This window comes from Lathyrus oleraceus, chromosome 1, assembly GCF_024323335.1.
Source record: "Lathyrus oleraceus cultivar Zhongwan6 chromosome 1, CAAS_Psat_ZW6_1.0, whole genome shotgun sequence".
Classification (NCBI taxonomy): domain Eukaryota; kingdom Viridiplantae; phylum Streptophyta; class Magnoliopsida; order Fabales; family Fabaceae; genus Lathyrus; species Lathyrus oleraceus.
Window position 1 is genome coordinate 20918687 of NC_066579.1, and position 72089 is coordinate 20990775.

Here is a 72089-nt window from a genome sequence, read left to right on the forward strand (position 1 = left end):
CTGGAGGTCATAAGGGTCCGGAAAGAGGATGTTTTGTTTGTGGAAAACCTAATTACTATGTTAGAGATTGTAGGCACAACAAGTCAAAAAACGAGATCAATGCAATTCATGCAAATGATGACATAATTTCTACAGTGAGCAAAATTATGGAAATCAAAGGCAAAGTTCAAGGTTGGTGGTATGATACATGTGCAACGGTGCATGTCTCTTATGACAAGCCTGCTTTTAAAACCTATTCTAAGACAAATGATGGACAAGAAGTACATATGGGAAATGAAGTACGATCTAAAGTTGTTGGAACCAAAACGGTCAAACTCAACTTCACTTCAGGAAAGAAAGTCACTCTTGTTAATGTGCTTCATGTCCCTGACATTAATAGAAATCTTGTTAGTGGGGGTTTATTGGGAAAATAGGGCATTAAATTTGTTTATGAATCGGGAAAACTTATATTGATATGTAATGGTGTATTTGTTGGAAAAGGATATTACGCTGAGGGAATAATCAAACTATGTACTATCGACAATATTATTAATGAAATTTCTAGTTCCGCTTACATGCTTGAACTTGTTTCTTTGTGGCACAATAGATTAGCACATTCTGGTATTAGTTCTATAAAGAGACTAATTAAATCTGGATTGATTTCAGGTAATATAAATGATTTAAAAAAATATGTATTATGTGTTAAATTAAAGATGATTAAGAAACCTTTCAAAAGTATTGAAAGAAATACAAATCTACTTGATCTTGCACACTCAGATTTGTGCAAATTTAATGGCATGTTACCCCGGGGGAAATAGATATTTTCTTACGTTCATCAACGATTCTTCTAGATACACACATATATATCTCTTAAAGCATAAATATGATGCTTTTAATGTCTTTAAGATTTATAAAGAAGAAGTAGAAAATTAATTAAGTAGAAGTATCAAAGTCCTTAGGAGTGATAGGGGCGGTGAATACTTTTCTACTGAATTCAATGCATTTTGTGAAGAACATGGCATAATACATGAATGTTCAGCACCTCGCTGTAAGACCCTAATTTTGACACTAAGATCCCTCATGGCATCATATCATTGCACATTGCATTTGCCTCAAGGATCATAGCATCTTGGCTCCTTACCCTTGGGTTGGGACTTGTGTGAGTTGGTTTGAGACCACCAAGTATGCTTGAATTGTATATTATTGCTTTTCTTATTTTGTTTACTAACCAAAAGCACAAAAATATGTCACTAACATCTTTTGTTTTGTAGCTTGAGCAATCATAAGATCCAAGGCTCCTAGAAGGCCCCTATGCTCAAAGAATGGCCAGATGAAGTTGAAAGCAAGCATGACAATGCTTCCCAAAGTTCTCATTCATCATATATGCCTCCAAAGTACCTCAATTTTTCAATTTTATCAAAGCAAACCAAAGGGCTTGAGGATTGTTTCCCAAGGAAACCTTAATTCATCTATGCATCAATTGTGCCTTCCTCATGAAGCAACCTCAACCCATGATCAAATGCAATCAAGGGAAGTTATTTCATTCATCATTTCATGCATATTTGAGCTTATTTGAGTGTCCTCAATCATCAATTCATCAAATTTTGAAGTTTGGACTTGAGAAGTTGATCAGTCAATTCATCTAACTATTTTAAAATCCACTGAGACCTAACTTTTAATTTGTTTGTCAAATGAAGATGACCCCAAGAGAAACAATGTTCCTAAGAAACATATTAACAAATTTCATGTTCATCAAAATTTGATTTGAAGCTCGGAAGGTCATCATCCATTTCAAAACATTATAGGTCATTTTGACTGAAACCCTAATTTTAGGTCAACTTCCCAAGGACCTAACTCACTCATTTTTCATGATTTTGAGGTGGGATCAAATGCATTGGAAATTTTAAGATGTATACTTAATTTGTTATGTTGAACAAATTTTCATAATCCTAAAATAAACATATGTGATAATGCAAAACATTATAGGTCACTTTGGACCAAAGTCATTGAAATGTGAAAAAGTCCAACTTCAAGTGCCCATAACTTTCTCATCAAAAATCCAAATGATTCAAAATTTAAGTCCAAATTGACTTTATTGAAAAGATATACAACTTTGATGTTGAATGTTTTGTCATTTGAGGCTTTCATCATTGAAACAGAAGGGCTTGAAGTTGGTCCATTTTGACAAAATTCTCATGCACATGTTTTGCACCTTGAACTTTATGACCAGTTTTCATTAATTTCCCAACTCCAAATGGATTTTTGTTCAACATAACAATTGTTCCTCATATCAAGACCTTTCCAACCATTACACACAAGGCCATGCTTCATTTTTGCAAGGTGCATTTTCGAAGAGGTGAAGATTTTGGTTCATTTATGCATAACACATCAAAACTCATGGCACAAGCTTGCACACTTCAACTTGCACGTCCAAAACACCTTAGTTATACTTCAGCATGCCAAATTAGATGCATTTGGGCCTCCCATGCGCCTGTACAGGCCCATGCATGGAGGCCCTCACTTCATGCACACATGAATTTCACCTTGCTTGCATCACAGTGTGCTATAAATAGAGATGCTCAGCTTCACTCCAATCCAACTTTAAGGCGCCTTACATGCTGCAGAAGTGAATTCCCACACCTCACCTAAAGGAATTTTGCATTTCATTTCAATTTTTCAGTTTCAATTTTCAACTTCCTTGGTTGATTATTGAACTCTAATTCCTTAGCCTAGCTCTATTCCCATCTCAAGAACACACTGCTATCAAGAATTGGGAAGGATCGTGCTTCATAGAGCTGCACTTCAAAGGTTGTTGTTCAAACTTTTTTCATTCGAATCTCACTGGATCTTGCTCATTTCTTGTGTTTGTTGGCTCCTCTAAAGTCCTCTCATAAGAGGCAATTGAATTGTGTACTTAATTTCATAAATCCATCAAGTTCAGTTTGAACTCCATAATTTTCTCTCTCTGATTTCTCTTTCTATGAGAGTCTATAGGAGAAATCAATGGCATATGGGTGATGTACATCACCCTAGCTTTCCAATGATATGAGGATCGTCCATTTTGGTTGAGATTTCATGACCTGCAACTTCCACCGAAGCTAGCATGTTCGCCGAAGAAGACGATGGTGTACACCACCGTCCCCGTTGCCAGATTTAATTTGGGCCATTGATGATGATTTCCAGATTGAATCATGGCCTTCCAATGTTATGACCATTTTAAATGTGTGGTGTTTCTCATTTGACCTTGGACCATGGTGAGCGTGCGCCTTACAGCCTTTGGATGTGCCATGTCATTTAATGAGATCAGATCTAACGCACCATGATTTTTCTATTTTCTGATTATTTATTTTATTTTATTTTATTTCAAAAATCCATATCTCTTTCATTTTAAATTCGAAAAATATGGGACCAATTGCGTTATTTCCCTTTTTAATTCTAGTTTCTGAAAATGATTTTTAATATTTTTTTTATTTTGCCATTTGATATTTTTTGTGAATTTTCTCTTTTCTGGTTATTTTTAATTCATTTTAAATAGTTTCCAATATTCAAAAAATGCAAAAATATTTTCTTAACATCTTTGAATGATGATGAATCTATGAAAAATATTCTCATCAATTTTCAAATTGATTTGAGACTTATTTGAGATTTTAGTTCAATTATGTTATTTTTTATTCATTTTTAATTGTTTAAAAATAGTTTCTGGTTTCAAAAAATGCTGAAAAATTTTGTCAAGCCTTGTTTGACTTTGTTGAACTTAGGATGATCCATTTGGACTTTTCCAAGTTGATTTGAAATGGATTTGAAGTTTGACTTTTATTTGTTTATTTTAATTCAAGTATTATTTTAATTCCAAAAAAAATACCAAAAATATTTTATTTGTTTCTTGACTTCTAAACTTCATCTTACTTCTGTTTACCATTGATTGACTTTGATTCTATTCATGTTTGATCAATGTGTGTTGGATATCTCATTTGAATTTCAATTCATGTACATTCTTATTCTTCTTCTTCTTCATCTTTTTTCTTTTTGATCAATGAGTTAAAGATTGGTGGTTAGCCTTGACATATGAGAGGCTTAATCTTCCTTGATTCAAATCTAATTCATCTTGATCAAAGATCAAGTGAATGGATTTGCATTGAGGATAGGTTGCTTCTTGGTCAAGCAAAAAACCTAAATCAATACAAGATCATTCTTCTTTTCTTTTGGCATGACAAGTTGTAGGAGCTTGGCTTACTAGTCATGGTTTCTAACTTGTGTTTGTTGCCTATATTTTTATTGACCGGCCTCAGATAGGTGTGACTACTACATTAGTCCATTTACGATTGCTTAACATAGCGCTAAATTGCCTTATGGCACACTAACACTAACTACTAATGATTAACTTTTAATTCAAGTCATTTAATTCTTGCAATTTACTTTAATGTAATTTAATATTCTTGTACATTATTTCATTTGCTTTTGCCCTTTGCTCACTTGAGCTCATGTTTATGTTAATGCAATTTGCCTTTTGCTCACTTGAGCACATTATTGTGTATATACTATTGTGCTTGTATTGTTTTGATTGTGTGAACCAAATGCAAATGGACAAAGGACTTAGATTTTAGGACCTTACCCATGCTAAATGGAGTCAAAGAGCAACTAGGCCTCATGCCTTTAGAATGCTATAAAAGAAGAAAAATGTCAAAGAGAGACTAGGCCTCGTGCCTTTAGAATGCTTAATCTTGAAGAAGACTTCGGAATGACCTAATTCTAAACTCACTCTTGTTCATTCTTTATATTGCATTGTAGAACTTTTTGATGTGTGTGTACTTATGTGCTAGGGATCCCAAACTTGCCAAGCAGAAGAACCATTGTCATGAGCATCCAAAGTGAGAGATACAAAAGCCAATTGGAAGATTCCTAGGAGCTTGATTGTTTGATAGGTTGCTTCAGTTATTTGCTTATTGCTTGCTAATTCCAAAGGAAAGGGAACAACTTGGATCATCACTATGATCTCAAGAAGGGAACTCCATTGTGGTTTTCTTTCTCTTCCTTTATCTTTGTATGTTTAGGACTTAGCCATTCTTCTTCTTCCATCCAGTCTAACCCAAGCCAAACTTGTGTGCAAACATTAACATTGTTTTCAAAAATTAGGAACCTAGGCACTATGCCTTTGATTTTTTTCAAACTCTTTTCATAACACTTATTTTGAATTGAACTTTAAGTTAACTTTAACCATATTTTGTGAATACTTTTCATTTGTAAATGCAACTCACTCAATTGTTTTGTGGTTCCAATGGCCACTTTTGCCAAAGCTTTTCATAAACATTAGCTATTAGGTTTGAGTTATCCTTGAGGTTGATATAATACTCACCTATATCCTTAGTGATGGACAATAAGTCTTCCATGCCTATTATAGGGTTAACCCCTCACTAGCATGTTGAAGCTCTCCTCACATGGTGGATTTGTGGTTTTAGGTTGAGTTTTCTCCCTTTGATAACAAAAGACCTTAAGGCTTTTGACCAATCAATTCACCAACTTGTTTTGAGATTTTTACCCCGAACTACGAGGTTTTGATCCTAATCTTTTTTAAGATGGTACGTAGGCAATGGGTTTATCAATTCAAACACAAAATTGTAAATAACTTGTATATTCTCTTCTCATCTCCCCAATCATGTTTGCACAAATATTTTTTCACAAATACCAACCTACCTTACAACATTAGTGAAAAGGGATCCCTTAGAGTATTAAGGATGTTTTTGGTGCTAAAAACCTTCCCATTGCATAACCAACCCCCTTACCCAGATCTCTGACATTTTTATTAGTTTTTCATTTGATAAAACTTCTCGATTTTTTGTTCGCTTTCTAACCTTTCCTTTGGATAAATAGAAGTGAGGTGGCGACTCGAATTGTATGATTTACTTTTTATTTAATCAATAAATCTAAAGGTAACGAATACCCCGCTATACTCGCACACCGCAACAAAATGGAATGGTCGAAAGAAAGAATCGATCATATCAAGAGATGATGAATTCCATGTTGATGCATTCTGAATTACCCCTCAATTTATGGGGTGAGGCCTTATTATTTGCTTTCCATATGATTAATAGAATTCTTTTAAAGAAAACCAGTATTTCTTCATATGAGGCATGGAAAGGCAGGGCACCAAATATCAGTTACTTTAAAGTGCGGGGGTGTGTGGCTTACTACAAAAACATGGATCCTAAAAGAACCAAGTTGGGTCCTCGAGGGATAAGATGTGCTTTTGTAGGATATGCACGAAATAGTAAAGTATATAGACTCTTAAATTTAGAGACCGATGTAACTATAGAATCTTAGGATGTAGAATTCTTTAAAAAATCTTATCACTAACGATAAAGAATCAGAGTCGACCGCAACTAAATAATATTGTGAAAAAGATTCCTCTCGAATTGTAGAAATACAACCTGAAGGCACTTCTCAAATCATTGAATCACGACCCGAGCCCGGGATAAGCAAAAGAGTCCGGAAAACTAAGAATCTAGGACTAGATGAAATTGATCCTCAATTTATTTCCTTTTATCTAGTTGAAGGAAGTTGTAAGAATTTAATGCAAAGTATTCTGGTTATTCTTCAATTAGGGGATGATCCTAAAACTTACAAGGAAATAATAACTTCAAGGGACTCCACTTTTTGGAAGGACGCTATCCAAGATGAAATGGATTCAATTGTTTCAAACCATACTTGGGAACTTGTTGACTTACCAAAGGGATCAAGGCCCATTGGATGAAAGTGGGTGTTTAAAAAGAAATATCATAGTAATGGTACCTAAAACACTTATAAGGCCAAATTAGTGGCAAAAGGATTTAGACAAAAAGGAAGGTATATATTACTTTGACACATATGCACCAGTAGTAAGGACAACCACAATTAGATTGTTGTTTGTCTTAGCCTCTTTAAATGACCTTATAGTTCATCAGATGGATGTTAAAACAACATTCTTAAATGGAGATCTTGATGAGGAAATCTACATGGAACAACTAGAAGACTACGTGCTTCCTGGAAATGAACTAAAGGTGTGTAAGTTTATCAAATTCTTATATGGCTTAAAACAAGCACCAAAACAATGGCATCAAAAATTTGATTCTATGATACTCTCAAATGAATTTATTCCTAATTTTTGTGACAAGTGTTTATACACAAAAGTGTGCAAAACCCTTGTAATATTTCTTTGCCTCTATGTTGATGACATGCTAATAATTAGCAATGATTTGAATGGAATTCTAGAGACAAAGAGGTTTCTAATTCCACTTTCAAAATGAAAGATCTTGGACTTCTTGACACGGTTCTATGGGTCAAAGTTAAGCGAAATAGTGGGAGTTATGAACTTAGTCAAACACACTATATTGGGAAAATGCTTGATAAGTTCAAACACCTAAAAATTTAAGGAAATAACCACTCCATTTGATCATGTCGTCAAACTTCAAAAGAACAATGGAAGAGCAGTAGCTCAATTGGAATATGCAAGTACAATAGGGTGTTTTATGTACTTAATGCAATGTATCAGGCCCAAAATATCATTTGTAGTTAGTAAAATGAGTAGATTTACTAGTAATCCAAGTAATGAACACTGGAAGGCAATCACGAGGATTTTTGGCTATCTCCTGAAAACCAAAACCTTGGCCTTCAATATAGTAGGTTCCTTGCCATACTAGAAGGATATACCGATGTGAGTTGGACATCTAACGTTGGAGATCATAAATATACAAATAGATGGATATTTACACTAGATGGAGGAGAAATTTCTTGGAAGAGCAAGAAAAAAACATGCATTACTCTTTCGACCATGGAATCATAGTTTATGGCTCTCGCTTCCGCTAGTCAAGAAGCAAAATGGTTGAGGAATCTTTTATTGGGAGTTCCATTGGCTAAAGACAATGTTTCAAATGTGATGATACATTGTATTAGCCAAGCCACTTTAGCAAGACCATTCAGCAAAGTGTACAATGGAAAGTCTAGGCATATAGGACTTAGACATTTGTTTGTGAGGAAAATGATTAAGGGTGGAATCATTTCGCTCACCTATATACAAACAAGCTACAATTTGGATGATCCATTTACTAAGCCACTGGTCAGATACTTAGTAAAAACAACCTCGAGAGGCATGGGGTTGAAACTCCTTGAATAAGAGTTCCAACAGCGGTGGTAACCCAATCTTATGTTAACAGAACATTAATTTCAAGATTCAATGAATAACAACAAGTCGTTGATTTGGATGTAAGTCAGGCATTGAGTAATAATGTTGACTATTTTAAATAGAGGGTTGAGATTTTCAAAACCTCTTGATGAAGTTCATAACCGAGGAAAAGTATCTCATGGAAAAGGATACAACATGAACTTCACCTATGTGAATTTCGAGATGATTCCGTCTCAAAGTGAGAGTTGGAGTTTCTCTCATGAAAAATTCATGAAACAGGATAGCATATGACCATAAATAAGTTCTAAGCGAGATATGTAGAGGAAGAACCATTACAGAGTGTGTGTAAAGTAATGCCGGTATAATCATATGGATTAATGGTTTAAAAGCATTATTACCTAATATTCCGATTAAACTTTGCGTTATCCTCACTAAAATTAAGCTTTAAATCGAAAGATACCTAACTGTATTAACACTCTTTATATCTCATTTTCTAGAATTAGTTTTGTCATTATTAGAACAAGTGGGAGATTGTTGGAAATTATGAACAATAATTGCCATGAGTATGTTCCAATATAACAAAAATGAGAAATTAAGTTAATGACAATAAATGCATTACAAATAGTCTCACATAGAAAGTGGAGCTAACATTAAAAGCATTTATAAAGACCTTGAAACATTAAACTCACCAAAGGAGCCAAAAAGGATAAGATGCCACATGGACATATATGGTGGTCCCAAGCATTATGCCATATGTCACATCCAAACAACCCATCACCATTGTAGCCACCGGCGACACCGACTCCGACTCCGGGACCAAGTCCGAGGGCGTGGGTGTAGAGGAGCTAGTGGCGGCATTCCATATCTAAGACAAGGCTCCGGGACCGGGTCCGAGGGCGTGGGCGTAGAGGCGTTAGTGGTGGCTTGGTGGCTCATTTCCATCTCTAAGACAACAAAGAGAGTGCTTAAAATACTTTTAAGGAAAGTGACTCCATTCACGATTCTCACCTGAATCCATTCAATATTTCTGAAATATCTAACATAAAACAATTATAGATTCATCATTAGTTTATGTTAATACAATGGTTGACTATAGTTGTGACCATGTTAATCATTTACCTCCTTGAACTACCCAATAGTTACTAATGTCGGGTAGCCTATTTTTTAGTTGATGTTGTATGATTTCTTTTTCCTCATAGATGTATGTATGGCAATTATCGAAAGTGTTTAAAGTTATGAAGGTATTGTGTATACCATGTAAGTGAAGTCTTAATTTATTTTCTATTTTATTACAATTTTTATGCTTTTTGGGATGAGCGTGCTTCCCAATTTTTGAATGCTTGTATAGATGCTTTTCTTATTTCATTGAAGGAACATAATAACTCATTCATAAACCCTCATATATTAAATGCTTAGTTGTCACTGTACGGTTGGAGGATTGACGATACACAGCTGACTACGATTAAAGTCTCCTCATTCCAGAAGACCCTTTATTGACTCAACTATGTTACCCTCTAAAGCAATTACATATTTATGTATGGTATTTTGTGATATTGGATCTTACCCTACTTATTCTTCTATTATGGACAATAAGTAGAACAAGTTATGGCAACAAGTAGAACAAGTTATTCTCCTACTTATTCAAGGATATTCATAAATAAAGACGAACTCATACGTGAGTTATATCATTATACAATTCAAGTAGGTAAGTTCTATCAGCATGATCTACTTAATATGTGTTTTTGCTTCATTTTATTGATAATTTGATACATATACTTATATTACTCATGATAACGCCATGAATACAATCATATGGAGATTCCTTAGATTGTAGTAGGATTTCAGGTAATAAATTATTGGTTTCTCTCCAATCATGCATAAAGTCAAACAATAATGAGTTATAAATAAAAGAGGAAAAATCAAATAAACTCTCCTCGGAAATGCTATGAATCGACGCTGGAAAATAAACTCAGTGCCCTTACAGAGTAATTTTGTTGGATCTTCACCAAGAATTCTAGCCACCCTCATTTGTAATTTAAAATTTGGATCTTTGATGAAGGACCGTTGCGACCCTACGAGACGATTAAATATGTTGGACCATTTCAAAAGGATCGTTTCTGTTCCACGAGATGATTAAATATGTTGGATCTTCACAAAAGGATTATTTTCGTCCTACGAGGTGATTAAATGTGTTAGACTTTCATTGAATGATCTTTACTATCTTAAAAAGAGATTAAATACATTAGACATTTATTGGAGGATCCTTACTGTAAGACCCCAATTTTGACCCTAAGATCCCTCATGTTATTCTCATCATATGCATTAACATTGGGATCACACTTTGGCATCCTCCTTACCCCTTATTCATTGGGTTTACATTGGGAGAGATCACCAAGCACCATTTGATTGTATCATAATTTGTATTTTATCATTTACTAACCAAAATACCAAAAATATGTTATTGTATAGTTTGACTCTTTTGTAGGTAGTGCACATGCTCACCTTTGATCTATTAAGCTCATATCTAGGGTTTAAGACCCTCATTGTAAAAAGCTAAACCAATAATTGGTCTACTATGGCTCTAAGTATAATATATGAGTCCCCAAGATCCTCAAAATGTTTTTTTGATCAAGAAAGCATCATGAGTTTGGAGTTGGTTTGCCTTGGAAACCCTAATTTATTTGGTTATCTTATGTAACTTCTTCAACACGTTTCTTCACCAATTGATCATATATTTCAAGCTATACTTCAAATTTTATCATCTTATGAATATATGATCCTTCATGAATCCTAAAAGTCAAGAGAATGTCAAGATAGCAAGTTGGTTCATGGTGGTTGACTAGAGGAAGTCAACTGATCAAAACTGGGGTTCCCTAGATCCTATCTCCTACAATGTTTGTCATATGAAAATGATTCCAAGATAAAAGTTACACTAAATTACATTCCAAACAACTTTCATGTTGAAATCTAGAGCTAGTTTTTCTTGGAAAGTCATTTTTTATGATGAAAGATTATAGGTCATTTTGTCTAAACCCTAATTTGAAGGTCTACCTCCCAAGACCATAACTTGCTCATTTGTTATGAGATGAAATCCATTCAAGTTGAATAATCAAATTCAATATGTCTAATTCAACTTTGATGTTTTGAGGAAGAGCAAATTCAACTTTTAAATGCATATGATATGAGCAGACATTATAGGTCATTTTAGACCAATGTCATTGAACAAATGATTTTCCTCAACTTCTAAAATGCATAACTCCTTCATGCTAAATCCAAATGAGGTCAAATTTATGACTAATTTTAATAAATTTGAGATATATACAACTTTGATGAAGGAACTTTTCTCATTTGAAGCTCATAGAAAAAGTTAGTCAAGATGGAAGAAGTGAACATATGGCTTGACACTTGGAATTTTTTTTGATATTTTTGATTTTCCAAAAATCCACCTCAAACTTCATCATGATCAAAGCTTCAAATGAAAAATTGTTTAACATGAAAGTTGTTCCTATTAATCTAACATTTCCAAAAAGTCCAAATTCATCCCATTTGGACAAAGCATGAGTGACTTGCGCATGGCTTGAAGTTGGATTACCATTTGGCATAATTGAACTTCCATTTCTCATACACAAATGCATGGCTTGCTAATATGACTTCAGCAATGTTTGTACACATTTTAGGACCTCATTGAATGATTATATGGGCCTATCACACGCTCATGCATCCATGCAAAGGTAATTGCTATTTTTGGAATTTTTAAAGAAGTGTGCATTTATCAAGTGTTTTGGCTATAAATAGAACCTCAATGATCAGAACTAAAGACTTGCGCACCAGCTTTGAATCCCCATCCCTAAACCCTCTCATTCAAAGGATAACCTTGAGGATTTCCGTTGGAAAATGAGTTTGAGTCTCCACTATTTTGAGATTCAAATCTCCAAGAATCCTGCTCCTTTTTGATTCAATTCTAATCTATCAAGCATCCAGAGCATGGCTAAGTGAAGTTAGAAGTAAGATTGTGGCTGTCTGAACCTACAGTGGAGGTGATTTTTTCATTTTTTTCATTTCTTCGATTCTCACTCAATTATCCATAATTCTTCTTGATTTTTGGTTTTCTGAAGTCCTACCAATGTAGGCAAGAAGATTGAGTTGCTTTGAGGTCAAATCGAAGTAACTCAGATCATGATCCTTAAATTTCAACTCCCTGTATCTTTCAATATACTTGGAGTTAGGTTAAACTGAAGTCAGATTCGAGCTCCTGGGTATTTTTACTTTACATTCATGTCCTTCTTTTCTATTTTGGTGATGGTTGAAGGTGGATCAGTCTGGTGAGGTTCATCGGAGAAGAAGACCGGAGTTGTAGCTTTGGCGGTGCGTTGGCATGTCTCAGACCATAGGATCCTTTCATTTTGTTTTAATCTCATGGGTTGGTTTTAATTACCATCCCTGCAGCGCATTGACTTAGGTCTATTGTGGAATGCGCACTGATATCCACTTGATCTGCCACCTCAATTAATAAGGGAGATCAAGTGGTCCACGTTTTTTAGCATTTTCTAATTTTCATTTTATTTGACTTATTTTCATTAATTCATATTCATTTTAATATTGATCCAAAAAGTATGTGACTTTCACCAAAAAAAAATCAAATAAATTTCTCTTTCATTTTCTGAATTAAAAATATTTTTTGGATCATTATTAATATTTTTCATGATTTAATTGTTTTTGTGCATATTTTTAATTGTTTAAAAATACTTTTAAGTTTCCAAAAATAATGAATTTTTTTCTCCAAGGTACTTTCACCTTGTTTGACCTATGATAAATCTCATGGCCATTTCTTTGGTGTTTTGATGAGGTTTTAGGATTTTTACCAATCATAATTTAATCTAATGCATTTTTTAATTGATTTTAATTGTTTAATTGCAAAATAAATTGTGTTGAGCTTTTGGTATTGACTTGTTGAGTTTGACTTGTGTTGTTGGGCCTTGGTCAAGGTTGATTTGACTTTGTTGAGTTAAAATAATTGGATTTAGGGGATTGATGAAACTTACATTTCATCTTCCAAAATAAATGAATGATTTTAATTTGATAAAAGTCCTCATTTGACCAATTTGTGTTGATTTCATTTCCCATCCATCTTCATCTCAATCCCATTCTATCCTCACCCATCTCATTAACCTATGATATCTCTATATCCTAAGGATAGTTGATTACAAAATCAACATATGTATGGATGAGATTAGGTCCATCCTTTTGCCATTTCTTTTTGTGTGTGGTATGTTTTAGGAACATGGTCCATTATACCATGTCTCTAACATGCATTAACACCAAAATTTTATTGCCCAACCTCAAATAGTTGTGACTTCTACATAAGTCCAATTACAATTGTTTAACATAGCGCTAAATTTTGACACAAAAGGCGTATCATTCTAGTAAGTGAGATTGTAAGTCTCCTCTCTTTCATGGTATTGTGTGGAAACTTGTCATTTTTTCCTTCCTTTGGAAGATGTCTTGGTTCAAGGATCCATGCTTGTGAATAGTGGGTTGAGTGTTCTCCAAAAAATGACTTAAACAAAACAAAAGCAAAAGCAATACTGACTTCTAATCAACTAACATCAACTAACATGTAATTTCAAGCCATTTGCTTTTATGCACTTTGAATTCAAGTCCTTATTCATTTGCCATTATTCATACCATTTAACTTGTTTACTTTAATGATATTTTCACTTTGCTCACTTGAGCAATATCTTGTAATTATTTTGTGATTGTATATACTTGTTTGTGTTTGTGGTCTTTTGACCTTAATGTACATAATAATAACAAAATCCCTAAAAGATATTTGTGTGGACTGTTGGATTTGATCTGAGACCTTGGACTTAGAATTAGGCAACACTCCCTATGCAAAAGGACTTGGCCAATGCCAACTTTCATGAAACAAAGTGTTTGTGAAGTGAACTTTCATCTGATGCAAATATTGAAGATCCAGTTGAGTTCATCTGCAACATGGTCTTATTGAAGCCGTTACTTTGAACCTGTGTCTAATGCATATCTCTGAGTCACCTGATACATGGGAGATTATGAAGAAGATCATGAAGTTGCTAAGCTTGAATGTGGCTATCTTTATTTGATGCCTTGCTCTTCATCTTGCTATTTGTGTATTGATATTGCTTGATTCTAAAGTCCAAGGGAAAATAGGGTTTCTATATGACATTCTTGTCTATTGGATTGCATCCCATTGGTCAGATCTTTTTAACCCTTAACTTTTAATTTTTGCTTAGGATTAGTCTCTTCATCTCCTCTCCACTTCTTTAATTTCAAATCTCTCCCCCCTTTTCAAAAATCTTATTCGCTTGTGATTTTTAAACTTAGACTTTATTGCAAAAGTTAGAAACTTTGGCCTTATGCCATTGCATTTTTAAACACTTTTCTTAAATCAAACTTGTAAATGAATCTAATCATATTGACTTAAAATTTCAAAAGTCAAAAAGAACTAACACTCATTCAAACCTTTTAGGCCCCTTTGTGCCTCTTTCAAACTTAAAATTTTGTTAAAAGCAACTCATTCACTTTGAAATTGATACCACGAACTACGAGGTTTTGATCCCTCATTTTTATGTTGGTACGTAGGCACAAGTCCGAAGGTCTTGTCAAACACAAAAATATAATTAATGAATTCTTTTCTCATCCCCACACTCTATTTATTGCAAACATCATTTTGTACAAAAACACATATGCACACAAAAAAGGGCTCCCTATGAGTACCTAGGACACTTTGGGTGCTAACACCTTCCCTCTGTGTAACCAACCCCCTTACCTGTAATCTCTGGCATTTTATTAGTTTTGATTTGAAAACTTCTTACCTTTGGGTTTTGTTCGTACTTTTCCCTTTTCCCTTGGAAACAATAAAAGCGCGATGGCGACTCTGGTTTTATTGATGTTAAGTTCATCAATAGCTTAATGGTCATGAATTTACCACTACACTTACCACCATACGAGGTAATTAAATACATTGGACTTTGTGACCTTAAGGGAATCAACTTAAAGTATGTCCTGAGGAATTCAAAGTAAAGTCTCTCTCGAAGGACTCAAATTAAAGTCTCGCTTTAGGGGTTCATCTTAAAGTATCACCTAAGGGACTTAAATCAAAGTCTCTCATGAGGGACTCAACTTCAAGTTTCTTTATAAGGACTCAACTTAAAGTTTTTTAAGAGGGACTTAACTTAAACTCTGACATAAGATAATCAACTTAAAGTCTCGTCTGAGGGACTCAGCTAAAAGACTTGCATGAGGGACTCAACTTAAAGTTCATCTGAGGGACTCAACTTAAAATTTTCTCTGAAAAAGTCAACTTTAAGTCGTCTGAGGGACTCAACTTAAAGTCTTGTGTGAGGGATTCAACTTATCTACTCGCAAGAGAGACTCAAATTAAAGTCTCACATGAGGGACTCAACTTAAAGTCTCTCATAGGAGACTCAAATTAAAGTATATCCTTAGAGACTAAACTTAAAGTCTCGCCTGAGGGAATCAACTTAAAGTCTCGTCTGAGAGACTCAACTTAAAGTCTCTCCAGGAGGATACAACTTACAGTTTCGCCTAAGAGGGTTAACTCAACTTTATGAGTCAATGCCTAGAAATAAATTATTTTCTACTTGGATTAAATCACTTTGTCATTTTTAAGTCCTCATGCGTGAGAGACTGTGTACCGATATATTTTATTGGACCCTAAAAATGATTTTCAAGGAAAAAGAAAGGAAGGTTTAACAAATGTGCACGGGGCGACCTATTCAACAAAACCACATGACGACTAGAACAATATATCATGCTGCTCGAAATAAATCATGTGGTCGCTTAGAGTTTTGTAACCTTCCTCCCAATTGAGTTTCGACAACCTAAACTTACTCCTACTATCTACTTACTAGTAGATATGAGAGGTGACACGTCTCACTGCAACAAACTCGTAGAGAGAGTCAAGGAGGATAACCACCTCCTCCAAGATTCAAGGAAGAACTAGTCTCTTCCTCTCCACATCTCCTTTAGAGAGAGTTGAGATAATTGCTCTTTAGCCTAGGTCCAATAAACTTATATAAATACCTCATTTTCAAATGAGAGAGGGATCTTCTGCTTCATTTAAAGAAAATATACACATAGCTCCTGTAAGACCCCAATTTTGACCCTAAGATCCCTCATGACATCATAACATTGCATTTGCATTACCTCAAGGATCTTTAGCATCTTGGTTCCCTTTGCCTTTGGGTGGGACTCCTTGTGATTGGTTTGAGATCACCAAGCATGCTTGAATTATACATCATTGTTTCTCTTATTTTTGTTTACTAACCAAAAGCACAAAAATGTGTCATCTAAGACACTTTGTGGGTTCTATCTAGATGACCAGTCAACACAAGGGAATGGCTTGAGATACTTCCAACAGGTTCAAATGAGGTCTATTCATCATCCTGAATGCTAATCTTGAAGGAGCAAAAAATCTGTTCCTGAGCTGTCATGCTCGCTGGGCGAGCAGAATGGTTCACTCAGCGAAGAGAACTGTCATGCTCGCTAGGCGAGCAGATCTTTCGCTAGGTGAAGAGCGCGCATTTCAGAAAATAACAGAAAGTTCTGGGCTTGAGTTACCCTCATCTGAGCCCACCAAGCTACCAATATCAGGCTATAAATACTAGAGTTTTCATTGAAACAAAACCTGGACAAAAAGTGGAAAAAAAGAGACAGAAAGAAAAGAGGCAGAAAAGAGCCCTAGGAACTAATCTGCAGCAACCTCCAAACAGCTCTGAAAAGTTCACTCTGACTCACACTTTTTCGCCTCCGCCTCACGCCAACCCTAACATTGCCTTGCCAATCCAGCCGTGCCATTCGATTTTAATCGGTCTCTCCCATCAGGTTTGCCCTTATTCCCATAATTTTATGCTCTGAATTTGAATCACCTGAATGTATGAGATAACATTAGGTTTTTGCCCACGGGTTTATAATTGTGTATGAATGTATAAACAATGCCTTGAATGCTTAACCGTTTAATTTCTGAAGTGTGTGCCATAGGGTTTGAGGTTTCTGAAACCACACTGTTATCCATGAAGAATCCAAAACCCGCAGGCGTTCGCTAGCACCATCGCTAGGCGAGCATGTAGCGAAGCTTCGCCAAGCCTTCGCTAGGCGAAGCAGTAGCGAGCGTGACAGTATTTGATTTTTTTCTGTTTGCTTTTCCAATCTGACTTATGTTTGATCCCTATCTTGTTTCACTAACCTTTTCGTTGAGTTTTTGTGAAGGCTCACATGACTCTTGCAGGGATAGCTCGCGGGGTATTCCACTTTGCTTGTGGGATACCATTTGGGAGATTTATTCTGATTGCCTTGCTGGCACGTTTATTTTATACATGTTTGTTTTGTATGTGTTCGTATCCCCACAGGTAACGCGGTTCCTTCGTCAAGGACTGCCCTTTCGCATGAGCATCCCTAACCCTACCAACTCATTGATTTTTCTTCTCCTAACACGTTTACTCCTTCTACTACAGGCGAGTGAGTCTCCAAAGGTCGAGCATCCGGTAGATTGCGTAGTAATGTCGTTCACCCAAAACCCTTAACCTCGTAGTTAGTCGAACTACGTTTTGCTATGATTTTCATCCCAGATGAGATACGTAGGCATAAGACGCGATGTCTTAACGAGCACACTCCTCTTTAACCCCTAGGTAGCCGAGCTACGAAGACTCCGATTCTCAGATTTAGATGAGATACGTATGCAGTGGATGCGACGTCCGTGCGAGTCATTTTCTTTTGACCCTTCTTTTAGTAAGTAGTACATTAGATAAACATACACGCTTTTCTCATCCCTTCAATCATGTTTGCACAAATAAATTTTCATAAAAAACAACAACCTTTGCAACAAATATGAAAAGGGCTCCCTAGGAGTACCTAGGATGTTTTGGGTGCCTAATACCTTCCCATTGCATAACCAACCCCCTTACCCAGATCTCTGACATTTTTACTAGTTTTTGATTCGATAAAACTTTTAGGTTTTTGTTCGCTTTCTAACCATTCCTTTGGATAAATAGAAGTGCGGTGGCGACTCGACTTGTATGATTTACCTTGGATTTAGTCAATATCTCCAATGATAACGAATACACCGCTACAACTCCTTGCATGAGCTACCCCTAAGTATCACCCAAATATCCCAAAATATTCTAAACCACAAGCAGTTGTCCATTATTGTACTTTTCAGAAAATACAATTTATATTTTGTTTCAAAAACTTAAATATTAACAATAAATTATGAATTAAGATCCATTGATAATTGGAGTCAAAGTTTACTTCGATATCAAATCTTATCCCTTTATTTTTTTTAATCTTAACATATGTGTTTATTAATTCAACTATGATATCATTCTATTTGATCAATACAATTTATTTATTTTAAAATTATATACGATTTATTTTCTAATCAGATATTTTTTGAAATCAATATTTTTCTCCCACTTTTTTTTCTTCTTTATGTTTTTATCTTAAGAGCTTAACTTTATATTATAATTTCGCTAATTTAATAATTATAATTTATGTTGTTAAAAAATTCATTCTAACTTATATTATGAAGATAGCTTATTTATATTTGATCCTGAAATGAATATAAAATAAATATTTTGTATATATAAGATAATATTCGACCATTATCTTTTAAAATTTTATAAAAATAAAACAATATGTTATACATTTTACATGTTTTTACATGCATGCGACAATTGTAGTGGCGCATATTCTACGTTTTACATACATGTTCCAATTGCAATGACATATGCTCTTATATTTTACATGCATGCGTCAATTGTAGTGGTGCATGTTCCCACAAACATGATTGATTTGATAAATAAATTGAAAACATGATTCTTTTGGGATATAATTTAAAAAAATTGATTATTTCAAAAAAAAATCCTCTTCTTCCCATTCTATTAATTTTATGTTTTCATAATATTCATGAATTTTTTTTAAAGTAGTTATAATTTATCTTTGTCTAACAAAATTATCTATATTTTAAATTTGTATAAAATTGATAAATGACTTATAATTTAAAATGGATGTAGTATATTTGAGACATTGAATTTGTGCTTCTAAACTACAAAATATTTAGATAGTAAGTGCTATTAAAAAATTCAAATATTATGACTTTTTCAATTGGATAGATGAAAATAGGGAAAGTTTATTTTAGAAAAAGATTATTCCCAAAAAGTAAAATTAAAAGTAAAATTAAAAGTAAATATACTAAGAAAAAATAAATATATTCAATTCATATCATTGATCTCATATATTTTATTTTGATTAAATTATTATATTATTTCATTTCTTTTTGAAATATACCTATAAATAAGAAATCTGAACTATTATAATTATAAGTCATCGCTACTGAGAATGTCAAAAATGATCAACATATTGTTATTGATTACCTGTTTGGTGACCATTAGTACTGGCCACAAAAATAATGATATGCCTGTTGGGTTGAAAGAAGAAGATTTAGAATTGGAGAGACAACTAAGTATCCTTAACAAGTCTCCTATAAAGAGTATCCATGTATATTTACACACAATTTATTGGTAGTGTAGGTTGGTTTAATCTAACATGTTTTCTAATATTTTGTTTTTATTTCATTTATGTGGTTTTCTTAGACAAAATCGGGATATATAGTTGATTGTATTGATATTAACAAACAACCGGCTTTTGATCATCCTTTATTAAAAAATCACAAAGTGCAGGTAAAATAATTCAATGTATATTATTTTTCAATTTTTTATGACTTATACAACTTGTTTTAATATTTAATTTTGCTTTTTATGTGATAGAAAAAACCAATTTTTGAAAGAAATATTACAGAAAAAAGAGTTCAGAATTCATCAATCAACCCTAAATTTATACTTGTGAAATTTAGATGTCCTCGAGGAACCGTTCCTATTCGAAGAACAACAAAAAGTGATCTAATTCAAGACAAATCTTTATTCAATGCACATAATGTAACTCAAAATGGTTCCATTAATAAGGTAATCTTTCTCATATATGTATACTAAATTTTTTTAATTTCTTAATTTATTTATATAACTAATATATATTACCTTTTTTATTAATATGTGAATCTATAGTTTGCTCGTGTGTATCTTAAACAAGCAAGTTCTCCTTATTATGGAGTTAGTGGAACTATTAGTGTTTGGAATCCAAAAGTTTATAAAGGTCAATCGAGTACCGGTTATTTATATGTTTTAAATGGAGAAGGAGATAACATTAACAAAATTTCTCTCGGATGGCATGTGAGTTTTTATTTATTTTTTAATTTCAATTTTCTTTTATTCTTAAAACATGCATGTATATATATTTTAATATTTAAATAAATTCAAAAATATATAAATTATTTTTTAATTTATCTCATACATGATGTTAGGTATCTCCACAATTATATAATGACGGGGAAACTCATTTATACTTGTTCTGGGCGGTAAGGAAAAATTTATATATAATTTAAAATATTCACTTATTAATAATTTAATAGTATGTAAATTATTTACTTAAGTAACAATTTATCTATCATCATATTTTTAATATTTTTGTCAATATTTCTTATATTTATTTTTGAATCTCAATTTATATGTAATTTTGTTTGAAAATCAAAATACATGTTTCTTTTAAATATAACACATTATTAAAAAATTACAGTCAGGTAAAGAGGGATGCTTTAATATGTTATGCAAGGGTTTCATTCAAGTGGACCGATCATATCACTTCGGTGCACGTATATCTAAAACATCTACCTATGGCGGAAATATTATTGAGCTGCCACTTAAAATTTCTCGGGTAATCTTTTTATTTAAAATTTAAAACTAAAATATTTAAATTATCTACTATCATAAATAGATTTTCTAAAATGTAATTCTATCAAGTGATGAATTTCAGGGAGATACTATACAAAATATTAGAGAATGTATACATCATAAATAAAATAAAATTATTTTAATTTAATAATAAAAATTTGGGTATTTAAAATTCTAATAATAAAATCATAAAATGTTATGGTGTTCAGGATAATGTAGGCAATTGGTGGTTAAAAGTGGTAGATAAGGATATTGGATATTTTCCTGCAGCTTTATTCTCCAGATTGTCCACTCGAGCTGATGAAGTAGGATGGGGTGGATATACAGTAACTCCGGCTGGTACTACTAGTCCAGCAATGGGTTCCGGATACAAACCAGATAATGATGCTACTCATGCATCTTATTTTAAGTTTGTTAAATATTTGCTAATAATTGGAACCGAAGTTGATCCTCTACCACTTATGGTAGATACTTATAATGATGCTCCTAATTGCTATGGAGTTACAAACTATCAAAAGACAAAAAAGGATTTTGGGTATTCTCTTCAATTTGGAGGACCAGGTGGTAATTGTAGAACTTAACTATAATGATCATGTTTTTGTTATATGTAATAAAGATAATACAAAATATTATCCTTCAATTATTTAAAAAGGTAGTAATACAAATATTAAAACCCATTATTTTATAATAAGGTAATAATAAAGTATATGAAAATATGTGAAGAAACTTTTGAAATGTCTACGGTTTTAATATTTCAACTTAATATAAAAAATTTATTATTTTTGTGTAAATATTTTTTATTTAGTCTTCAAAACTAGTCAATATTAACTATTTGCTTAGTATCACATAACAAATTATACATGAGATTATTATTTGATCTTTAGCCAATAACTAATGTAACACCCCGTAATATAATGTGAGAGTGGCTATAATTATCATATTTAAGACATAAAATGATGATATTGATACATAATTAGCCTATAATTATCATAAGCTAATTCAAAAGTACATATACCGCTGCCTAAACATAAAATCTATGATAACACCCGACAGAAAATACATGATAAATAGGGGTCGGCAAAAAATATAGACAATAATATGGGAAAGATAGTACTATTCAGTGAAGTTCTCCTAATCTATAAGTCTTCTCAGTCAAAGGATTTATTAGCATTACTCATAAATTATTAGGTTCTAACACTCGTAGATCATAAATTAAAACAAAGAAGTTTTGTAGCGGTAAATTTTTTGAGATTAAGCTATTAATTAACTTAATTCATAAAGTAAGAGTCGTCGTTGCGTTTTTATTTTTTCCAAAGAAAAAAAGGAAAAAGTACGAACAAAATTCGAAGAAGTTTTAAAATAACATAATAAAAGAGACAAAGGTTCAGGGTTGATTATGCAAAGGAAAGGTGTTAGCACCATAAACATTCATGGTACTCCATGCAGTGGCGGAGGCAGATAAAAAAATTTGGGATGACCGCTAACGTAAAATAAAGATTATAAATAAAATGTAAATAGTATTTTAAATAAAACATTAAAGTTAAAATAAATGCAAAGTTAATTACTAAAAATTTAATTACATGACTTAAAACTACCTTAAAGTAATGTTTTACGCGTTCCGAGTGACTTGAAATCGTCAATAATTGACTCTGAACTAATGTTTGCATTAATCTCCCTTTCAATATATACTGTCATGCTATCTCCAAGAAACCCATCATCCATCTTGTTTCTCAACTTAGTCTTAATAATTTTCATTGTTGAAAAAGACCTCTCAGTTGTGGCCGTAGAAACGGGAAGAGTCATGATAAGACGAAGTAGTCTATCAATCAAGAAGTAAGTTTCAACCTGTCCAGATGCAACCAAACATGAACATAGTTCTTGATTAGTTGATAAATTATTCAAGTTTGATGTTTGACGAGCAACAAATAGAAAATGTTGGAGTTGAAATTGCAAATTATTCTTCTCTTGATCACTAAAATCCATAGGATAATATTTTTCAACTAAAGAACAAATAGTATCAATGCTAAAAGCTTTATATCCATCCTTAGGAGATAAAGAACAAGAAAGAGTTAACAAATTCATTTCCTGCTCACTGAATCTGCTATTCAACTCTTGTAACTGTTTGTCAATGGTAGTGAAAAAGATTTCAACTTTAAAGTAATGTTGAATTGTGACTTGATTCTCTTCAAGACGGGAGCGTCCAAATCTTGTTGTTGAATGAACATCATTAAGATCAGGAATCTCAATACCATGCTTTTCACAAAAAGATACAACTTTAGTAAACAATATATCCCAACCATTTTCTCTCAAACCTTGAATAAGATGTTTTGTTGAACGAACCAAGTTCATAGCATTAACTACATCTTGATTTTTTTTGTAAGGCTTGACAAAGCATATTGTTATTCCCATGATTTCTTTCATCAAGTGCAAAATAAATATAAAATCAAATGCCTTCAAGTAATTGTAACAACTATCTGCATCCCCACGTGTAGCATAACTCCCTCTATCTTTTGCAATTTTTTTTAAAACTAAACAAGTTGCTTCATACATGTTTATCAAGCTAGAAATTGAATCGTAATGTGATCCCCAACGAGTATCTCCAGCTCGTTTCAATGTACCAACTTGATTTGCACCTTTACTAGTTACAATCTCATCAATCTCTAACAAATAAGCAATTTCTTCTAATTGGGCAGCTTGTAACTCATCATGACGCTTTGTAGAAGAACAAACAACATTCACAACAAAAATCAGCTTCTCAAAAAAATTATGAACAGGTTTGACTTCTCTTGATGATGTAACTAATGCAAGTTGCAATCGATGAGTAAAATAATGAACATAATATGCATAAGGACAATCCTTCATAAAGAGGGCTTGTAAACCATTCCATTCTCCTCTCATATTGCTAGCACCATCATACCCTTGGCCACGAATGTTAGAAACATCAAGGTTATGTCGAGAAAGTATATCACATATTGCTTCCTTAAGAGTTAAAGATGTGGTGTCTTTAACATGTGCCACGTCAAAAAAAATCTCTTGTATTAAACCAACTTTATCAACAAGTCTTAATACAAGAGCCATTTGTTCCTTTTATGACTCATCACGAGCTTCATCAACAACGATACAAAATTTTAAATCACCAATTTCCTCACGAATACTCTTTTCCATCCTACTAGAAAGAATTTGCAAGAGCTCTTTTTGAATTTGATGTGAAGTATACTTGCAATTTTGTGGAGCATTTTTCAACACAACTTTTGCAACTTCATCATTGTAGGATGCTAAAAGTTTTAATAACTCAAGAAAGTTACCTTGATTTCTTGATTTGCTACTTTCGTCGTGACCCCTAAAAGCACAAGCATGTAGTGTTAACCAACGAACAGTGTCAATTGAAGTCTTGAGTCGTAACCGATTATTCATTCTTTGAATTGAACTTTGCACTTGAACAACATTTCTAATATGACCATCTTGATTCAACAAGTCTTGACAAGCTTTCATTGCATTGTTGTGTGGTGAGCAAGGATCCTTCCCTATGTGTTTAAGAAAGGAACAATGTTTTCCATTCCTAACTTTCTTCCAATTTCTAAAACCCATAGAAATAAAGACAAGTGATCTGGGACGTCCACTTAGTTTTTTGCTAAAAAGGTAACATGGTAAGCAATATGCGGCATCTTCAGATGGTGAATATTCTAACCATGATGGAAATATGTTAAACCAAGTATGTTGAAACCTTCTCAGATGATCCTCGTTACCAGACAAAAGATAGTTTTCTAAATGAATTTGATATGGACCCCATTTTAGATAAACTCTTCGTATTGCATCCACTTGATTTGGTGGATATTGCCAAATCGGGGGACGCTTTCCAGGATCGCGTTCCAAAGAATTTTCAAAACCATGATGCTCTTCAATTGTTGGATTCTCAAGAACTGTTTCAGATTCGGATGTCGGGATTATAATCTCTTCATCTCTCTCTTATCTTTCAATTTCACATGCTTTCCTTTTGAAAAAAGAATCAATTTTCCTATTATTCATCTTTACTCTTCCTATAATATCATATCAAATCCAAAAATCAATTTAGAGAACATAAAAATTAAAAGAAAAAAATAATAAACTTAATTAATCAACTTTAATCCGTTTTCAAATACCGGTAACTTCACTATTAGAAATTAGCAGCAACAATGATCAAATAAACCTTATTATAGTGTATACCTATATTTGTAAATTATAGTGTTATGAATTGGCTTAATAAACCTCATATAGATTATTTTAACACATCAAGAAAGACGAACCCTAAAAATCTCAAAAACACAATACAAGCAATCACTTTAATTTGTTACTTTTTTATAAAAGAAGAATGAATAAAGTTTTTTACCTGTTAGATGCCGATCACTTTAATATGTTTCGAATTCAATGCCGATAGCAAACCCATATGAGAAAGAAAGGAAAGGTAGGAATTTTTTACAGTATCTGTATTTGAACCTAACTTTGAATGAAAAAGAAAAAATAAAAATTAATTTTAATTTAAAATAAGGATGTTTTAGTAATTTAATATATATAAATTAAAAAAAAAATTAAAAATTGAGGGGTGGCCGTGGCATTCCTGCGTCACCCTCAGTTCCGCCAGTGTATGTGTATATGTATGTATGTGTATATATATATATATATATATATATATATATATATTATATATATATATATATATATATATATATAATATATATATATATATATATGTATGTGTATATGTGTATGTGTATATGTGTGTGTATATGTGTATGTGTATATGGTATATATATATATATTATATATATATATATATATATATATTATAGATATATATATATATATATATATATATATTATATATATATATATATATATATATATATATAATTATATTATATATATATATAATATTATATAATATATATATATATATATAATATATATATATATATATGCGCGCGCGCGCGTGTATTCCATCCGCCTTTAATTCCTCTCCATGAGGAGCTCAATTTTCTATCGTATGAACACTCAATTCAACATGCAAAGCATTACCAACGTTCAAGAAAGAGCAAAAGGTTGTTTCCCCATTTCTATAAATTTCCACCATAAGAGGCTTTTGAGGATGAATGGTTATGTTGAAATGCTTCAAGATCCAGAAGTTAGTCATGGAAGAGTTGAAACTTTGGACGTATGGAAAGACCAATCCAAATTTACAACTTTCTTGCAATCCAAGAAACTAAAGCAACAATAGAATGATTCGAGTTTTTAGATTGATTTATCTTCTTTAAATATATTGTTATCTTTTCTTTTAAGATGATAGGATAACATCTACGTGTGATAATTAGACATATGTCTTTGCTGTGATTTATATTTTAATACTATATTTTATTTTTCTAAAAAAATAAATTCATTTTAAACTTCATCATAAGGTGGATCAGCCATGGTGATCACCCTAGCCATGAATATTTATTTTAATAAATGTTGGCAGTTAAATAAATAACCAAAAAATGAAATAAATAATATAATACAAGTGCAAATTAAAGCAACGGATCTTTTTAGTAGTCATTCTTGTAAGACATTATATCATATTTATTATTTTATAGAATTTTTGCAAATTCTACTTTAAATTTAAGACTCATTTTCTTCAGTTCTTAACGGAAAAATTGAAATATTAATTAAAAATTGTTAAGAATGTGTGATTGGGCCTAACTCAACCCTACAAAACCGGTTGGTAGAGTGAGGATTGCCTCCATTTATAAACAAATGTTCAGACCATATATTGTCCGATGTGGGACTCTTAACACACCCCCTCACGCCCAGGACTGGACATCTGGAGCGTGGAAATAAATGGTGGGTGGCCCGATAGCGGAAACCATAGTAGGTGGCCCACCGCTCTGATACCATGTTAAGAATGTGTGATTGGGCCTAACTCAACCCTACAAAACCAGTTGGTAGAGTGAGGATTGCCTCCATTTATAAACACATGTTCAGACCATATATTGTCCGATGTGGGACTCTTAACAAAAATATTCTATTATTTCATCTTAGACTCTTATCCCTCTTGATAAAATTTACACTGAATGTAAAAAACTGGAGACAAGAACATGAAACAGGGAAAATGTTGCTAGCTGCACGTCTGTATGCAAATTTCAGAAACTAAATACCAGAATTTTCAATTTTAAAGACTAAAATGCAATTGATAAACACAAGGCAACCCCTCATTCCAAGGTCCAAATAGATTAATCAGCAGCTGAATACTCAAACCTAGGCATCGCCTCATACTTCAATCTTTGTTCATGTTTCCCAAGCAGACATACTTGATCTGCAAAAGTGAAAAATTGAAGACTCTACTCAACAAATCATGATTTAATTACTATAAGGTCTGTGAACTATTTACGAGCTTTTTTACTTTCTAAACATTTAACATCATTCTGTTATAATACATAGTTGTTCATCTCCTTGCATTGAACAAAGCAAAATAAGGAATCTTCTAATTCTCCACCAATACTCTACAGATGAAATAGTTGAATACATATACAACAGTTATGAACTTCAAGGACAGATGATTATGGACTATGCACCAGTTTTGTTTTATTATCAAATAAAGGGAGGAGGAACTACAGAATGAACACTTAAAAAAAATTCTCACCTCCAAATATTCATCCATCCCATATTTGGAACCTTCTCTTCCGAGACCAGATTGTTTAACTCCACCAAATGGAGCCACCTACATCATCACAGACACAAAAGTAAATCCAATAACAAAACATCTCATTTCTTCTTAATCTCATTAAACAAGGAATGAGACTCACCTCTGTTGAAATTACTCCTTCATTAATACCTACAAGTCCATACTCAAGAGCTTCAGCCACACGCCATGATCGTTGGATACTGTTTGTAAATACGTATGAACCCAAGCCTTCGGATGTATTGTTCCATAGTTATAAAAATGTGAAAACATTAAACAAAGGGTGATTAAATATGGCAGTTCCCTCTTCCAAATAACCACATTTGAAAATAGAGATGCAAGAACTACCTGCATTAGTGTCGTTAGCAATTTTGATGGCATCCTCCTCAGTTTTGAATCTCAAAAGGGGTGCAACAGGTCCAAATGCTTCCTCTCTAGAGTAAGACAAATAGGTGAGTCGTGAAACGAAGTCCAAAAAAAAAACTATCAATAAAGCTCTATCTGATTAATATAAACCAAATCAAATGTTCAGTAAATGTAGAATATATGCATTGCGCATCACAGCACTGTAAAGCTATATTAGTTTAAAATCTCATATCACCAAGTCAGGTGAACCCTACCTCTTTTTAGAAGCATAAGTTTTACATTAACACTTTAACTGCAGTTTGAACTTCGTGGAGACTAGCCTTGTGCATACAACAACAAATCTATATCCTCATTACAGGCAGTTTATGATAGTACAACACAATTCATCTATCAAGGTTGGTTTTTCTTAATGGAAAATTTTAGTATAGCTAGTATTTTGTTAGGGGTAAGGATCAATTGAGGAGTGAGGAATCAAGAATTATAGTGATAGAATATGCGGTTAATATCTCTCAAGTGTTTAGTTGGAAGTAATTGACATTGACCCATATTCTTTTCACCCTACAGCCATTTTACAGTCTCCCTATCTCCGTGTATCTTTTTTATTCTTTTGCAAGACCTTCCTCTATCTCTATATAACTTTTCAACATGATTATTCTTATATGATCATAATAATTTATAATATGGATTTGACTACCACCTCTAACGGTACGTGATTCTAATAATTCTAATAATCTGATTGACAATGGCCTCAAATGTTATGTTATGACCAACTTTTCTATTTAGTACAATTAGAATGAAGAAAACACAGGAAACAACGCCCATCAGTATATACAAACCTGTTACCATCCTTTCATTTTTCAATACCAATCATGCTAAATACTATTGCTGACTATCTAAGAAACTGTAAGCTTAAAGTTACTTATAAAATGCAAGAGCACGAAGTATGAAATGTGTAGAAACAGATTCTAACTTAGGAGGCAAGTATTATCCAAGCTGTTAGGTATGGCTGTGATATGTCAGCATCAGTTAGTCTAGAAATTAATTAGAATATCATATGAAAGTTGCTAATCAAAACTAAAAAATATAACTTCACATAAAAGCCAGAAACACTAGATAACATCGTCAAGGGTTTACCTTGATATACGCATCTCATTGTTGACATCACTGATGATTGTTGGTTCATAAAAAGTTGATCCAAGGCTATGCCTTTTACCCCCAAGAATAATTTTTGCCCCCTTTGAACAAAAGCAATTGAATCATCAGAACTATTACCTTTTGTTATTTGGCTTGCCTATCCATCTTGCTATACTTTCTAAAGAGAAAACTATGGTATATTTACATTGAAGAAAACAAAAAACTTTTTAAAAAAATTGTTTTCCTGCTCAGGTATACATCCCAGATATAGAACAAAGAAATATTTGGGAGAAATCATTAAACACACATTTGCATTGTTTGACCAATGTAGCCAACCACATCAGGCGCAATAACTAAGATGTTGATCAAGTATAACTACAGTAGCAAAATAATCAGCACAAAAATGCCGAAGAAACCTAGAATTTCTCTTTACAGTTAACATCTCCATTCCAGTGCAGGGTTAAACACTTCTTTTGGATATATAAGTTGCACTATTGATAAACAAAAGTAATCTCCAAGGGAATCTCAGATAGATGGTATGGTGGGTAGAAATACATTTTTTATTCCACTATTAGCTTCATCGTGTAGAATTTGAGATAACTGGGGGATGAAGTGAAAAATCAGACGGGCAGATAGCAAAGGAGACAAACCTTTGATGTAGCATCATGAATCAAGGAGTCAACCTAAAAGCAAAATCACAAATTCCCATGAGTTGAAAGAGACACCCTATGCTGGCAACAGTGCATATGAAAAATCAAATACTAAGAGAACACAAACCTTTTTGACAGCAGCTTCATTTATCAGAGGGCCCTAATTAGAGACGAATATGAAATGGAGTTACAAGATGGTCTCATTTAATTCAGATTTTCTATCAAATTTGGGAGATTAAAAAATAGCAACAATAGAAACAGAATGCTACAGGAATATTCAAAAGGAATCATCACTTCGAAAAGCACTCTAAACTAAAAATTAGTGAAAATCACCCACTGAGAAGAAAATATGGAGAGGCGACGTAAGCAACTCCATTGTTAGTGAAAAGGAAAAATGGATTATCGGAAAATGGATTATCAAATTTAAAAAGCTAACTACCTGAACCACGCCTTCACTAAAACCATCTCCAACTTTCATACTCTGAACAGCATCAAGCAATGCATTTGCAAACTTGTCATATATACCTTCACAGAAACTTGGTTAAATAATAAAATGCAAATGACTTATAAAACTGAAACAAATAATGTATCTAAATGGACATTGAATTAGTGTGAGATAGAAGCTGGCAAATAATCAATAGGAGTACATTAACACTACTAATTAAAGAAAATCTCTTATAAGAATGTTGGTAAATCACTTATAAGAATGTTGGTACAATTTCTCTCTATTCTTTATCTTTCTCTTGTTTGCATTTTTTTTGTTTATTTCAAAACAATTCTAAATTCCATATTAAAACTATGTGACAATTAAATAAGCAACCACTTGCTGAAATTGCAACCACTAAGATTGGGTAATACAGGCTACAAAATACTAACCAAAAATCCAGAAGATTTATAATGTTATCTCATAAAACACATTACATGAACTAGCTAGTGTGTGTTGTGACACATTCCCACATCCTACAGCAGTTAGGAGAAGGAACTTGGAGCAAAAAATGTAGAGAATCATTAACACATTACAGTCAAACAAAATTAAGGATGGAAAATCAGAAAAATGTATTATAATAGTTTGATATCTCGTTTATCTAACCTTCTTGCACAAGAATTCTATTTGCACAAACACATGTTTGTCCGCTATTACGGAACTTTGCTGCAAGCTGCACGCAGGAATTTATTATTACTAGTCGAAAACAGAGGGCCCAAGAGAATCATCAATTTTACAAATTGGAAAGAAAAAAATAGCAAAAGGCTACCAAAATATTATTTGATATAAAAACTTCCCCTCAGCAAGATAGATTAGAATTTGAAGCTAAAGAAATATTCATATACCTAGACTTCAGTAGTTTACAATAGCCAGAGAATATCCAAGGGAAGATGATGGGAACCCAGAGTTAGCAGTACAAATTTTTAGAAGAAAGAACAATTGAATAATGAACTAGTGTATAATATAACTAAAATGTAGGAAACTACAGAGGAATTAGTACTCCTACTACCCAGAGCTAGGCTCTTTCAGATAAACAAAATGCTTTCTGCCCATAACCAACTCAATGATTCTCCAAGATAGCCACCCCCACTATTCTATCCACCACCCTATATAACAAACTTAACTCTCTCTCTCATAACTAACTCTCCCCCTTCTCTAATTTCTATCTTTGGGTGACTCTAAGTGGGCCTTCGACAATTGAACCTACAAGTGCAGATAAGGCTACCAGAAGATATCCATATCTCTAACTAGTCAAAAAGTATGTACTTCAGAGCTGGGCTGATTGATCCTTGTTTTTTTAGTCTCTGCAAAATATGTTTATGTTGGAATTAGTCCATGTAATATATTGCAGTATGTACTTTTAGTCCTTATGCAGCCATATTGGAGGAACTAAAATCAAATACTCTACATATTACAGAAACCAGTTCTAAAATAAATTTTGCAGAAACCAAAACAACAAGAACCAAAAGAAAAATGGGGTGTGTTTGCAAGGATGAAATACAAAACAACAAAAAAATTAAAGTGTCTAGAGGCAAAAAAAAAAGTATACAATTGTAGGGATTAAATACATATTTAAATCGATTAAATATAAACAAATATCCCTGAGCAGAAAAAAAAAATGGATGAAAAGACTTGAGAATGACAAGAAATGTATTTTAGCTACTTATATACCCAACAAAACCAGCAGCTGAGTTTGATTTTGAAACTAACATGCTCAGAACCAGCAGTACATCCACTTCTAAAATTGCGACAGCCTAGCCCAGCAAACAAGCTAAGACGAATGATCTATTGGGGACACTAATAGAGGCTGTCACAGTTTCTCCATGAAAATGGAGTTGCTATTTGGAAATTGGACTCTACGATTTCCCCATATGCAATGACCAACTTCTGAGCTACATTTTCCCTATGCAATTTAAGTTCCACACAGTCAATGGAACACCATAATTTTGCTGTTTGGCCCAAATTGTCTAGGTCAAACCCTCACATTGATACCAACATTAGACATAAACTTCCATTTCTAGTAGGTTCGCTAAAGAAACTGCTATGGGTTTGTAAATCTGCAACTTCCCCGTCATTGCATATGCTTGCAAAGAAAAACATGCAAGTAGATATCTCATTTCCAGATAGAAAACAATACCCTAATCCACTACCCAGCATTGTATTAATCAGATGCGTTAATATGGTTTTCATGTGATCATTTTCAGGCCACAGTGAGAATACAAGAATTATCCACTACTGTTAGAGTCATCAACAAAAGTTCAAGGACACTGCAAATGCTCATCCATTAAAATAACATCTAAAATAATATACATTATTACAGTCAACATGTGTTGTCATTCTTTCTACTTACTGTTCCTTTCACTGCAACATCCAGGTCAGCATCATCAAAAACTATGCAAGGCGCATTGCCACCAAGTTCCAGAGATACCTAGAATTTTAAAAACACATAAGGGCTAAAAGTCTATTTGAATGCAATGATGCCTAGATCTACATCTGTTAGAAAACCAGCCTATGCAAGTTATAGTAACTATGAAAATCTACAAAAGAAATAATCAGGGAAAACAAATACTAATTATGATTAATAAAAACATCTAATCATACTTTTTTAACCGTCTCGGCAGAACCTGCCATCAATTTCTTTCCAACAGCCGTTGAGCCAGTGAATGTAATCTTCCTAACCTAAAGAAGGTGATAATTCTTTCTTATATGTTCAATTACATATACAGGGTAATTGCTTTGTAAAATCATATTGTGATAGAACCTGTTGACTTGCTAGCAAGGCGTCTCCAATATCAGGAGCATTTCCCATAACCACATTCACAACACCCTATATCATTAAACAATAAATATCACAACAGTTAAAATCATTAAAAATAAAAAGGATAGGAAGAGGGGAAGAAATCTTTATTTATAGAGTAAAGAAGAAAGAACAGGGAAAAGATCTGGAAACATGTAGCAACATAAGAGGTGTGTAAAGACTTCAGGTACAAAGTTTCTGTAAGATTTATGCAATATAGTTGAAGAAACTAGTCCAAAGAAGCCAACTCAGTATTTCTCTTCTACAGATCTACTTCAGATTTACGTTATGCATGCTCCATGAACTTAAATACATTCTACAGGCATACACTACAAAGACTTATGTATTTGAAATGGGGCCACAATATTACAGTATAGTCCAGTATTGAAGTTTTGATATGAAGGCATAGCATACTAGATGCCAAAATATGGCAATTTAAATTACCAATTAGGCTCCTGATGTACTATCTTCAAGCTTACATGGCAATTTAAAATAAATATAATTACTAAATTACCAATCATCATAACAGAAAACTATTATGAAGCGCCAACACTACATATTGAAGGTGTGTTTCCATGTCCAACTTGACATAACATGTGTGATGTTTGTCAATGCTCATATGACCAAAATGCCAAATATTCAATGACCTCTTGTTATTACCAGTCAAAAACGTAGGTTTAAGAAACTACCGCAGGTATTCCAGCTTGAATAGAAAGTTCTGCTGCCGCTAAAGCAGTCAGAGGCGTAAGTTCAGAGGGCTTTATGACCACTGTACACCCACATGCAAGGGCTGGACCAACCTAATGTAAGAAAAAACATATAGTTTGAAACGACTGGTATTCGCTTGCTCTAAAACATTATAAAGTGAAAATGGATAAAATCTGGAAAGTGAAGACCTGAAACTAAACATACCTTTCGGGTAATCATAGCAAGGGGAAAGTTCCATGGTGAAATTGCACCAACAACCCCTACAGGCTGCAAACCCCAAAAAGATGAAAGAAAGAATCATGTAGTCATATGTCAGGATTTATGAAACAGACTATTGGAAGTCAAGACAAATTACTCAATGCACAAATATATAGCTACAGTTTGCTAGAATCAAATCCCATTTTCATTTAATAAAACAGAAATATACTTTCCATTTGCGGAAGCAAATGCATCCTTGAATTCTGACACATGACCAAAAATTAAAAAACTCAGTACTACTCAGAAAATGCCATGTTTAAGCTTCAACTATTAGCTATATTTCAACAACAATCACCCAGCCTTATCCAGCATTATCCCACTAGATGGGGCTGCCTACATTCACCAAGCAGCATAATGCTATATGATAAACCATATCTATGATGAATCATATCTTTAGCCAACCCATCCAAGATACACAAAAATAAAAATAAAATTACTCAAACATAGTTTCATTTTGATTGCATTTGGAAAAGTGTTTTCAAATGAAGGTCTTAATTTGTGCAATAAAAAATCAAACTAAACTTGCAATTTTGTGATAATTTTAAATAAAACCTGTTTTTATGAAACAATTAAACCACTTTCTTTAATATTACTAACATTGTATTTAAACTTTATTTGCAAAATAAATTTTGTTCAATAGAATTGAACTTACAAACTCATAATCATAATTTTAAATAAAATCAAAGCTTTCATTAAAACAAAATTACCGAACAACTTTTAGCTTTAAAGTAAAATACCAAAAAGCTTTACCCTAAATTTTTAGGATCTTTTTCTATACCTCAACTTAAAAGTAACTTTTAAATCAAAAGAAAGTCAGTTATACTTACTAACAAAGTTTTGTTGGCTCTTATTAGGATTCCGTAACAATGTAACCCTAATGCTTTGACATGATTTGTAATGCTGAATTCACGCACAACTTAAATCCCATAAACAAATATACTGAAATGAACTGATGTAGCATATAGTACAAAGTTTTCCTAGGAAATTGCTTAGTAAAATATGAAATTTAAGACATGAAATAAACCTTGAAACTTACCTGCTTTAAAACAAATAACCGCCGATCCGATGCAGGTGCAGGAATTATATCCCCATATATACGCTTTGCCTCCTCTGATGCAAACTCAATAAAGGCAGCACCGTAACTTATCTGCAAGCAGTAATTAATAACATAAATCTAACTTTGAAAAAAGCATGCAAATGGTTGGAATTATAAAATAAATTGGAGGAATATGTTCAGGAGATTAATAACTAATTAAATGCCTAGTAAACCATATTCATGTGCTTAGTGTTAGAATTGTATTAGACAGCTCAATATGTTAGGGTAGCCAGCTGACATCACAAACTACCTAGCTCTAACCCATCTAGTCCAACTTCATCTGGTTCTTGCTTATCTCATACTCATGTTCCTGCCTCTCTGCATATCCCTTCTGCACCTCCACCCATCATTCATCCTCAAAATACTCATTATATGGCTATTAGTGCCAAATTTGGCATTGTCTTGCCACGTGTTCAACCTACCTTACTCCCAACACGTTTTGAACCTACTACTGTCAAGCAAGCTCTTAAATGTCCCCAATTGGGATAATTTCCCGTTGAGGATCCTTCACTGTTTAGGTCAATTGTTAGCATTTCAATATGCATCTTTAACAAGGCCAGAGATGTAAACAAAGTGTGTCAATTCATATCTAATCCCTCGTAGGAACGTTGGAAGGTTGTCAAAAGAATACTTAGATATTTGGGAGGCACTTTTCATCATGGTTTACTATTGCAAGCTGCTCATCTTCATCGACCACTATCCTAATTGGATTTCAGTTGAGGATCATTCACTGTTTAGGTCAATTGTTAGCATTTCAGTATGCAACTTTAACAAGGCCAGAGATGTAAACAAAGTGTGTCAATTCATATCTAATCCCTCATAGGAACGTTTGAAGTTTGTCAAAAGAATACTTAGATATTTGGGAGTCACTTTTCATCATGGTTTACAATTGCAAGCTGCTCATATTCATCAACCACTATCCTTAATTGGATTTTGTGATGCTGGCTGGGCTTCAGACCCTGATGACATGAGATCTACATCAGGGGCATGTATTTACTTAGGCCTTGATATTGTTTCATGGTGGTCCAAGAAACAAACACTAGTAGCTCACTACAGTGCAGAAACTGAGTACAAAAGCTTGGCAAATATCTCTGCAAAGATATTATGGCCTCAATCTATCCTATTAGAACTAGGTTGCAGGTTCAACACACCTCAGATTTTATGTGATATCTAAGTACTATTTCACTAGCACATAATCCTACTATGTAGGATCGTACAAAACATATGGTACTCAATATCTTCTTTGTGAGAGAGAAGGTACTTAGCAAGAATCTCATTGTTTCACATGTTCCTGCTCATGAACAGTGGCCAGATGCCCTGACTAAACCACTTTCTACTGCTAGATTTTGCATTCTTTGTGGAAAACTGTGTGTTTGACAAACTCGGTTTGGTCAAGACACCCTCCACTTGCAAGGGGAATGTTAGAGCTGTATTACACAACTCAATATAATTAGGGGAGCCAGCTGGCATCACAGTTGTTGTCAGTTGTAGTCTATTAAGAGTTACTTAGCCTTTGTATCTAACTAATTGTAATATAAATAGGAGATACTACTCACATTGAAAACATTAATGCAATATCATAGTTCTCTCACTTTCTCTCTTCTCTCAACTTCTAAGGACCTAGAAACTACATTTAAATTTTAATGTCCTTGTAACTCTCATATTGTATTTAATTTCTAGTGTGTAGTGGATTTCACTCAAGCATTCCATAACTATTCACTATTTTACACAAATGAAATTGGAAAAGTACAAAATTACAAATATTCAACCACCCTGTACCTCACCCATAGACTCTTTAAGAGGCTTTCCTTGCTCCAAGGTAATAAGTTGTGCTAACTTTTCTTGATGTGCCATAAGTAAATCATACCTAAAGAGAAATTAAGAGAAAATTACTCTTTTACCATTAGACATTACTTCTCTTAATGTTTGGTAATACAGAGGTCATACAAATTGTGGCAAATCCTATATTTCATGAGCATAGCAAACATACAGAGGTGGACTATCATTATAACAGAGAAGCCTTAGCCAACTGATGTATCTCTCTTTTCACAATTATACATCTCTTCAAGGGGTTGATATCTTAACCAAGGTTATGACTGGACAGCACCATCAGTTTCTGGTCGGAAAATTATTGTTCATTGACCAATTAAATCTAGGATGTGGATATGTTTGAGACTGACATATTTATCACATGTTCTTTAGGCTATTGTAATTATTATGTACATATCTGTAATATTTCCAAAAACTCTCCCATAAAGATGCCGAATGAATATTTAAGTAGGATGGCTCCGGTCTTCCCAAGCAGAATTCCCAAATTATTTGGATATGTTGTGTGATTTTCTGATACCCAAAGCTTAAAACAAATTCTAGACGGCAGGTAAGTCAAATATTTTCATCAAAGCAGGTTGTTCATGAAATGAGTCGACGACAACTTTACCATTTTCTCAGATATTTGCTTCGCTCAGCAGCAGTGATTTTACTCCATGCTACACAGAGGAAATCATAGTTATCATAGTATTATGAATATACCAACAACAGAGTTTTAGTTAATTCATCATTTTCTATAAGTAACAATGATGCATATGAACATAACTCTATAATCAATAGAACATCAAATCCGTCAACAAGTGGAAATAAGCAAAGGGCAGAATTAACATGCTAAAATCCATGAAACTAGGGTAATACTCTGTTGAGTGTAACATTGAAGTATTATAAGCTGAAAGTTCATCTATATTCACTTTCAAAGTTGTAAACCTATTTGATTTTGCAAAAACATATGCATATACATCAAGTTATCTATGATAGTATATCTTAATCCTCACCCATTTCGTTTATAGTCCATAATACATGATATTATAGCATGAAAATATAAAGTTGTGTACATTTAAAAGCCTCAACAGCAGAGGAAATTGCATCATTTGTTTCCCTTCCACCCATGCATGCTACATCTGCTATAGATTCACCACTTGCTGGATTATATACCTACAATAACATTGAATATATCAGATTATTATTTCTTACAAAATAGCACTACCGTGGAACTTATAGCAATAAAACAAGAAGAGAAGAATAAGCAGCAGCAACAAACTATAACCACCAACAGTATTAATTGAAAATGAATCAGCAAAACCCCGCTCCCCCTCTGTCTTTAAACTATGCATAAAACCAGTTGAAAAAGTGTAAAATAACAGCAGCTGTGACACACCTTTATGGTTTTCCCATCATAAGCGTCCCTCCATTTCCCTCCAATGAGGCCCTGTGTTCTCAACAGCCCAGAACTGTTAAGCTGGGAAGCAATACTCCGAGCATCTACGCTCATCTGTCATTCAAAAAAGACCATTAACCCAAAGCACAAATAAATAACAATAACATCCCGAATAGTTATGAAGATAATGAGTGGATACTCCTTTGATATAGCACTTGTGTCCCAGCGTTGTAGTTAGGTAGCAATCCTTATTATTGAGGAAAATAATGAACAAATGAAACCAATTGGCATTATGCAATCCTTGAAGTTGCACAAAATCATGAACATACATATCAAATCAGATGAATGAATATCAAACTTTCACATCAAATTAGTTCTCAATCCTAATCTAATAGAATAATGTGAAAAATTGCAGATAGATGCGATTGATAGTGACCTAGATAAGCCATAACGTTAACGATCACAGAAAGAAAACACGAAATTCACACATGTATAAATTTTCAAGTCTGAAACAATATTTCAGACGCAAAGAGAAGAGAGAAAGAGAGATCGTGCCTTGCGAGTGAAAGGAATTTGCATGAGGAACTTAGCGGAGAGAAGATGGGAAGAGGAAGAGCGATAGAGAAGCTTCGATGATCGGAGTGCCGTATACATGTTGCCACCGAATTCAGTCAACTGTAATCGTGTCGCTTCCCAGTGATTTGAAAATGATAATTTTTTGCTGATTTTACAACGAGCTATGCTTATAGTGACATCCACGCACACAAAATGGACACCAGCAATAGAAACAAAAGAGTCGATTTTTTTAGATCAAAAAGGAACCTTTTTAATTTTTTTATGGGTAACTTATACCCTAAGAACTAAAGAATGGGGTAATGTCGATTTTTTTAGATTGAAAAGGAATCTTCTTCTTTTTTTTATGGGTAACTTGTACCTAAGTACTAAAGAATGTAGTAATGTTAATTTGTACCCGCCTTAAGAATTAAAATAAATGTTGGTTTTAATCAAAAAAAAATGTTGTTTTTTTCAATATAAATTTTTTATAAATGAGTTTTTTATCCTATTCTTCTAGATACAACTTAGCATTATTCTTCTTTTATTAAGTAGAAACTACTATGTATTATTGAAATAGTTAGTCTATGAAAATAATTAGAATCTTTCTTCTAGCCAACACCACTATGCTTCAGCATACCCCCATTTACCTTGATCCAGTTGGGCCAAAACCATTGAGCCCAGTCTCCACTCCAAAATGCTATTCCAGCACAACCCAAGCTTAGCATCTTAGGCTCATTCTCTCTTCATGTTTTTTTTATTCTTAATACATTTATTTACATTATTATTATTGTTATTAATAATTTAATTAATTAAAATTTATTTTAATTAAATAATTTTGATAATTAGATTTAATTATTTTAGTTCATGGTTGACTTTTTTAATTAATTAATTAAAATAATTAATTTTATTAACCTAACTAATCAATTTAATCGAATGTTAGTTTATTAATTTGATATTACTTTTTAAATGTCATTTGGTTCACTACATGCCTTATGACCATGAATTTCCATATATCATTTTTGTCCCACTTAGAATTATATTTATTTCATTGTTATTTTATTTATGTGTTTAATTAAATGATTAAATTAGATAAATAATTAATAATGGTATATAAATATATTTTCTACGTTAAAAAATCTTTTGTCCAACTCCGAGTGGATTTTCAAAATCCAATTCACTTCAAACCATTTTTGTAATTCGTTCTGCAATGCAAATTAAAAACGATTAACCCCAACATCAAACTCTTTTCTCAAACAAAATCAAAATGATTAACTCGTAGTCAAAGTATGACTATTTCAAAGAATAATGGAAGAAAAAGGGTACTTGGGTGAAAGGTTCAATCATAGCCTCGAACGTTAGACCTAAGTCGTAATAGCTTGCACATTCAAATGATCGTTTTCTTCCAAAATTCAAATGTGTCTTCTTTTTGTAATAAATTGAAAGAAAAACACTACTTGGGTGTAATATTCAATCATAGTCCCAAATACTAAGCCTAAGTCGTAATAGCTTGCAAGCTCGACTGTTTGTCTTTCGCTCAAAACACTCATAAATATTCCAAACTCTTTCATAACAAATTAGATTAAAATGACTAATTGGGTTTAATGTCTAATCATAGTCCCAAGTATTAGACCCAAACTATAATAGCTTACAAGTCATAAGTATTCGTCTTCCAACCCTAAAACACATTCAAACACATCAAACTTATTTTCTCTCCCCCGTGCGATTGAAAATCTTTTAAAAATAATATTGTTTAGTTTGTTCTACCGCGAATACAAACGAGTACTTAAGCCTCCCCCGTGAATATACAAGCCATCGTTTAGCTGCTACAGCGTGATCTAAACACTCATTCAATAAAATACACTAACCAATACATAGTTTTCTACGAAGAACAACGTAACTTTGAACTCCTCATTGTACTTGAGGATACGTAGGAGCAAGACCCACAATCTTGTCAATCCCCCTAATAAAAACATTTTTGCGACCCCTTTTATGTTTCTTTTTCACTTTTGATCACTCGAAGAAAATAATTAACGTAAGCTAACATTCAATCGCAAGTTTAACTAAAAGGTTATCGTTAAGTACAACAGATGTGAGAGGTGTTAATGCCTTCCCCTTAAGTAATCGACTCTCGAACCCGAATTTGGTTGCGATGACCATTTTCATTTTCTTTTAAAGGATTTTATCAATATTTTCATTTTCCTTCTTTGGAATATATAAATTCGGTGGCGACTATGTTCAATCATTTCCACGAGCGCGTGAACTCCCGCGAGGTTCGTATTTTTTGAGATGCGACAGCTGGCGACTCTACTGAGGAAAATTTCTCCTGTAAGAGAGAGTCAAGCCTAATTTAGTTAGATTAGTGATGTTTGTTAGCTTTGTTTATTTACTTTCTTCTATCGTTTACCTTTATTATATCTTATGTTTTACTTTATTGTTACCATATATTTGTTGTTTGGGTCTCATGAGCTCTTGATATGGACACTCTGATTGCTTCAAACACATTGTGGGAAAGACTATCTACCCAAGTCTAGAGATAAAACATAAGATAGGGCGATGGTTGGATAGTACAGGTCCGCGAGATACATTTATCGTTAGGGTCGGCACGAGAACCTCACTTAGAGTAGATCCTTATGAGAGTGTTGTTGCTCGATAAGTAATTTTTCGTAAGCTTCAATGTTTTCATTATGATATGTGACTATAAGGACCTTTTTTATAATATTAAATCATTTGGCCTACTAGGAATGATGGTTGTGTAGTATGGTTCTGCGAGATGTATTTTCGTGGGGCTGATACGAGAATCTCACTCAGAATAGATTCCTTTGAAGGAATTGACGCCCGACAAGTAATTTGACGTAAGAAACAATCATTCTTGGCGAATTCATGACTTTGGGAACCATGTCTAGAACCCCAAAGTTAATGGTTGTGCAGTATGGGTCTGTGAGATGTATTTATCATGGGGTCGATATGAGAACATCACCTAAAAGAGATTCCCTTAAAGGAATTGGTGCCCGACAAGTAATTTTTCGTAAGCGGCAATTATTCTTGGTAAATTCATGACTTTGGGAACCATCATGACTCTGGGAACCATCATTCTTGGGGAATTCAGGATTCAGGCATTGAGTTTTTCTATGTCAAAAATTCAAATCTCACCATCAATCCAAACATGCACATAAATGTACAATATTAAGCAAGCTTTATATAGTATGATTGTGATTGCAGCTGGAGTTAAGTCCCAATCCTAATCTAATAGAATCATGTGAAAAGCTGCAATAGATGCGATTGATAATGACCAAGATAAACCATAATGTTAACGATCACAGAAAGAAAACACGAAATTCACACACATGTATAAATTTTCATCTCTATTAAACAATCTTTCAGACGCAGTGCGTGATTTGGGCGAAAAAGAGAAGAGAGAAAGAGAGGTTGTTCCTTGCGAGTGAAATGAATTTGCATGAGGAACTTAGCCTAGAGAAGATGGGAAGAGGAAAAATGATATAGAAGCTTCGATGATTGGAGTGTCGTATACATGTTGCCACCAAATTCAGTGTCACCCTCTTCAACTATAATTGTGTCGCTTCCCAATGATTTAGAAATGATAATTTTTTTGCTGATTTTACAATGAGATATGTTTATAGTGACAACCACGCGCACAAAATGGACACCAAGAATAGAAACAAAAGAATCAATTTTTTTAGATTGAAAAGGAATCTTTCTTTGATTATTTAAAAACTATGTATTATTGAAATAATTAGAGTCTATGGAAATTTTTTTGATATTAAGGGTTTAAGTAAGAGAAATGTTATTTCCACTCTTATTGAGACTCCCACACCACACCATTTTGAAAAGTCTATAATGTCTCTAGCGTCTAGAGATTTATCTTTGGACGAACTTTCTTTTTGTCATTTCTTAGGTAAAATTGAATAGACACTCTTTTGTACGTTAAAATTTAATTTGGAGATGCATCTTCGTATGTGTTAAAAGTGCGTCTAAAGATGCATCTCTATAAACACCATTTATTGAAATATCATGTGGATGATCTGGAGATGCATATTCAGACGCTTTTCTTTCATGTCTCGCACTAGTCCCTTCCTTCTTCCTCCTTCCTTATTTTCTCAAAAGTTCTAAAAAAATATTTCACATCTTCCTCTCCAAAGATTAAAGCATCTCTTCCTTGCATTGAGGCATCAATTGAGCTCTTTCTACTCGATTCTAACATCTCATAACATTTAAGCTTCTCCTTCTCATCAGTCAATTTCATTTAGTAAGTTTTTCAAAATAAAAGTTGTGTTTTAATTTGTAGTTTTTATTAGGATACATTAGTTGTTTTAGGAACATTAGGTAGTAGTGTAAACGAAATTGGTAGGCTAGAACATTGCGCATTAAAGTTTTTTAGAACTGTTAGGACAGAAAATGGGTTGTTACCATGGGAGAAAAATCGCAAGTTTGTCTGGAGATGCATCTCTGAATTTTCTCTAAATTGTTTTTAGACATGCATTTACGGATTATACTCAGGCATAAATTAGGTGTTTTGTGGAATTTGTGAATTTCTCCAGACATGCTATTTATATTTGTCTTTGTTACTAACGTGTGTGAAATGAATGAAGATAACGTTTGTAGGATTAGCCTCGGGTGTGTGTCTCAAACTGCGTCAGTACGACGAGAGGGGGTCGCGACAGCTAGGACCACGAGGCCACGAGTTATTGATAACTCGTTTGATGGTGCATCTACTTTGCAGCATCGACTGTCTGATTCTCGTAGTCGACTCTCAAGCCTCTCAAGCATATGAGATGCAGCATAACCTAAAGTTTCTAAAGCCCTTGTTGACCCTAAAGCCCATAATGAAGTTGTTGTCGATCTTGATGCCCCATTCAAGAGTTACCTAGGAGGGTCGTTAGGTATATTTCTTTTCTTTTGAAATATATGTGTTATCAACTAATTAAACCCCCACTGATGGTTATATTTTCTTTTTATAAGAGTGTGATTGTTTGAAATCGATTAACCACGGCAAGAAGATTTTGGAGCTGGAATAACCTACAGCTTCTTTGTTCGTTGGTGTTATCCATTATTCTGGGCTTGTCAATTTATGTTCTTCTGCTTACATGACTATAAACCACGGCATACTGACGACTTTTACTGAGACGTGGCATTCAGAGACGTCATATTTCCGCCCACCTATAGGCGAGATGACCATCACCTTGGATGACGTCTCATGCCTCTTGGACCTTTCAATTAGAAGGAGATTACTAGGCCACATGAAGATCAGGCGAGAGGAAGGCGTCGACTTGATGGTCACCCATTTTGGGGTTGACCCAGCTAAGGTTGCATAGGAGGCACATGACACTAAAGGTGTTCATGCTAGGTTTACTTTTTTGGAAAATCTTTATAAAAAAACATTTGTAGTCGGCCCTGGATGTCATAGAAGATGATATGTAGGTTGAGTACCACTGACATTACATATTGAGGTGTTACCTCTTGTTCATGGTTGGCACATCCATGTTTATGGACAAAAGTGCAACTTATGTCGATGTGGTCTACCTTAAGTACTTCACCGACCAGACTGTGATTCACGAGTATAATTGGGGGTGCATGTTTGGTCTATCTGTACTCGAAGATAGATGAGAGTTGTCTTTGGAAGACAAAGCAGATGAAAGAGAGTTGCACGCTTCTTATGATAGTTTCTTGTTACTAATAATTTCATAATTCATTTGTTACACTTGTTATTAATAGTGTATCTAAACCATTTCCAAGGATGGATCATCTCTCACTTCCTTCGCATCACCGGGTAGGAAGTTACGCCTGCCTACAATGAGGACTGACCACGTGTAGCCACTTTTGTTCCATATAGGGGGAATAGTATGGTCGGGGCATTCAGAGTCTCTCTTGATCGTATAGTACCAGATGACGTTTTATTCAACCCATACGAGGGTCACTGCCATACACGTCAGTTTGACACCATTTCCTTATACTTTTGATGGTTGGCATGTGGGTCATCTCTTATGTATTCCTATGTTCCCGAGCGAGTGATGTGCCAGTTTGGCTACTTACAGATCATTTTGAGACCTCCCCGTGAGTTTTCTCCTCCTGACGTCCTCCGTAGAGATCTACAAGTGATATTGAGTGATTTAGAGAGTCTCCTGGTACTAGAGGAGTATCGTCGGGAGTTAGCTCATGCACACTAGGATTATGTTGAGGGATATTTGGCATGGCTCTATAGGGTGCCACACCCTATCATGACTTCATACTCTCCCAGAGGACCACCTAGGCCATCTAACCTAGAGGTACTTGAGGTTTATGATGAGCAGACCGGGAGCTTGGTAATGGTTTGTCGGCGGTTTGCAGAGATGGGTAGAGGCGTCATACAGGTAGAATCTTTGAGGATAGAATTCTCCAAAATGCCCTCGTGGAGACCATGGTTGTTTAGTTACAAAATATTGTGTAGTACATGCGGAGAAGGAGGCAAGAGGTTATACATACCCAATAGTTAGTTCATGTTTGGATGTTTTACTTTTTTGTATTTTCGGAAAAATGTTATATATTGGATTATGTTTTTGATTAATGCATGACTTTTTTAATTTAACTAAATTTTACATGGATTTTACTTTTATTTTAGTATAATATAAGTTGGTCGCAAAAAATTAAGACATTCGGACAATGGTGATGCTCTGAAATAGTTCAGAGGGGTATCCATAGATGCATCTCTGAAATAAATCATATTTCCAACACCTTTGAAAGGACTTCAAGGAACATTTTGGAGATGCATCTTCGAATATGCCCAAATAACATAAAGAGATGCATCTCCATACCATATTAGTTTAAATTGGGATAAATCTCATATTAGTGCAGTTGGTTGGGATTTGGGTGCGTTCGGAGATGCATGAAAGGGCAATTTCGGTTTTTTAAGGATGTGGTGTGCCCATATAAGGGTGGAAAGAGTAATTTCCTTAAGTGAAGTGGTAACGAGAATCAACATATTAGAGTCTAATAAAGATTGGGTCTGTTAGAACAAGAATTTGTTTCTGCAATATATCTCTAAGTTTTGATGATAACAAAGAATGAAACAATTTGGTACCCTAATAATTTTCTCTAAGTGTGCATGTTTCTAAGGAAAAATGAATCTGAGGAAAATAATATATGGCATCTAACGAAGTCCATAAAAGTTAATCCAGCAATAAGGAAATCATATCTGACTCTGAACAAGAACACTTCTGAAATAACCCGGTTTTTCAAAAAAAATCCCAAAATAACCATGATTTCAAAAAAAATCCCAAACTACCCCACTTTTAGGAGGAGGCGCCAAACCAATTGGCGCCTCCTCTTAAAATTAGAGAGGAGACGCCAATTGGATTGGCTAGGGCACATGGTGCAGCCAATTCAATTGGCGCCCATGTGTATGGGTTAAGGTGAGGCGCCAATTGGATTGACACCTTAGTGTATTTTGTAAAAAAAATCAAAAACAGACTATGTAATACATAATTTCGAAATATGACCAATTCATATTAGTATAAACTCCCGTTACACAAAAAAGACTAATGTCGATGACCGGGATCACCTAACCGACCTCCGGTCCCACATCCCCTAGCTACCCGAACTCGTGGCCCTAACCCATGTTGATGATTCACCATTGGTGTTTGACCATCTGAGGGCCCAGATATATCACTACCAACTGCAGGAGATGGCCTATTGAGATAGTCAGATAAATCAGCGTAGTCTTGAGTATGCATCAAAGGTGTACCGTCATAGCTGAGTCCATGACCCATGCCAGAGTAGTTGGGTTGTGTTTGACTTATTGGTGGGCGACCGGGACGGTTGAAGGGAGACATTAGTGTGAATGATGCGTCGAGGAAAGGTTGGAAAGATTGTTGTGGTGTTTGGTAGAGATAGGGTTGTTGAAGGTTTCAATTTTATGAGGTTTGAGCTTCTTGGCTATGGTAGGAGGAGGGACGGTTGGTGTTAAATGATCGTTGAGTGTTCTGGCTAAGGCGGCTTTGGTAGGATGATATGTTGGGTGCGAAGCGATGTTGAGTCTCTGGTTGATGATCTATTTGTTGGTGGTGGTACGGGGTATGCTCTTGGTATTGTGGTTGGGTGTATGATATGTTAGGATTGTAGGTTTATGTGTTTATGGAATAGAAAGTTTAACGGATAGGGGGTTGTGTGTAGTCGATCTGACAATGTTGTTGGGGGTTAGATGTTGAGGCGTCTGGTGTGTAAGTTTATTGGCGTGGGTCGTATAGGTACATATCCTTGGCGATGAACTCAAAACCAACCGATCTGTACCAAACCATATAAGCACGACTTAGTTTTTCTTCATTTGGTATCACTGCGTCAGTTAAGACATGGTCATGGCGGTGCTTCCATTTGCGACACTCAGATCTAGAGAAGCTTTGTCATGGGTTGAAGTTCCATTGGTCGTTAACTTTGCATAAATGTCATTCTCCTAGGTTTGTTGGGGGATTCAGGATGTGTTGAAGTATATTGAACTGCAATTTCACACGACCACTATTGTGCATCTCCACAGTTGTGAATCTTATGATCGGTGTGCATGTAGTCCATACGACTGCGTCTTCTTCGTTGATTTCATGGTCATGATCCAAATTTAGGTATGGACGCCAAATGAACTGAAATATGAGCGTAAGTTAGATTATAAACTTGGTAGAAGAAATTAACAAATTATTACGAAATAATTAGGTTATTATCCATACATATGTCGGTCGAAGGTGATTCAAGAGATTGTGATACTGAGTAATACAGTGTCTAGGACATCTATTATAACTCATACCACGTGCCGACCATCTGCACCATAAAGGTAAAAATATTAGTTAGAGATAATAATCGTTAAAGTAAGTAAACATATAACATTTTAAACAACCTACTTTTGTGCATACGAGAATGTGAAAGGGTTGTTGTTGACGGACGCTAGAGACGGTAGTCTTGACCAACCCCATGTGTAACACCCCGATAAAAATAAGATAATTATTTAATTTAAGTTAATATTATATTTATTAATTTAATTAAATAATTGGAATTTTTGGATTATTATTATTATTATTGGAATAATAATTATTGGAAAATATATAAGTTGGAAATAAGGAAAAAGAGTTCCATTTTGGTAAAGAAAGAGTTTTCACGTGAAAACAGAGAAGCGGCTCAAAAAGAGGAAAAGGGCAAAGAGGTAGAGCAAGAGGAAGAAGGTTGGAGAAGAGAAGAGCTTGAGGCTAAAGGATTGCCGGATTAACTCAGGTAAGGGGGGTTTATCGTCGTTTAATGGGTATTATGGGTTAACATGTAATGGGTAGTGATAAACCATTGAATTGACCCTAATTGGGATGTTGAATGCTGAGAAATTGTGATGGATAAGTGGTGTTAAAACTGAAATTGAATCTGTATTTGTGTGAGTTGTGATTTCCCGAACGTATAGCTTTTTACGGAATCGGAATCGGAGGTCCGGAAGTCCTCCAACGGCGGAAAATGCGGAGAATTCTGCCTTTTGCTTCGTGTTAGCGCAGGAACAGCTTTCTGTCTTGCGTTAACCGGTTAACCCAGGGTGTTAACCGGTTAACACTGTTAGGAATTGTGAAGTATTGCTGTTTTGCTTGCGTTAACCGGTTAACCCAGGGCGTTAACCGGTTAACACTGTTGTGATTTCTAAGAAATTGATGTTCTGTCTGCGTTAACCGGTTAACCCAGGGCGTTAACTGGTTAACACTGTTGAGTTTTGCCAGAAAGCGTGTTCTGTGTTGCGTTAACCGGTTAACCCAGGGCGTTAACCGGTTAACACTGTTGAAAAGTGGGAAAATTGGTATTTAAATGTTGTGTACATATTTGATGGTTGGCCTATATCGGTATGTGATATAGTAGGGATCATTTCCCGTTGTTTTGAGTAGTATAGGTATTAGTAGAGTGTGCTAATACTGTGATTGATTAATTGGCATGACATGATATGATTATGTGATAAATATGCTGATGATGTGTGAAAGTATGCATAATGTTGTGAATGTATATATTATGCATGTGTTGGTGAATGGACTGTTTTATGGCTTAGAGTGTGAGCATATGTCCATTGTGGATTGTTGTTGATGATGTTGCATTGCTAGGTGAATTAGCATGCATATTGTGGCCTTTTATGGGGGTAGCTAATTCCCATAGTGAGGAATTAGTGAGTAAATCATTGTAGATTGTTGTTGATGTTTGCATGCTAGGTGATTAGCGTGCATAGCATAGCCCTTGGGGTGGTAGCTAATTCCCATGGTGAGGAATTAGTGAGTGAGTCACTAGGTCTCAAATGAGTGGGACTAGTGGGCTTGGTAGCCGTATCTGGATTTGATCGGTGAGGTTGAACTATATGTTCACGAATAGTCGGTACCGCATGCATGGAGTCTCATTGCATAATGTATGTATGGCGTATAATATGAATGGATGTATTCCAATATTATACGTGTGTTTGTGTTGGCATTGAGTATGAGTATGAATTGTGTTGGTATTGAGTATGATATTTGAGTTGATGTGCCGTTACTGAATGTGTGGTATGATTAGGGTGATTAATGTGTTATTTACTTAGCATTACATGATATTTTATAATGCTTTTTATATCGATTGAGGAACTCACCCTTACAACTATTTTTCAGGTAACGAGCAGTGATTGAGTAGAAGCTAGTGCTTGGAGTCTAGTGTAGTCTCCTTAGTGGGTCATGCTCTGATAGATGTAACATCGGGACGGGATGTTTTACCTTGTTGAATAATTTTACATGTAATGTGTTACATGTTTTGCATGATTGATTTGATTTCTATCCGCTGCGTATTGTGCAAATGCTTTATGTTTTGAATTAATAAAAGAGCATGACAGTTATTATGGTGAATGGTGTGAAATGATTGTGTGACACCCTTAATTGCATAATTACTCTGATTGATATATTGCTATTTTAATTAAATATTTGGGGTATTTTAGAAGGGTGTTACATTAGTGGTATCAGAGCATAGTCGGTCGAGTCGAGTCGTAATTATTCTGTTTCCCTGTACGGGATAGGTGTTGTGTAACCCTATCAGTACTTATTGTTTTAGCTTGATTGGGTTTTCAGAATAGAGATGGCTGGAAGAGGAAGAGACGATGCTGCGATTGCTGAGGCTCTGGGTATGCTAGCTGGAGTACTTGGAGGGAATCCGAATGTTGTGGGAATGGGAGCTGCTCGTCAACTGAGTGAGTTCCAGAAGAACAATCCTCCAATGTTCAAGGGAGCATACGATCCAGATGGCGCTCAGAAGTGGTTGAAGGAGATCGAGAGGATCTTCCGAGTGACTGAGTGTGCCGATAACCAGAAGGTCAGGTTCGGTACGCATATGCTGTCAGAAGAAGCAGATGATTGGTGGGTTGCTACCCGCACTGAGTTGGAAGCTGCTGGGAATGCTGAGATCACTTGGGCTGTGTTCAGAGAGAGATTCCTGAGGAAGTACTTTCCAGAGGATGTCAGAGGAAAGAAAGAGATAGAGTTCTTAGAATTGAAGCAGGGCAATCGGTCTGTTACTGAGTATGCTGCTAAGTTCACAGAGCTGTCGAAGTATTACACTCCCTATGATGAGGCTACTGGGGAATTTTCGAAATGTGTGAAGTTTGAGAACGGGTTACGTCCCGAGATCAAGCAGGCTATTGGGTATCAACGGATTAGAGTGTTTTCTGATTTGGTTGACTGTTGCAGGATTTTTGAACAGGATACCAAGGCCAGAGCGGAGAGCTATCAGCAAAGGGTTGATAGGAAAGGCAAGAATCAGAATGATCGTGGGAAACCGTATGCAGCTGGCAAAGGTTTCCAGAGACAGAGTGGGATGAAGAGGCCTAGTGGGGGAGACTCTAGTGCCCCTGCTAAATGTTTCAGATGTGGTCAGGCTGGACATCGTATCCATGAGTGTACCAGTAATGAGAAAAAGTGTTTTAAGTGTGGAAAAGGTGGTCATTTGGCTGCAGAGTGCCGGTTGAAGACTGTGACTTGTTTCAACTGTGGAGAAGTGGGTCATATCAGTCCACAGTGTCCTAAGCCGAAGAAAGAGAAACAGTCGGGAGGCAAGGTCTTTGCTTTATCGGGTTCTGAGACTTCTGCAGATGATCGTTTGATCCGAGGTACGTGTTATATTAATGGCTTTCCTCTTGTAGCTATTATTGACACAAGTGCGACTCATTCCTTTATATCTTTGGATTGTGCTGTGAAACTTAAGTTAGAGATATCTGAGATGCATGGAAGTATGGTGATTGATACTCCTGCGAAGGGTTCAGTGACTACTACTTCAGTTTGTTTAAATTGTCCTTTGAGTATTTTTGGTAGAGACTTTGGGATGGACCTAGTGTGTCTTCCACTAGTGCAGATTGATGTTATTCTGGGTATGAACTGGTTGGTGTGTAACCGAGTTTATATCAACTGTTTTGATAAGACTGTGATCTTTCCTGAGATTGAGGAAGGAAAGGATTTGTTTCTATCAGCGAGGCAGGTGAATGAGGCAGTAGCAGATGGGGCAGAGTTGTTTATGCTGTTAGCGACTTTGGAGGCTAAAGATAAACTGGTGATTTGCGATCTAGCTGTGGTGTGTGATTTTCCTGATGTGTTTCCGGAAGAAGTGAATGAATTACCGCCAGAGCGTGAAGTTGAGTTCTCGATTGATTTGGTACCTGGTACTAGGCCGGTGTCAATGGCTCCGTACCGTATGTCTGCTGTTGAGTTAACTGAATTGAAGAGTCAGTTGGAAGATCTGTTGGATAAGAAATTTATTCGTCCGAGTGTGTCACCGTGGGGTGCACCAGTGTTATTGGTTAAGAAGAAAGAAGGTACTATGAGGTTGTGTGTGGACTACAGGCAACTGAATAAAGTGACGATCAAGAATCGGTATCCTTTGCCGAGGATTGATGATTTGATGGACCAGTTAGTTGGTGCGAGTGTGTTCAGCAAAATAGATTTGAGGTCGGGATATCATCAGATACGTGTGAAAACTGAGGATATTCAGAAGACTGCTTTCAGAACGAGGTATGGACATTATGAGTATTCTGTAATGCCTTTTGGTGCGACTAATGCGCCTGGAGTATTTATGGAGTATATGAATAGGATTTTCCATCCGTATCTAGACAAGTTTGTTGTGGTGTTTATTGACGATATTTTGGTGTATTCGAAATCGGAAGAAGAGCATGCTGAACATTTGAGAGTGGTTTTAGGAGTTCTACGAGAAAAGAAGTTATTTGCGAAACTGTCAAAGTGTGAATTTTGGTTAGAAGAAGTTAGTTTTCTTGGTCATGTGATTTCAAGAGGTGGTGTTGCTGTTGATCCTTCTAAGATAGAAGCGGTATCTAAGTGGGAAGCTCCGAAGTCAGTTTCTGAGATAAGGAGTTTTCTTGGACTTGCAGGTTATTATAGGAAATTCATTGAGGGATTTGCTAAGTTGGTGTTACCGTTGACAATGTTGACTAGAAAGGGGCAAGCGTTTGTTTGGGACTCAAAATGTGAAGAAGGTTTCCAAGAGTTAAAGAGAAGGTTGACCACTGCTCCTATTCTGATATTACCGAGTTCGTCGGAACTATTTGAGGTTTACTGTGATGCTTCATTGTTGGGTTTAGGTGGTGTGTTGATGTAGAATAAGCAGGTTATAGCTTATGCTTCGAGACAACTGAGGGTTCATGAGAGGAACTATCCGACACACGATTTAGAGTTGGCAGCCGTGGTATTTGTTCTGAAGTTATGGAGGCATTACTTGTACGGGTCAAGATTTGAGGTTTTCAGTGATCATAAAAGTTTAAAATATTTGTTTGATCAGAAAGAGCTGAATATGAGACAGAGGAGATGGTTAGAGTTTCTGAAGGATTATGACTTTGGTTTGAATTACCATCCGGGTAAAGCAAACGTAGTGGCTGATGCATTGAGTCGGAAATCATTGCATATGTCTATGTTAATGGTTAAGGAATTGGATTTAATTGAGCAGTTTAGAGACTTGAGTTTGGTGTGTGAGAGTACTCACAATTGTGTTAAATTGGGAATGTTGAAGTTAACAAGTGGTATTCTGGATGAGATTAGAGAGAGTCAGAAATCCGATGTGCTTTTGGTTGATAAGTTGACTCTAGTGAATCAAGATCAAGGTGGTGAATTCAGAGTTGATGAGAATGGTGTTTTGAAATTTGGTAATCGGGTGTGTATTCCGGATGTTACCGAACTTAAGAAGAGTATTCTTGAGGAAGGACATCGTAGTGGCCTGAGTATTCATCCTGGAGCTACGAAGATGTATCATGATTTGAAAAAGTTATTTTGGTGGCCGGGAATGAAAAGAGAAATTGCAAGCTTTGTTTATTCTTGTTTGACTTGTCAGAAGTCAAAAATTGAGCATCAGAAGCCGTCTGGGCTAATGCAACCGTTGGCTATTCCAGAGTGGAAGTGGGATAGTATCAGTATGGATTTTGTTTCTGGTTTACCGAGGACAAGTAAGAATTTTGAAGCTATTTGGGTGATTGTTGATAGATTGACAAAATCGGCTCATTTCATTCCGATCAGAATGGATTATCCGTTAGAGAGATTAGCTGAATTGTATATTGAGAAAATTGTAAGTTTGCATGGTATTCCGTCGAGTATTGTTTCGGACAGAGATCCTAGATTTACATCGAAGTTCTGGGAAGGTTTGCAGAGGGCTTTGGGAACTAAGCTGAGATTGAGTTCTGCATATCATCCACAGACTGATGGTCAGACGGAGAGGACGATTCAGTCACTGGAGGATCTTTTGAGGGCTTGTGTTTTGGAAAAGGGAGGTACTTGGGATTGTTATTTACCTTTGATTGAGTTTACCTACAACAATAGTTTTCATTCGAGCATTGGTATGGCACCGTTTGAAGCTTTGTATGGTAGGAGATGTCAGACGCCTTTATGTTGGTATGAGTCCGGTGAGAGTGCTGTGGTTGGACCGGAGATTGTTCAACAGACTACGGAAAAGATTAAGATGATTCAGGAGAAGATGAGAATTGCTCAGAGTCGTCAGAAGAGTTATCACGACAAGAGGAGGAAGTCACTTGAGTTTCAAGAGGGGGATCATGTGTTTCTCCGTGTTACTCCGATAACTGGGGTTGGTCGAGCTTTGAAGTCGAAGAAGTTGACACCTCGATTTGTTGGTCCTTATCAGATTTTGGAGAGGATAGGGGAGGTAGCCTATCGTATCGCTTTACCGCCGTCACTTGCGAATTTGCATGAGGTTTTTCATGTGTCTCAGTTGAGGAGGTACATTCCTGATCCGTCGCATGTAGTCCAAATAGATGATGTACAGGTGAGAGATAACCTGACTGTTGAGACATCACCTATGAGGATCGAGGATCGAGAGTTGAAGCAGTTGCGGGGTAAAGAGATTGCTTTGGTGAAGGTAGCTTGGGGAGGACCAGCAGGTGGCAATGTGACTTGGGAACTTGAGAGTCAGATGAAGGAGTCTTATCCGGAGTTATTCGCTTGAGGTATGTTTTCGAGGACGAAAACTCTTTTAGTGGGGGAGAGTTGTAACACCCCGATAAAAATAAGATAATTATTTAATTTAAGTTAATATTATATTTATTAATTTAATTAAATAATTGGAATTTTTGGATTATTATTATTATTATTGGAATAATAATTATTGGAAAATATATAAGTTGGAAATAAGGAAAAAGAGTTCCATTTTGGTAAAGAAAGAGTTTTCACGTGAAAACAGAGAAGCGGCTCAAAAAGAGGAAAAGGGCAAAGAGGCAGAGCAAGAGGAAGAAGGTTGGAGAAGAGAAGAGCTTGAGGCTAAAGGATTGCCGGATTAACTCAGGTAAGGGGGGTTTATCGTCGTTTAATGGGTATTATGGGTTAACATGTAATGGGTAGTGATAAACCGTTGAATTGACCCTAATTGGGATGTTGAATGCTGAGAAATTATGATGGATAAGTGGTGTTAAAACTGAAATTGAATCTGTATTTGTGTGAGTTGTGATTTCCCGAACGTATAGCTTTTTACGGAATCGGAATCGGAGGTCCGGAAGTCCTCCAACGGCGGAAAATGCGGAGAATTCTGCCTTCTGCTTCGTGTTAGCGCAGGAACAGCTTTCTGTCTTGCGTTAACCGGTTAACCCAGGGTGTTAACCGGTTAACACTGTTAGGAATTGTGAAGTATTGTTGTTTTGCTTGCGTTAACCGGTTAACCCAGGGCGTTAACCGGTTAACACTGTTGTGATTTCTGAGAAATTGCTGTTCTGTCTGCGTTAACCGGTTAACCCAGGGCGTTAACCGGTTAACACTGTTGAGTTTTGCCAAAAAGCGTGTTCTGTGTTGCGTTAACCGGTTAACCCAGGGCGTTAACCGGTTAACACTGTTGAAAAGTGGGAAAATTGGTATTTAAATGTTGTGTACATATTTGATGGTTGGCCTATATCGGTATGTGATATAGTAGGGATCATTTCCCGTTGTTTTGAGTAGTATAGGTATTAGTAGAGTGTGCTAATACTGTGATTGATTAATTGGCATGACATGATATGATTATGTGATAAATATGTTGATGATGTGTGAAAGTATGCATAATGTTGTGAATGTATATATTATGCATGTGTTGGTGAATGGACTGTTTTATGGCTTAGAGTGTGAGCATATGTCCATTATGGATTGTTGTTGATGATGTTGCATTGCTAGGTGAATTAGCATGCATATTGTGGCCTTTATGGTGGTAGCTAATTCCCATGGTGAGGAATTAGTGAGTAAATCATTGTAGATTGTTGTTGATGTTTGCATGCTAGGTGATTAGCGTGCATAGCATAGCCCTTGGGGTGGTAGCTAATTCCCATGGTGAGGAATTAGTGAGTGAGTCACTAGGTCTCAAATGAGTGGGACTAGTGGGCTTGGTAGCCGTATCTGGATTTGATCGGTGAGGTTGAACTATATGTTCACGAATAGTCGGTACCGCATGCATGGAGTCTCATTGCATAATGTATGTATGGCGTATAATATGAATGGATGTATTCCAATATTATACGTGTGTTTGTGTTGGCATTGAGTATGAGTATGAATTGTGTTGGTATTGAGTATGATATTTGAGTTGATGTGCCGTTACTGAATGTGTGGTATGATTAGGGTGATTAATGTGTTATTTACTTAGCATTACATGATATTTTATAATGCTTTTTATATCGATTGAGGAACTCACCCTTACAACTATTTTTCAGGTAACGAGCAGTGATTGAGTAGAAGCTAGTGCTTGGAGTCTAGTGTAGTCTCCTTAGTGGGTCATGCTCTGATAGATGTAACATCGGGACGGGATGTTTTACCTTGTTGAATAATTTTACATGTAATGTGTTACATGTTTTGCATGATTGATTTGATTTCTATCCGCTGCGTATTGTGCAAATGCTTTATGTTTTGAATTAATAAAAGAGCATGACAGTTATTATGGTGAATGGTGTGAAATGATTGTGTGACACCCTTAATTGCATAATTACTCTGATTGATATATTGCTATTTTAATTAAATATTTGGGGTATTTTAGAAGGGTGTTACACCATGCTTGGAGCAAAACAACACATCCAGAAAAGGTAGATGTGTCTTTGTGTGAATTTTTACACAAAGAGCTATAAAGATAGGCCAGACAAGTGGATCCCCAATTGTAACTTCCTATTCTATCTACATGTCTTAGTAAAGGTAAATACATAACATGCATACTAGAATCACTACCTTCGGGAAATAAAAAAGAACCAATCAAAAGCACAATGTAACACCTATTTTTTTATTATTCGAGCCTCTTCGATAGAATGCTCATCTAAATGTAAATTGTTATAGTATGACTTAAGGCATGAATGTAGTATACCTTGACCTCTTGAGTTATCATCTAACAAATTAGTATCCAAGAGGTCCACGTGTAACACCTCAAAATTTGCCCTCCTATCCTGGGACTAGCTTAGCATATTGCATTTCATTTTGTAGGGAATTAGTCATTACATCTTTGCATATCATGTGAAAATAATGAGCAAGTCATCCTCCTAAGTCTTTCTCAGAAGATAGAGAGGTTATTCAAGCTTGAGGGTCTCATGAATTGATCACTAATCATCTGAGGTTTATGCTTCAATTAGGGCTTTTGGTTCCTCAAGGAGGTTGGGTATTATCTTGGTTGGAATGGTACATCACCATCATCATGGTTTTATCATCACCAAGAGGTTCATTATTTCTGATCAGATTCCTTGGGATTAGGGTTTTGACCTCTGGTCAACCCTAATCAGTTGCATTATACCAATCAGGGTTTTTCAAGGAGATGAGGTCTTCATTGAGATGGAGATCATCATATGATTTTATTGAGCTTGTATAAGCTAGGGTTTCATTTTGGAGCTATTTCACCAAGGGGTTGAGGCTCAAAATCATCTGTGCATGGCCAAGTCATCTATCAATCACAAAAGTCAACTGCAGAGTCAATTGGTGGATTTGGAGGTGGGAAGTGAGTAGAAATACTTCATTCATGTTCAAACAAGTCTCATTTGATAGTTCAAACATCAATATTGAAGAAAATAAAGTCAGGACAAAACTTTCCAAAAATAGAAAGTGACCTGTAATTTGAATTTGCCAAAAATGGAAAGGTTTTCAACTCAAGATTACATCATCAAGAAAGCTTCAAGTGAACTTTTGTTGAACATGAAAGTTGTAGATCTTTCTCTCCCATTTCCAAAAAGTCCAAGATCATCAATTTCTCATGTGTGGTTAAGGAGATACAGGTCAATCTTGACAAAGTATACATGAAGATTCAGATGGGCATAACTTCTTAACCAAAACTCCAAATCAAGTGGCTCTTTTTGCATTGTTCTTGTTTTGACATATAATTTCCAAATCTTGCATTACATGGCATGAATTACATTCACATGAACATTTGATAATTCTTGCATTTTTGGAGGGAAAAATTGGAATTTAAATTTTGTACATCATTTGCACATGTGACCATCACCATTGGCTCCAAAACATCATTTGAAGTGAATTTGAAGGGAAATTCGTGCACTATTCACCATGCATTTTCATGCATAGGGTGAAAACTCATTTTGCACTTACACTCCCTAACTCATCCATTTCATTAGCATTTGGTTTAAGGCTTAATTAAGCATGATTAGTGGAGCATATATAAGCATAACCATAACTGTTTTTCACTAACAACAACTCATAATTTCAGATCTAGATCCATTTTCTCAAAATTCTCTCTCACTTTTTTCTCCAAATTTCTCCAAACAAATTGCATTTCTCTTGTTTGATTCATCATTCTGAAGCATCATTGAGCAGGTTTGGAGGTAGAATTCAAGAGAATCGTGGCAAGGTTGAAGCATACATCAAGATTAAGCAACAATGGTGAATCAAGGTTCTGGCCAAATCGTGCACAATTAATCCTCAATTTCTCTTCCAATCCACTTCACAAGCATCATAGAAGGACTGTTTGAGCATTGCAAGGCTTAAATCCATCGAATTCCACTGCTGCTCTTCAAGAGGTCACGGATTCGATCTCTTTATTTCTTGAAATTGTTGTGATGTTATTGTAGATCTCTTCATGCCTGTTATGCTGAGCTTTGAATCATTGAAATCCATGCATGTTTGACTGAGTTATGGTAGTTTAAAGCTTCATGTGCAAATGATAATGTGTTCGATTCTCTCATGATAGATAGAATTAGGATAAAATAGACATAGATTCATGACCTAGGATGAAAGACCTTCACATTGATATGCTCAATTTCCAAATCTGGAAAAATTGTTCTTGAGGTTGATGAACAGTGATGAACACGATGAAGATGAAGTGCAAGATTTTAGAGAACGGTTTTTAATTCATTCTGCCATGGAAAAGTATGGCCATATGTGTTTGGTTAGGGCTGGAACGTGATTGGCTGCATGAGACGCCCATGCGCGTGTTCTGATTGGGCCAGCGCATTACTGAAACGCAGCGTTTCACTGCCTGGCGCCAAATCATTTAAATTAATATTTTATTTCATTTTAATTCATTTAATTGTCACATTTTATTTCATTTCATTTTTCATCTTTAAAAATTCATAACTAATTGAATATTGCTCCAAAAAATACCAGGTTTTTTGCATTGTGTTGCATTTTCTCTCTAGTTTTTTATCATCATTTTTTCATAAATTGTGCCTGGCCTGAAAATTATTTTGTCTAAGGAGATTGAATACATGTCTATTTTGTACCTTGCCTTGATCATACATTTGTGAAATGCTTGATTCTTGTCCAATGCTCATGAAATTTTACATGTTGAAACTAGACATCTTGCTTGAAATTATGGTGTTTATTTGGTATTTTTATCATGTGTCATTTCTGTTTTATGATCATGTTAAGGTAGGTGTGACAATTTGTGTCACACCTTGTGAGGTTCAACTTGATTGATGAATTTGCCATGCCAAATGTTATCCAAATGCCTTGATTTTTTGCATGATGCTTGATATGGATGTTGTGATTGCTCATGATTTTTGTTGGAATTTTTAGAATCATTTCTGATTTAATTGAGATTTTTTATTCTGGATGGTCACATTTGAGCTTTTACATTGCCTTGAACTTCATTTGATTGTGAAATGTTTGTGGATTATCCAATGGATGTGAAATTTGGCACACTATTTCTAGACATTTTGAATGTTGTTTTGGCTTTGGTTTGAGGTTTTTACCAATTACCATGTCTGTTTTAGGCTTATGCTAAGTTGGTGTGACATTTGGTATCACACATGTGCTTGTTTGTGCTTGCCTTGACTTATGAAATATGATTACCATGCCTAATCTTGTCCAATGCTTCTAATGTTTTGTGTGATGATCATGTTGTATGTCCTGTTTACCCATGAATTTTGCCAAAATTGTTTGAATCATTTTTGAATTAATGTGCATTTGTTCATTCTGATGTCACAATGTGATCACAACTTGCATACCTTGCCATGTTTGGTCCATGAAATGAATTTGGTAATTGATATGGATGAGAGACCTTTTGGATTGTGTTCTTGGTTGAATGAAGTTGATTCATGCCAAATTTCATGTTCTGTTTTGAATTTTTTCTCCATCTTTGACCCTAGGCCTTGACCTAGTGGTTGGTTGCTTATGTTTGAGCTTTGATTTCAGGTGGAGCACTCAAGTTCCATAGTTGATGATGCTCTATCACTTGAGCCTTTGATGTTTACTTTTGATTACTAACCTTGTGTGTTTTGTAGGATTGTTAACTCATTTGAGTTTGACTTGTTGGATTATGCCTTTGCTCATTGGGTTTGACTGTTTGATATTCATGATTGTCTGTTTGTCTGTACAGTTGAACTGATTTGTTTGATGTTTCAACAGGTACATAAGTTGCTTAAGTTCACTTTGAACTTTGCTTTGCTTGGTTGCTTAACCATTGAGGTATAATTCCTTTGACTTCATGTAGTCTGGAAGACCTGTCCTGTTATGTGGGCAGGCACCTGTCTGAAGCCCTCCTTAAGAGGCAATGCTTGTGTATGTTTATTTTTGTGCCAAGCAGGAAAAGTCCTTTGATAAGGCAATTGGCAGATAAAAGAGATGTGCAGTCCATCTCCTGCTATTCAGTGTGTCATCCACTTTGCTCACACCTTGTGTTGATGCATTGTGGATATTAACCCAAGATCTTTGTTGTGTCAGTCATATGAGGAGAAGAGTTCCAACTTTCTGAACTCCCACTTTCATTTGTCTGAAGCTCTCCCAGGCCAGGGATAAGAGCTGTGAGGTCTTACCCTCACTTCCCATTTCATCTGCTTCACCCTAACTCTCAATGTTAGGGTTAAGAGCTAACTACACCCAATTCCAGTTGGCTTGTGTTTCACAGCCTAACCTTGTATGAGCCCATTTGTTTGCATATAGTGTGTGTGCTTGCTTTTTGTGCTTATATGTGCTTGCTTGTGCTGTTTAGGATAGCTTCTGCCTGTGCAAGTTAGATAGAAACATCAACCTAAGACCACTGTGGATTGCATGATAACTATTAGGCTCGAGTCAGTCTCCCTTTTAGTTTGTCATTTCCCAGTCTCTGGTTAGGAGAAAGTTTCTCCCCTGTTAAGGGGAACTACGTCGCCCTGATCCTCATACCAGATGAGGTACGTAGGCAGGAGATGAGCTGATCTCTCCGGGCGCCCTTTTTCTTTTTCAACCCCATTTGTGTTGTGTTGGAGTCCGACGTAAGTCCAGCGATTGGCAGTTGGTTTCCTGCGTCTTGCTTGCTTGTTGGAGTCTGACGTAAGTCCAGCGATTGGCAGTTGGTTTCCTGTGTGTGTTTGTTGGTTCGGAGTCTGATGTAAGTCCAGCGATTGGCATTCGGTTTCCATGTTTGCCTGTTTGTGTGGAGTCTGACATAAGTCCAGCGATTGGCAGTCAGTTTCCTGTCTTTGTTTTGTTTGGCGTGTGTTAGCCGAGCTACGAGTGCTCTGATTCTTCTTCTGTCAGAGAAGATACGTATGCATAGGATGCGACATCCTAGCGAGCATGTTTCCCCCTGTCCCGAACTACGTCGACTCTGATGTCTGTGCCTGACAGACTACGTAGGCCTAGGATGCGATATCCTGCCGAGTTAGTTTATTTTGTCTTTCTGTGTTTCCTTTCAGCCAGTGTGTGCAGTTGGTGTTCAGTTTTTAGCAACCTTATCCTTCCTTTTGTGCGTGGATCCCGTCGAGTACGACGGATGCGTAGGGGTGCTAATACCTTCCCTTCGCATAACCGACTCCCGATCCCATCCTTCTCTGGTCGCAAGACCATGTCTTTTCCAGGTTTACTTCGAGCGTTTCCTTTCCCTCTTTTGGGATAAATAACGCACGGTGGCGGCTCTGTTGTTTTCGTTTTCCCGCCGGTTTTTCGCATAATGCGACAGCTGGCGACCAAGAAGTTGACCTCTTGCTGGTCCATCTCCCCTAAGCGAGTCTCTCCTAGCGTTCTCTAGGATAGTTTAGGTTGCTTGTGCTGTTCTATTTATTGCATTTATGATTATTATGTTGTGTATATATTTGCATAAATGTTTGCATGCATCATAATATCATTGTGCTGTCTTCTGTACAGGTGGTTTCTCTGTTTTGGGGGTGGGTGTTCTGAGTGGGGCTAAAACCCAGGCCCGAGTATACACCTAGGATTAGTGTGGTCTCACGTTTCCTCACATGTTGGATCAGCATGTTGTTGCGACGTGACATACCACAAGTCGGACGAGGTTCTTCTGAGTGAGCTCTTCCTTTGTGGGGTATTCCACTTTGGTTGGGTTATCTCTTTAGGGCTGTTGACTTCGGTGACCGTGCTTTCCCGGATCTTTGGTTTAGACGATCTTAAGAGAGCTACAACGGCACACCCGAAAGGGCAAACCCGTTGAGTATCTTTGCCCGATTGTCGAGACCATTATCCGCCTTAGGATGACCTGATTAGAATTCACCTGTGAGGGGAGGGTTGATTCTTACAGATGCATGTTCTGATGGTGACTTTGATGGTGACTAATGGTTCAGTTGTTGATCAGAGTCCTATTTATAAGTCGGATTTATGGATTTATTTCTGAGACCCCAGAGTTCTGTCCGTGGTATTTATCAGTGGGGATCCGTTTATTTCAGGATTCCCTGGGCTGGTTCAGAGGGTCTTGTGGTTATCTGTTCAGAGGATCTCGGGTGATGATGGTGATGTATCTTTCCGTTCCGTTTATTTTGGAACCCCAAGTCGGATTTGTGGTTACATATTCCTTCAGATGGTTGTGATCGGTTCAGAGGCCGCAACTCAGTGCAGCGAATGATCAGATGACTTGGAGGATGGCACAGTGCATTGCATTCATGCATCAGCATCATTCACATTCTGCATTTATCTGCATCTAACTCATGTTTATCCATATGCAGGGGACATTTTTGATTGAGATCCTGGTTGAGAGACTTCTTTGTTCCAGACATGAGGCCCGGCTTGAAAGATGACGTCGTCTACAGTTTCTTCAATCCGGAGATTGATGTGTTGAGGGATATGATAGCATTGATTACACCTGACCATGTGGGGTTGTTCCGTGAGTATTATGGTGGTATTCTGAAGTTGGTTTTCAGGCTCACAGACAGTGATAGGAGCGCCATCCATACTTTTCTCCAGTTTTATGACCCGGGTTTGAGGTGCTTCGTTTTCCCGGATTACCTGTTGGGACCTTTGATGGAGGACTACGCCAGCATCCTGGGTATCCAGATCAGAGATCAGATTCCATTCTATGTCACTAAGGAGGAACCTGATGTTACTGAGATTTCTCGTGCTCTTTATTTGAGCCCGGAGGTGACCAAGGAGGGTTTAAAGGAGAAAGGAAAGTTGCCTGGTTTTCATCTGAGTTTCTTGGAGGCTAAAGCCAAGGAGCATGCTATTGTGGGAAATTGGAGGGCCGGTTGTGCTTTGATTGCTGTGAGCATTTATGGGATCGTCATGTTTCCTAATCAGAAGGACTTTGTGGACATTAATGCCATCCGGGTGTTTATGCAGAGGAATCCTATTCCTACCTTGGTTGGGGATGTTTATTACTCGGTCCATAATCGGAACGAGAAGCGGCGTGGGGGATTGATCAGATGTTGTGCTCAGCTGTTGCACAAATGGTTTATGGGGTATCTGCCTTCCAGAGGTGCTTTTGTTTCTCTTGATCCTACGGTTAATTGGGCGACCAGGTTGATGGGTTTGCGGGCCAAGGACATAGCTTGGACTCATAATGGTATGGCTGGACGAAACTTCATTTACAGTTGTGGGAGCTTTCCCAATGTGCCTCTTATAGGAGTTCAAGGTTGCATTAATTACAACCCGACGCTTCTTAGGAGACAAATGGGGTTTGCTATGGAGGTTCCTCCTCTCGAGTGTGAGATTCAGGAGTCTTTCTACTTCCCAGCTGAGGGTAATTTATTACAGTTGAGGCAGGTGTCCGGGGCATGGCGAAATATTCAGAGGAAGGGCAAGGTTCCTTTTGGCAAGATTAATAGCAGGTCTCTTCCTCCATTTGATGATTGGCTTAGGAAGAGGATTGAGCTCACCCATCTACCATTTCCTGGAGGTGATCCTTGGTGTCCTTTGTTTGAGGGGCCACGTTCTACTGTCAGCATGGAAGAGTTCCTTGAGATGAAGAAAGCCAGAGATCAACTGCAAGCAGAGAAGACTGAATCGGAGATGAGTGTTGCTAGGATTCAGATGGCTAATCAGGAAATCAAAGGGAGAATAGAAGACCAGGATAAGAGACATGCCATGGAGGTGAAGCGCTTTGAGATAGATACTGCCTATTACCGCAAGATCAACCAAGCATTGGAGTCGTCTACAAAGGAGCACGACATCACCAAGGAGAGGTTGGCTAGAGCTTCGCAGGTCATTGAAGATGAGAAGAGGAGACAAATTCTTGTGAAGAATCAGAGAGATGTCAGAGCTAAAGTCCTTGCCACAGAATGGGAAACTGAGAAAGCGAAGATCGTTGCTGAGAGAGATCATTATCTTGCTGAGAGGGATCATTATTTCCGACAGATGAAGATTCACCAGAAGGAGATAAGGAGATTGCAGCAGGAGAACACCGAGCTCAGGTTTGCGGTGAAGTTTACCAAGATGGTAGATGATGCGGAGCCTTCTGTGGGGCCTCCTTCAGTGTAGACATTTCTTATTTGTGTTGGATTACTGATATGTATATTTCGTGTCGGGTTTTTGTTATCGTATCCACAGGGATTGTAAGATATCACCGCCGTTCGATGGTTGTATTAATCTTAGCTCAATGTAACCATAGGGTTTTGGTTTTAATCAAGTTATCTTGCATAAAAAGTAATAAATTGCGGTAAAAGTTATGGTTTGATTAAATGAGAAATATTGTCAAAGTTAGGTTTCAATGATCACTTTGCATGTATTTGCTCGGTCAACAATCTTATAAACTCCTTTAGATGATAAATCATTTCACAAAGTCCTCTCAATATGTTTCTCTCGAACACATATTGTGAGTTTTGCCATTTTGATCCATTGTTTCTCTCGAACACAATCTATCAAAATGACAACTTTTTGGTTCAACCTTATGGTGAACAAAATCATTCGTTACTATCTCTAGCTAACAAACAAGTTTGGATGAAAACCTAGGTCAAGAGTCGGTAAACATCTCTCGATCATAAACCAACACAAAGAGTTTTAAATAGAAACAAAGTTTTCATCATATATTTACCGTTAAAGAGTTTACATATGAGGATCCTTACATTTACACACAAAGCTAGTAATCACCTACATCTAACCTTGACAAATGGATGACTTAGCTACTCATTTTCATGGTAGCTTGGTCGGCAAGTAAGGAAAGAAGGTTGATCAACATCCAAGTCGGATAATCGAAGTTGGATGGGAATCCACCTTCTTTTTGTAGAAGATGGTTCTAAGATGAAGAGAAATGAAAACTAGGGCATAAAATCCCAAGAACAATGCTGCAAAAATATCTAGAAGAAAGTACAAAAGTGGAAAAAGTTGGTAAAAATGAGGTATGGTGCTCAAAAGTGGCACCTGCTACTTATAAACCACTGCAGGGCTGTCATGTTCGCTAGGCGAGCAGAATGGCTCGCCTAGCGAGGGTCTAAAATGGGCACAAAAGGCCCCTGCGCCCAGAGAAAACAGGGCCTGCTGAACTGTCATGTTCGCCTAGCGAACATACCTTCGCCTAGCGAAGGATACGCTTCAACCTTCGCCCCAGCGAGGTTGAGAGGTTTTGCTACTGGAATGCTCGCTGGGGACTCGCTAGAGCTTCGCCTAGCGAGTGAGTGCTGGCTGCGTTTTTCACCAAAACAGAATGAACTCGCTACCACCTTCGCCTTTAGCTCGCCTAGCGAATTAATTTGACAATTTACTGGAGCTGTTCGCCTGGAACTCGCCTAGCGAACCAATGCTTCGCCACAGCCTCGCCTAGCGAGCAGGCTGATGAAATGCTTGTATTCTTTGGTTCCTTTGCCAATTTTCTTGTGTCTTCATTTTCAATTAGTTCATGTCTTTCCTGCACAATAACACACAAATCAAAGGCACCAAGCTTGTTTATCAATGTAATGCATTCCATGTAAAACAAATGTGGTTTTGACAGTTTTAGCAAGGAAAAAGAGTGAAAGATGCCCACATATGATAGCTCTAATAAGCACTTTTGGGCATCTAACAACTCTCCCCAACTAGATTCTTGCTTGTCCTCAAGCAAAGTATGCCTCTTGAAGGACAAGAGGATTTGCTTTAAGAAACTGGTTTCTCCGAAGTTGGATAAACGGCTCAAACACAAGCGAAATCAGCAAATACAAGTTCCCAACGGTTCGAATAAAATAATACATAAGAACTAAAACTTAAATAGCAATGCAAAATATTTATCTATCTACAACAATACTATTCTGAATGAATCATCCTATCTCTCCTCTTCGAATAAGGAATGAAGATTTTGCGCGTTTGCAACCGCGGGACTAATCTCACTCTCTAACAAATAATGAAGAAATCAAATAGATTCATACAATGTCTAACAATTAAAAATGGTACTGTGGAAGCATAAAGATCACTAAGGGCTTTTCGGTTGAAGCTTGGTTAGGTTAACAAACAAGGGTCATTTCTAAGGCCATTGAAACGAAAGTGCCGATGCAAAAGAGACATTCACAGTATTATTCACACTACTCGACTTTGTTTCATTTGTTTCTTATTTGAAACCTTCACAACACAAATTCCACAACTCAATTTTTATTTTCACTATTTTTCTTCCAAGCAAGCACTCATTTTCATTTTTTTTCTATTTTTGTTCTTTTCTTTCACATCAAATATACAAAACAGATGTTTCTTTTCTATATTTTCTATACATATATTTTTCTATGCTTGCTCGGTTTTTCTTTTCTTTTTCAAGAGTTGTGGTACTTACCAATTCTTTTTCGTTCTCCCCAACTTATTTCTTCCACACCCTAAGTGAATGCTCTTGACTTTTTACGGCAAAAGAACAATAATCAAGATTTTCCGGGTTGTAAAAAAAGATTTTTGAGATCTCGCTTTATTTCAAGCCGAGATTCAACTGTTTAGGCTCAAAGGGTTAACAAATACTCTCTCTGCTCACAGGTAAGTTGTTTTTGGATGTAGTTGTGCTCGAAAGAAAACAAGTGCCTTGATCATTTCTAATTGCTTCCACAATTTCACAATAATAAAAGACAAATAATGAATCACATGAATCAACAAAACTTATTAGAATCCAGCATTTAAGTGAACAATGGAGGTTTCCTCACAATTTGTGGTTTTAAGTTCTAGATGAAGCATTCATTCAATTATGTTGCAAAAAGACAATATTCAATTTACCAAAAAGAGTAAAGTTCCTAATGCATTCTAAAATTCTAGCCGACGGTAACCATGTACCTTAGCTTCATTCACTTGTTTATTCTTATCATTGCCATCCAAGCTCGGATGCACCTTCATTGGGTACTTCTTGAGGAGCAACCAATCTAGAAGGGTTTGCCACTCAATCAACCAAAAATTTATTAAACACACAACATTAAAACATAACTAAATAACATTAACTGAAAATATAAATTTGTTCATGGGGGACAAAACACCCCAATAGTACAACACCATGGTCAAAATACAAAATCCGAAGATACAAATAGAATTAACATAAAAACTGAAAAAAAATACAAAAACTTAACCCACTAAGGGCTCAGGACTCCTCCTCGCTACCGGCCTCAGAACCGGTAGCCTCATCATCATCATCAGCATCATCAGCATCAGCGTCCACCCCCTCACCATAGACTGGCCTGTCCACAGGCCAATTAGCGTTAAGCATAAACTGCTCACGCGCCAACAATGCTCGAGCACCGGAGGGGTCATTACCTTGCAGTTCCAACCTCTGCATACTGTTGTGCATATCAATCATAGCTCTCTGGGATGCCGCCATCCACTCAAAACTGTAGTCACACACCGCTCGTAGGTAGGGATCAAGCCCGGGAGTAGAAGCACTAGGACCATCAGCAGCCCGAGTACTTCCTGAGGCTGCACTGCCACCGGTAGTCTTTGGTCTACAATATTTAGCCACATACCGATCATCGATAGGTGCCGGGATCCTAACCTGCCCACGAGACGGAAGTCTCACCCTTGCCTGAACGCATAAGCTCATGATCAAACACGGGAAAGCCAGGGGACAATTAACACGAGCCCCCGACTTAAGCCCGCTCTCGACCACCGTCTTCAGCTCATTGGCGATTATCCTCGCCACATCTATCTCAACATTTGTGAGGATGGAATGGACCAAATGTGCCACTGGGATCGACACAGTAGAGGTGTGTGATTTAGGCTGGATGTTGGTCAAAACCAAGAGCAGTATCAGCTGAGCCATGGGAGTCATGTCCTCCCGGTGATACCTCACTGGAACCCCAGATGGGTTCGGCTCAACCGATTTCCCAGGTAAAAGCAGGTCGGTGGTGATGGCAGGGACATCTCGGTGAAGCCTTAGGTCGGTGTGGTATTGGTCTCTCTGGTCAGCTCCCAGCTGGAGCGGTTCCCCAAGGATTCGGTTGATAGCATCCCGGTCAAATGGAATTGCACGCCCGGCAACTCTAGAAACCCAAGTAAAGGGCTCGTCGTCGTCGGGCAGTGCGTTAGCATAAAACTCCCGCACTGTCGCAATGTCGTAATGCTCTATGTGACTTATCAACCTATCCCACTTCTTTGCGTCTATCAACCCGGCGAAAGTTCTGTAAGTGCCCTGTGGGTTGATCAGAAATCGCTTCTCTGGAAGTATCTTTCGCTTCTCCAGAGCGATGTACCGTGCAGCCTGTTTTGGACCGACAAACTTGTCGGTATCGAATTGAATAGGCACGGTCCGGGAAGTAGCTGCTCCCTTTCTTTTCTTACCAGCTCCAGACCTTGACTCCATCTGCAAAATATACAAAGAAACAACACACACCAAACAACAGATTAGCCAACAAAGCATAATTTAAAATACTGCCTTGCTCGCTGCTGCTTCGCCTAGCGAAGTGGCAGCGAACGCTCGCCCCAGGTTCTCCTAGCGAGTGCTAGCGAACCTTACGGGTTTTGGGGTTTTCTGCATTTTCAAAGTTTTTTCCCCCAATACCCATACTCTAATGGTTCCCACATCAGAACCTAATGATTTCTCATGAAAATTAATCGTTCTATGCTATTGGGGATTGCCTAATTGCATGCAAAACCTAAAGTAACACTAAATCCCCAATTTGAAAACCTAAATCTCCAAAAATTGCAAACTCCAAAATACCACATGCAACCTAAATGTTCCCATACCACACTCATCTTATTTGCCATTCACATTTGGAAATTAAGAGTTCAAACAAAAAGAAAAATGTAGTAGGGCAAACCTTAGGTACACGGATTCGGAAAATGTGAAGTGAGAAGAGTTCGCAATCGACCGAAACGAACAAGTGTTGGTGATAAAGATGCAAATGAAAGAGTTTGAGAAGCCTAGCACAAATTCCTCAGCAGAGCCGTTCAGAATTTTTTTTGAAGGTTTGGGGCAAAATGGCCCTGCTGAGATTTAAATAGTAAACAGTACTGCAGCGCTCGCTGCTGCCTCGCCTAGCGAGCTGCTAGCGAGCATGCTCGCTACTGTCTCGCCTAGCGAGCTGCAAGCGAGCATGACAGCAAGTGCATTGGCAAATGCAGCACTTGCAAGTCATCCAGCATGGGTTTAGCACAGTGTACTCAATACAACATAAAACATAAAGGAGTAAATACTTACAATGTTGGGGTGCCTCCCAACTAGCGCTTGTTTAACGTCGGCTAAGCTCGACGGTGCGATGCTCACAGAGGAGCATCGAGCGGCTGAGCACAACTCTCGCGATCCACATGACCGCCGAGATACACTTTCAATCGTTGACCATTCACGGTCCAACTATCTTTCTCGTCCATGTCTTCAATGACAATGGCCCCGTACTCTTTTACTTCTTTCACCCGAAATGGCCCTGACCATTTTGATTTCAACTTCCCGGGAAACAACTTCAACCGGGAGTTGAACAATAGGACCAATTGTCTGGGCACAAATTCTTTGTTACGGATCTTCTTGTCGTGATACTTCTTTGTTTTTTCCTTGTACAACCAACTTGAGTGGTATGCGGCATTGCGCATCTCCTCCAACTCAAGTAGTTGTACTTTCCTTTTGTTACCGGCCAACTCATGTTCAAAATTTAAAAACTTTAGGGCCCACAAGGCCTTGTGTTCCAATTCAACCGGCAAATGGCAAGTTTTACCAAATACCAATTGAAAGGGAGTTAGGCCAATTGGAGCTTTAAAGGCCGTACGGTAGGCCCATAATGCTTCGTCCAATTTTTGGGACCACTCTTTTTTAGAATTAGACACGGTTTTTTCTAGGATTCTCTTAATCTCTCGATTAGAGACCTCCGCTTGCCCGTTAGCCTGAGGGTGGTACGGAGTTGTCACCCTATGCGATACACCATAATGTTTTAGAATTGTTTCCAAAGGTGCATTGCAAAAGTGTGACCCTCCGTCACTTATCAACACTCGGGGGTTCCAAAACGGGAAAATATGTTTTCCTTTAAAAAATTTATCACCGTTTTGGCATCCGCCCGAGGTGAGGCAATCGCCTCAACCCACTTAGAGACATAATCAACAGCAACAAGCATGTACTCATTCCCATAAGAGGGTGGGAAAGGTCCTACGAAATCTATGCCCCAACAATCAAACACTTCCACTTCTTGGATATTTTGGAGAGGCATCTCATCTCTCTTACCTATCCCACCGCTTCTTTGGCAGCTGTCACAACTTTGCGCATGGATATGTCCGTCTTTGAAAATAGTTGGCCAATAAAATCCCGATTGAAGAATTTTAGTGGCCGTTCTAACCCCATTATAATGTCCGCCATAAGGCGAGTTGTGACAATGCCAAAGGATGCTCTGGGCTTCATCACCAGTTACACATCTCCTTAACAGGTTATCGCTACCTAACTTAAACAAGTATGGGTCATCCCAAACATAATACTTCGCATCCGAAAGGAACTTCCTCTTTTGGTTCGAAGTTAGGTCGGCAGGCATAAAACCACTAGCCTTGTGGTTTGCAAAGTCTGCAAACCACGACCTAACTTGAACCTTAAACAGTTTTTCATCAGGAAATTCTTCCCGGATTTCCTTTTCAGATGCGGTAACCTCGACATTCACTAAGCGGGATAAATGATCCGCTACCAAGTTTTCCGACCCCTTCTTGTCTTTGATTTCGACATCGAATTCTTGTAACAAGAGGATCCAACGGATGAGCCTTTGCTTCGAATCCGGCTTGGTTAGCAGATACTTAATCGCCGCATGGTCGGTATACACAACGACTTTAGACCCTATAAGATAAGACCTAAACTTTTCTAGCGCATACACTATTGCGAGTAGTTCTTTTTCCGTTGTGGCATAATTTATTTGAGCCTCGTTAAGAACCTTACTCGCATAATGTATCGCATGAAAAGTTTTGTCTTTTCTTTGGCCAAGTACCGCTCCAACAGCATAGTCACTCGCGTCACACATTAGTTCAAAATTTTCATTCCAATCGGGAGCGACTATTATTGGAGCGGTAACCAATTTTTCTTTTAAAACCTCAAAAGCTTGCAAACAATCTTCGGTGAAGAGAAATACCTGGTCTTTGGCGAGCAAATTGCTCAAAGGTTTAGCCACCTTTGAGAAGTCCTTGATGAAGCGCCGGTAGAACCCCGCGTGCCCCAAAAAGCTACGGATGCCCTTCACATTCACCCGGAGGGGGTAATTTTTCAATTACTTCAACCTTAGCTCTATCCACTTCAAGCCCCCTTTTAGAGACTTTGTGGCCTAGCACGATCCCATCGGTCACCATGAAGTGACACTTTTCCCAATTTAGCACCAAATTAGTCTTCACACACCTTTCCAACACCGTCTTCAAATTTGCCAAGCATAGACTAAACGTCCCACCAAATACCGAGAAGTCATCCATGAAGACTTCCATTGTTTTCTCTATCAGATCGGCAAAAATGGCTTGGACACATCGTTGGAAGGTCGCCGGTGCATTGCACAGCCCAAAGGGCATTTTTCTGTATGCGAACACTCCAAACGGACACGTGAAAGCCGTCTTCTCATGATCAACCGGGTCAACCGCAATTTGGTTGTACCCGGAGTAGCCGTCCAAAAAACAATAGTATTGTTGGCCCGATAGTCTTTCAAGCATTTGATCCATAAATGGGAGTGGGAAATGGTCCTTACGAGTCGCGGTATTCAACCGTCTATAATCTATACACA

At 36.4% G+C, this 72089-nt stretch overlaps 2 protein-coding genes across 3 annotated transcripts; one reads left to right on the top strand and one right to left on the bottom strand.

The window, feature by feature from the left end:
- The first annotated feature begins 19528 nt into the window (after positions 1-19528).
- LOC127135778 (uncharacterized) lies at positions 19529-21641 on the top strand. The gene is made up of 7 exons (XM_051062432.1): positions 19529-19687; positions 19783-19869; positions 19957-20151; positions 20251-20415; positions 20547-20600; positions 20819-20956; positions 21183-21641. Exons 1-7 carry the CDS (start codon positions 19529-19531, stop codon positions 21552-21554), a joined length of 1170 nt encoding a protein of 389 aa, XP_050918389.1. The 3' UTR covers positions 21555-21641.
- A 5354-nt stretch (positions 21642-26995) lies between these two features.
- On the bottom strand, positions 26996-38892 carry LOC127135845 (succinate-semialdehyde dehydrogenase, mitochondrial). Of its 2 annotated transcripts, XM_051062528.1 has the most exons (21): positions 38796-38823; positions 38559-38659; positions 38360-38473; positions 38037-38136; positions 37592-37640; positions 36934-37021; positions 35095-35205; positions 34005-34067; positions 33782-33892; positions 33057-33122; positions 32897-32974; positions 32646-32723; positions 30902-30968; positions 30251-30336; positions 29939-29971; positions 29812-29844; positions 29162-29262; positions 28010-28095; positions 27786-27892; positions 27623-27700; positions 26996-27295 (listed from the first exon to the last, which is right to left on the bottom strand). In XM_051062528.1, the coding sequence occupies exons 1-21, from the start codon at positions 38806-38808 to the stop codon at positions 27257-27259; spliced, it is 1602 nt and encodes a 533-aa protein (XP_050918485.1). In that variant the 5' UTR covers positions 38809-38823; the 3' UTR covers positions 26996-27256. The 2 variants fall into 2 exon arrangements, with proteins under 2 accessions (XP_050918485.1, XP_050918447.1); XM_051062490.1 differs by having other exon boundaries at positions 38559-38892.
- Positions 38893-72089: the final 33197 nt, after the last annotated feature.

Excerpts from the sequence above, each read along its gene's own strand:
- LOC127135778 (XM_051062432.1), top strand. The coding sequence starts at position 19,529 with ATGTCAAAAATGATCAACATATTGTTATTGATTACCTGTTTGGTGACC. Across the intron at positions 20,152-20,250 it reads AAAATGGTTCCATTAATAAG|TTTGCTCGTGTGTATCTTAA; the intron begins GTAATCTTTCTC and ends GTGAATCTATAG. Across the intron at positions 20,601-20,818 it reads ATTTATACTTGTTCTGGGCG|TCAGGTAAAGAGGGATGCTT; the intron begins GTAAGGAAAAAT and ends AAAAAATTACAG.
- LOC127135845 (XM_051062490.1), bottom strand. The coding sequence starts at position 38,690 with ATGTATGTTCATGATTTTGTGCAACTTCAAGGATTGCATAATGCCAAT. Across the intron at positions 35,206-36,933 it reads TTAAAGAGTCTATGGGTGAG|ATAAGTTACGGTGCTGCCTT; the intron begins GTACAGGGTGGT and ends TACTGCTTGCAG. Across the intron at positions 27,701-27,785 it reads AAGGAGTAATTTCAACAGAG|GTGGCTCCATTTGGTGGAGT; the intron begins GTGAGTCTCATT and ends GTGATGATGTAG.